Source organism: Mytilus galloprovincialis, chromosome 3 (assembly GCF_965363235.1).
Source record: "Mytilus galloprovincialis chromosome 3, xbMytGall1.hap1.1, whole genome shotgun sequence".
Taxonomy (NCBI): domain Eukaryota; kingdom Metazoa; phylum Mollusca; class Bivalvia; order Mytilida; family Mytilidae; genus Mytilus; species Mytilus galloprovincialis.
This window is the reverse complement of record NC_134840.1, coordinates 22,417,375-22,484,624: the sequence shown is the minus strand read 5'-3', so window position 1 is coordinate 22,484,624 and position 67,250 is coordinate 22,417,375. Positions and strand designations below refer to the sequence as shown.

Sequence of the window (67,250 nt, the reverse complement as noted above, 5' to 3'; positions counted from 1 at the left end):
TACAAACTCCATACCTCTACAAATTCTATCTTGATACAGGACATTACTGATCAATCTCAAGATGGACATCCATTATCTACAAAATCTTCAAACCATTCGGATTGTCTCAACACACAGTTACCCAATCTCAATACTAAAGACTTATCAACATCCTTTTCAGATCTAGAAACTGTTGTTCAAACCACATGCAAATCTATTGAATCTAATAGCCATGTAGCTAAGAGTAATCACAACAACATTGAATTAGCATGTACCAACACGTCTGCAGTACCTAAAACTGCCAATCCTTCCATTCCGGATATTCCTATGCCTCACAATCATCATGTTACAAATTCAAAAGAAACAAGTAAAAAAGATCAGGGTAAAGAAATTTCGGCCAAACACTTTAAACTTCTAGAGCAAAAGTTAAAGAAAAAAGAAGAACAATTAAAGATTAAAGAAGCTATATTAAATGACAAATCAAATGACAAGTCAAGTATTTTAGATAGACTATTCAAAGCAGAAAGTAGAAACCTAGAACTAGAACAATCTCTTAAAACCCTAAATCAATGTTTAGATAACTCTGTGAAGAATCAAGCCCACATGGATAGTAAGACAACTGACAACCATAAACAAAAACAGCCAGCTGAAGATCTCATCAGAGGTATACATGAAAGAGTAACCGAGTACGTCCTAAAAAAAGTTGATCGGGAACTTAGTCTTCTCCAATCCTTGGATACAGATAGTCCTCTACAAGAGAAATCTACACATGGCAATAGTGCTCCAACTAGCTCCGTCCAACACAACGTTGAATATGCAAATTATCGCAATAGTGCTCCAACTAGTTCCGTCCAACACAACATTGTCTATGCAAATCCACATTTTCCGAGCTACCCATACAACAATCACTATTCCAGAGATTACAATATTCCAGCCACTAATTATAATAGTACATCACATTATCAGTGGGGCAATGGTGGGACTTACCACAACGTCCCTACTGATAGTCATGATCCGTGCTATCCACACTCTCACAACTGGAATAATTATCAGGACAATATCCACAAGAGTTACTACCCGGAAACAAGTACTCCAGATTATTATACCCAAGGTAACTGGTGGGGCAATGGTGGGACTTACCACAACGTCCCCCCCAGAAACCTTTCATCATTCTCATAATCGGCATTCTGCAGAAAATCATGTTTGTTTTTCTAATTTAATCTCACTTACTCCGACTCAACTTTCTGCAAATTCTGCTAGTAATACAGAGGCAAATTGTAGAGAAAAAACATCTACTGCAAGATTTCATAATTCTTCGTCTTCCTCTATAAAGAACACTCCAGAAGTGAAAGATAAAACTTCTCCAATGCTTCACGGTTCAAGAATAGGTCAACCCCTATATTATTCACAAGACAAATCTGAGCAGGATTTTTATGCAGTTAAGCTGCATTATGCGAGCACCCTAGATTTGTGTTCTACCCAATAAATGCTGAAATACTTGCCATTGATATTATCTAGCTTGTTACTATGTTATTTATAACTAATTGAACACTTTTTTAATACTTTTTATTCTGGATTACAAAAAAAATGACCAGAAAAACCTTAAATGATCGTCGATTTATCCAAAAGTTTTAAAGTTACACATAGGAAGTAGTGCTTATTTAGAATCCTTGTGTAGTTCATTATGACTTGTGCTTTTAGCTAAGATGTCAAAGAACAATTGTATGAAATATTTAATCGCCGAAAATCTCTTAAGACAAGTAGTTTAGATTTCCCAAATGACAAAAGTCGTAGGAATATTGTTTGTCATCAATACGTAGTACAACTACGTCAGTAGTCTATTATATAATAAGTTCAACTGTTCATGCTGTTGGCGGCAATTTCAAATTAGAAAACGAAATTTTCGTAGCTTTTCAATTTGGAGGCAGGTGTGCAAATTAGCGGTGGTCCGAGGTCCGCGACCTTCCACTTTTGCAAGCGGAATTTCGACTAGGATAGTTGGTTTCTAGCTACGCCCGACGTAATTACCTTACATTTGAAAGAAAATAAGAAATTACTTTGCAAACCTTTTCACCATGTTCACCAAAGTCTCCAATTAAACGAGCTAAAAACTTATTTTTATCATTATTATTCATGACGGCGATGTTCATTTTGTTCAACCGCTAGCTTTATACAGAAAATTGCCGACAAATATTGTATAAATTCGAGTAAAATCGTATCTGATTGACAAAAACAACATTGTAAACACTTAACAATGGCGGCCGTGAAGACAAATTTTACAAAATCGGATCCGATTCCGGAAGCGGACAAGGGTAATTCCGGGTTTGGCGATCATTTGCAAAATAAATCCAACCAGGTGAAAAAATACATCTATGCATGGTAACTGAATATAAACACTAGTATTGTTAACCAAAAGATATATGTAAAAGAAAGAAAAAGCAGAAAAATATTTTATTCAGAAACTCAAAATTACTTTTTGACAAATTTTAATTTAAAAATCCAATACAACGTGACAGCTGGGAACAGTATATCTAACAATATACATGTTCATGGTCACAGTCTAAATTTTCTTTATAAATGATAAATGATGATAATGCATGTGAGATGCTTTTAAAGTGTAAAGTTTACTGCAATTTCGAGGGGTTATTTGTTTTTTTCTCAATTTTGAAGGGTCAATTAAAGTAGCTAAAAGTTTCAGTCTTTATTTTCACTAATTTAGCAACTATATGATATATACCTTAATGTAAGTAAATCATATGATATATAGGTGGCATTCTTTGGACCACTCTACCCCCTCCTTTTTGATAACTTGGAAACGGTCGAGCTCCCCACCCCTAAACCATATGAGGGGGCAGATCCAGGATTTTAGGTTAGGAGGGGCGCAAACTTAAATTTTTGCTGAGCAGAGCGAGGCTAAAAAAAAATTGAGGTAAAATTCTCGGAATATTCTTTATTAAGCTGAGAACAACCCATGCTTTGCAAATTTAAGGGGGGCGCAAGCCCGCAACCCTCCCCTGTCTGAATCCGCCCCTGCATATATTCAAGTATAGGACAATATAATAAATAAAAAAATGAAATATAGGGGGAGTCCTTGGAGTTACCCTACCCCCTCCTGTTTGAGAACTTGGAAAGGGTCGAGATCCACACCCCTTAACCATATATATTCATGTTTGTGACAATATGAAAAATCAAATGAAATATAGGAAGAGTTGCTAGGGGTCACCCCACCCCTCCTGTTTTAGAATTTAAAAATGGTCGAGATCCCCATCCCTAAACCATATATATTCATGTATGGGACAATATAACAAATCAGATGAAAGATAGGGGGAGTCCCTGAGGTCGTTGTTCACCCTCCTGTTTGAGAACTTGGAAATGGTCAATATCCTTACCCCTAAACCATATATAGTGATGTATGGGACAATATAACAAATCAAATGAAATATAGGGGAAGTCCCTGTGGTCATCCCAACCCTCCTGTTTGAGAACTTGGAAACGGTGGAGATCCCCACACCAAAACAATATATATTCATGTATGGATCAATATAACTAATTAAATGAAATATAGGGGGAGTCCCTTGGGTCACCCTACCCCCAGTGGCGGATCCAGAAATTTTTATAAGTGGGGCCCACTTACTGACCTAAGAGGGGCCCGCTCCAGTCACGATTCAGTGATTCCCTATATAAGCAACCAAATTTTTTCCAAAAAAGGGGGGGCTGGGCCCCCTGCCCCCCCCTAAATCCTCTGCCTACCCCTACCTGTTTGAGAACTTGAAAACCGTTGAGATCCCCACCCCTAAATTATATATATTCATATGTATGGGACAAAATAACAAATCATTTACATTTACTATGGGCAGGTCAGTCAGACCTCACCTTTGATCCCTGTTGTAGTGAACATTTGTCTGATTCGTGTCTCATAACTTTTGTACTATAGAACACAAACTCAGTTTTCTTTCCAGGGAAACCAGTCCATTCATACTATTACATGTTCATACTAAGTCAAATTGAACTTCTAGCAGTCAAATAAAACCAAGGTTAACTACCCAGTAGAACAACTGCAATCGTTGGGAACTTGTACCACTGCAGACTCAGCATAAAAAATATACATTGATACCGTATATGCATTGCTTTTGAAACCTTGATAACATATAAATTATTTGCCTTAACCCTTTCCTCCGTTGAATTTTTTTTTTGCATACTTGATTCGCATAGGATTTTTCATTAAAATCCTGAAAATATGCTTTAAAGTATTAATGCATTGCGAAAAACAAATATTTCATCAAATAAATTTAAGTCAGATATTCCTATGATATTCCTTTTCATATTGGATACAAATTTTATTAAGTCTACTGCAGACACTTTGTAGTCAAAGCGTTTCAACAGAGGTACTACACAGGCGTAAAAAGGCGTCATTATGGAGTAAAGGGGGTGGCCTCAAAAGGCGTCACTATGGAGGAAAGGGTTAAAAAATAAATCATTAGATAAACATGAATGTACTATATATGAATGTTTAATGATGAGGCAACATTGCCACAGTTTTCATAATTATGGTTGCCTTGGTTTTTGGTTAACTGCCTTCAGCGCTTACAGCGCTTTGATTTATACAAGGAACTGTTCCAATTCGAAAGGCACAAAATGTTGTCATAAACTTCGACACGTTACTTACTGAACAAATGAATACAAGCAGTGATGGAATTATTGAATACGATGTTTTAGATTTTAAAAATGACTGTATAAATGTACATTGTGTAAATAAAGATAAAGATGTACGTAGCAACTCTACTCTGAGGATTTTAGATTTTAACTGCAAAAACATATTGACATGTGGTCTACTATTTAAAGAGTTAGAAAGCAAAATTGATATATTTCTTCTCCAAGAACACTGGCTATATGACTGCCAACTAAATCTATTACAAGAACTACATAGTGATTTTACTGGAACGGGTAAAGCAGTTGATTCTAATGATCCTATTCAACCTCTTCATATGCCTCGTGGCTATGGAGGTGTAGCTATATTGTGGAAAAAGAATCTTGACAAACTTGCTACAACTTTACCAATTGGAAATGAGAGAATACAGTGTATTGAGTTGTCTGGAAATCAGAAACTTTTATTTATTTCTATTTATCTTCCTTGCAAATCGTCAGATAACCATCTAAATGAACTTTATGAATGTATTGACCAATTACATGAGATCATGGAGGTTTATAAAACCACTCACCAGATAATTATTGGTGGAGATTTTAATGAAAATATTTTTAAAGAAAATAACTCTAATAGAAAAAATTATATACTTGATTTCATGTCATACCATAACTTGTCTACTACAGAAGTTGGAATTACCTATACACATACCAGTGGCATATCATCTTCTGCAATTGATTATATACTTTACCAAGAGAAATTTAAAGACCTCATAATAAATATTGAAAAACCTGACATTATTTCAAACGTCTCGGATCATCTTCCAATTCTACTACAACTCAAATATGAATTTCCCTGCATTAATTCCGTAAGTCAAACACAGGTGACTACCCACCATAAGGTCAAATGGAACAATATAGATAGAGATAGATATAAAGTTCTAGTTGAAGAAGGCATAGCTCTATTAAAAGTCGATTCAATGAACCCTAATGAACTGGATCAAGCTTTTCAGACTCTCAACCATACTCTTACTAAAGCTACTTTGGCTGTTGCTCCCAAAAAGAAAAAAAAGATACGGAAGAAGAAATTACAAATTATGACTGAAAATATTTCTCAAGCAATATCAGAGAAAAAAATAGCATTCTTTCAGTGGAAACAAAATGGTCGTCCACCTGACCCCAACCATCCTCTTACTATTCAGAAGAAAATCACAACTTCCTCTCTTCGTAAACAATGCAGAATAGAAACTGCACTACAGAGAATACAAGAACGGCAGAAAATCATTGATGCAGGGTATAACGATCCGGCACTTTTCTACAGCCTTATAAAAAACAAAGAGGTAGACTTTCACGCTTTATTGAGGAACTAACTGTTGATGAAGAAATTTTCCAATCTCCCGAAAATGTAATGAAGGGCTGGAATAAACATTTTGGTGACCTAGCAAAAAAGTCCAACAATAACTCTTTTGACACTATTTATCTAAATTCAATTGAAAAAGAAGCTACCCATATTATTAACAAATGTAAAGATACATATATTCATCAGGAAATTTCTACTGAAGAGATAAAAAGAGCTGTCTCAAAACTCAATACAAACAAAGCTGAGGATTTTTATGTTTTAACAGCTGAACATTTTATCCATGGAAGCGAATCTTTATTACAACATTTACAACATTTGTTGAATATCTGCTTTAAATTCTGCTACATACCGGATTTACTGAAAATCGGAACTTTATTTCCTGTGTTCAAAAATAAAGGGGATGTAAAAAATGCCAAAAATTATAGAGGAATTACTATAACTCCAACATACTCAAAAATTATAGAAAAAATATTGAAAGAAAGAGAAAATCCAAAAATTATAATTTCACAAAACCCACTTCAAAAAGGATTCACTGAGGGGACGTCTCCACTGATTTGTGAACTTTTTATAGAAGAATTTGAAAGGGAAAGCAAAGACCTTAAACTTCCAGTCTACATAGCCTTATTAGATGGCAAGTCAGCTTTCGATGTTGTGGTACATGCTAATTTGATCCGTCGTATGTTCCAGATAGACTTCACGGAACAATCCATACTATTACTAAATAATCTATATGTAAATGCATCTTCTCTTATCAAATGGAATAATATAATGTCAAAAGAGATGTTCACTATTGATCAAGGGGTCCGTCAAGGAGGTGCATTCAGCGCTGACTTATATAAAATCTACATTAATCCTCTGCTTAACATTTTAAGTACATCAGGTCTTGGTGGAAGAGTAGGGAACATAAATTGTTGTGCTCCTACATGTGCTGACGATGTAGCACTTGTCTCCAACAACCCTCTAGAATTACAAACCATGATTAACATTGCTTTGGATTTTAGCAAAAGAGAAGGATATTTATTACAGCCTACAAAAAGCGTTATTATTCCAGTAAAAACATGCCGCAAATTTTATGAAATCGAAGATGGATTTTGGAGATTAAATGGAAAAAACATGCCAATTGTTTCGAACGCCTCACACATAGGAATTCAAAAATCTGACAAAAATTCTGCTGAATCGACAGTAAATGAAAATATAAAGAAAGCACGTAGAGCAATGTACAGTTTAATGGGTACAGGCCTCCATGGAGAGAATGGTCTAGATAGTAAAACTTCAATAGCATTGATAAGAACATATATTCTGCCAATATTAACTTATGGTTTGGAAATTTTATTACCTAAAGGAAAAATACTAAATAATATATCTATTCAATATAAAAAATGGATCAAACAAATTCTGTCTTTAAATTCCAACGTAGCAGATTCTGCAGTTTATACTTTATCTGGTTTACTCCCTATAGAAGCTGAAATCCACGTCACAGCTATCAATCTTTTTGGAAACATATCTAGAGCGAATTGTGATTCAATTGAATGGCGGCTAGCCGAAAGACAGTTACAGATAAAATCCCATAATAGTTGCAGCTGGTTTATTGAAGTCAAGGAATTATGTTTAAAATATGAAATTAATGACTTATATGCTTATTTAACCAATCCGTTATCAAAATTCCAATGGAAAAAGCTAGTTAAATCCAAAATTCATGACTATTGGACATCTAAAATTACTGATGAGTCAAAAGGTTACTCGACTCTTAAATTTATGGACCATAAATATAATATTGGATCCGTACATCCTTTAGCTATATCAGTTAATGCAAATCTAAAGGACATCAGAAAAATTCCTGTACGTCTTAAAATTTCAACTGGGAACTATATCCTACAAACCCACAAGGCATCATTTTCAAAGAATAATTTTATAAGTCCAACTTGTAAACTCTGTGGTAAAGCGGATGAAACGGTGGAACATTTTATTCTATTGTGTGAAAAGTTAGAAGAGACAAGAATACCACTTTTGTCAAAGATCTTAGATAATGGAAGCCTGATCCTAGCCAAAGTTGCAACTTCGTTTCCAATTGATCTTATCCAACTAATCATCAATCCGTTCTGTTATGTAGACATTAATGCAAACAGAGCTGTTTTTGAGGAAACCAGTAACATTTTGGAACCCCTGTGTAGACAGTTGCTTTATAATATGCATAACAAACGCTATGCTTTATTAGCTAATATAGATAAGCAAGGCAGTAGAAAATCTAACTTCTAATTGCTTAATAGTGTAGTTTAGAAAGATTGGCCTTGCAAGTACATATCGGGCACACATGGTCCCAGAATGAGTTGTTTTTGTATTCAAAGAACATTTTAGTTTTATTTCTATCAAAGCTTTTTCTAATGTTTTATTTTGTGTATGTAACATAAATTCTTGAGGTGGCGGAAAATTTTAATATATGAAGTGATGCGCGTTGTATTGTGTTATATTGCGTATTGACATTTTCCTCTGTGTGAATGGAGGTGTGCCTTGATTGGCAGAATTACGATTACAGAGAGATTTGGGTCAGTCATCATGGCTCCTTTCCGTACACATTTATCGGTTTAAATTGCATTCGTTTTTAATATAATACGACGTTTATTGACAGAACGAGCTAATACTCGACGTCTTGTTTATATTCAGAATTCACGGAAGTTACTGCCGGAAGGGAGACAACTCGAAACGATAATATGGAAGACTCCATTTCGCCTGAAGGGGTGTTCTACGATGTGGAATATATTTATTTTAATCTAAATGATGCATATGATTTAAAATTATGCAACAACAATAACCCTCAATAGCAGACATACATAGAAAAGATCCCATGAGTTATTAATTAATTAATTGAGTGGGGAATCCAGAGCAACCATTCAATCTAAAACCCCTTAAAGTCAAGAAAACTATACGCATGCGCATAATTTCCAAATCAAACCCTGGGGCAAGATATATTAAATGCTTATTAAACGACCTAGATGGTTCTCAATTTCTTTATGGAAGTACAATCTCAAATATCAGTTTCATAACGGTAACATATAAGAATCAAAGCCTTAAAGGCTGTAAAAGCAATTGCTGTCATGTTAATGTTTGGGGACTTTTATTTTTCATCCACATATATATAATAATTAAACCTGACATGAGTGTTGTCTAGTTAGAAGTAAGAAGGTTTTAACTTTATATAAATAAAAGACTTTAGCAGAAAGTCATTTTTAATATGTTTTATATTTCACAAGGAGACAACATGTTTACCAGGCTAAAGTTGGGGTCAAATATACATGAGGGGGGGCAAGGGGTTTAACTGTTATGCTGTTATGGGGCATTTTAATTCTTTGTTATCTGTTATTCTGAAAATATATTTACTGTTAGCTGTTATTGTCTTATTCTTTGTTAGCTGTTATAGGACTATTATCTATTTTGTTATCTGTTATTGTGAGAATCTATTTGCTGTTAACTGTTATTGAAAATTGGAATGTTAGCATTTTGACAGCCAGTCTTCCGTAGAAATTGAAGATAATTGAAAATTGTGATTTGAATGGATAATAGTCTCATTGGCACGCTTACCACATCTTCTTACAATGCATATCTATTGGGTCTTTCTACTGGTAATATCGGGTGGCCCTGTATTTGCAGAAGAATTTCAGTAACATACATCACATAAACATATAAAATTAATTGGACCCAGGACCATTCCAGTATATAGTATTATTATCCTTTGTAATAAATTCCATTGTCTGTGAACATGTAGCATTTTGTACAAATTATAATTCACTTATTACTTGTACAATAACTTATAGTATGGATTTTGTTATAAAAAAAACATGACCACAAAATAATCTTTATGTAATGTACTATTACACCACTGTCCCTGATTAGGAGAGGATTAGACACCAACTAGCATGCTAAAGTTGATGCAGTCACATTCTGTATGTGCCTATTTCCAAGTCAGGAGCCTGGATTCAGTGGTTGTAGTTTGTTAATGTGTTACTAAGTTTCTCGTTCACTATTTTGTGGATAAATTAGGCAGTTAGTTTTCTCCTTTGAATTGTTTTACATTACTAAGTGGTGTGGGTTTGAATTATGGCTTTGGGAATTATACAACATCTTTTTCTTTTAGCATTTATATTATAAGTGCTACTCCCTCTCTTTTCATTTACATGAAAGAGAACCCTGACTGACAGACCACCATATTTTTAAAAGCTTTTTAACTGCTTCACATGGCAAAAATTGAAGCTCAGAAACCATTGATGCAAATACAGATGTGTCTTCAGTTTAATTTTTCGACAAATACCCTTTTTAAAGTAAAGTCCTACAGCTTCTCCAATGCTGTACCCAAATTTTCCATATTCTATAATTTCACATAAGATACATGATTGGTGTTTCACTTGGTGTCATCCAAATTTTCACTAGGTCCAATTTCTATTATACTATCAGAAGTGTCACTTGAGTCAATTTCTATTATCAGAATAACCATAACTGGCATGCATGTTTCAGTTACATGTCCTGTCTCCACTGATCTGGGTATTTTTGTATTTTATAAGTAAGTTTTATCATGAGGTCATTAAATAAAAAAAATATATTGTGCATCAATGTCTTTTTTTTTATTTCTTGTAAAGTATATATATTGCTCTTCAGAGAAAAAAAAATCTAAAAATCAAATTGATAATAAAGTGTCACTGGCTGCACTGTATTTTCAAAAATTAAATAAAAAAACCTAAATCATTAAAAATTGATCCCTCAAATGCCCTAGATTAAATATATCAAAAAACATAAACTAGTAAATTCGTTCAGAAAAATTCAACATCCATACTATAATTTATTGTACAAGTTACGGAAAAAAATCAACCAAGGCAGAACTGCCTCAACGACCGAAACGTCTTGTTTACACAAATTACAGTTTTCTAGGTCCATACCACAAGTTATATACTAAGATCTACGAGTCATCTTCTGGATTGGTCCTGGACAGATTTATTTTCATATTTCATTTACTGTTATCTGTTATTATCCCTTTTCAATTCCTTGTTATCTGTTTTTCACCAAATCAATTCACTGTTTTGCTGTTATGGGGACCCCCCTTGCCCCCCCTCATACATGTGCTGAAACATATAACTCAAAAAGAAATCATCATGGATTATCCCCTGGTAGTGTTTGTAACTGGGCAATAATTTCCTTTATTGATTTAATTTTAACAATTTTCATTATCAATTTATATTTAACCATTAACACAAATGATTAAGTTAAAACATTTCAACTTTCCAGACACAAATGTTAAAAAACGGGAAAGAAATAAAATATCTTACAAGACATAAACATGTAAAGAATAAATATATATTTCAGCTTAATAAAAATATTTTCATAATGGTACTTTGTCATCATTTTTAAAACTAAGTTCCAAACATTATTGCTCAGTTGATATACATGTATGTCCTTCTGATGCGGTACGAGCACAGGCACTTGTTTCTATCCAAAATAGTTTTATATGGATAGCCGACCTTCCTATGGATAGAAACAAGTGCATGTGGGTACGAGATAACTATAATTCTCATGCAATCCCGAAAAGGGGGGGGGGGTCATCACAGACAAACATGACATTAAATCGTTATCACTGATGTATTGTTTAGGGGCAGTTGAAGGACGCCTCCGGGTGAGGGAATTTTTGGCTGCATTGAAGACCTGTTGGTGACCTTCTGCTGTTGTATGTTTTTCTATGGTCGGGTTGTTGTCTCTTTGACACATTCCCCATTTCCATTCTCAATTTTATTATACGAACAAGAACAAACAGCTCTACGTTGCTTTGACATTTATCAATTTTCAGGAAACATTGCGAAAAATGATCTTCAATATTTCGAAAACATGTGAAATAAAATTGCTAACACGGTGGACCGTCGAGTGTCAACAAACATAGTAGACTTGTTCACTGAAAAGACGAGGATAATGGTTTCATCTGACATTTGTTATGCATTCCCAGTTTTGATCATGATATTTAATCAAAGAGCTGAAAGCTCTGAAGAAAAATGACGCCACTGTCTCTAATATTGGGATAGTTTTTATGCAAGTCTTGATTTTCACATACCGTAATTAGTTTAACAATGCAACATGTCTCGTAAGCATATAATTGATATTCGTATATGTGTGTGTGTGAAGTGAAGGTGCCAACTGGCTGGGTTTTTTTTTAAGACAAATGAATAGGTCAACACTACCTGAATTGTACAAATAAATACCGTAGAAAGGCTTCTATATTTCTCACTGGTACATAGGCTGAATCCGGGTCCGTTCGCGCCCATTCACGTTTGCACCAACTCATGTTCGCCCCCTTTCACTTTCACACCCTACATGTTCGCAACTAATCTTAATTGGTTTTGTGTTTAATAACTCTGTAAGCAAGTGTTTTCTTATAAGTATAATTGTTGTCATTGTCTCAAAATAAAGTGAGACAGCATTTTTTTTTTGTGTTGAATAAATCTTAATCATGTTTTGGATAGCGTATTGTTAAAGATAATAATAATCGTTTCTAAATAAAGTGGTATTTTGTCAACGTTTTATTTAGCGTTGAATAACTCTTAATCATGTTTTGGTTAGTGTATTGCTATACTTTGTTTCATTGACCTCTTTCATAATGAAGTGAGATTCTGACTATTTTTTTTCTGTGTGTTGAATAAATTTTATCATGTTTTGGTTATAATAGTGGATTGCTATATTTTGGTTCCTATATTTTATTGTTTTGTTGTTTCAGATCAAAGGGCTTAAAAACAATTATCTTTTTTGTTTTTCCTTTAAAATCTTCAATGTTTTACTCATACCAAGCTAAAAATACATTCAGTATTTACACCAAAGCAATTTAAAACAACAATCATGATTTTCCAATTATTCAACTTGAATTTGAATTAAAATTGGGCGCGAATGAGTAGAGTGCGAACGGACCTTGGGTGTGAACGTGCGAGGTACGATGTGTATTGGGCGCAAACAGACCTGATACCACATAGTCTGAACCCCCTTCTCCCACAAAATATGATGTAAATTAAAAACAAATTGTTCAGAGAACAATTGAAGTCTTTCCACTAGAAAAGATCTATTTTTATATTGAAATATGAAAAATCAGTTTAAAATGTTAGTTCCTATGGCTTTATGACGTCCTATTAACCTATGACCTTGACCTCAATTTCAAGGTCACAAACCATGGACCTTGAATCAAAATATCCTAGGTCTTTAATATGTTTGGTTAATGAGTACTACCACTTGACGCGTAATTTTAAATGTAAGATGGACAAAAACTCCCTTTTATTGTATGCGCAGCCTTTCAACCAAAATATACAAGTAAGGACATGTCGCAACTAATAATTTATGAAAAATTATTTGTCAAAATGTCATACAGTATTTGAAAAGAAGTGAAAATAAGCCAAAATCAAAATTTATAATATGACCTTGACCTTTGACATTGACCTCATTTTCATTTTTAGTACCAATGACCTCATGAAGACCCTAGGTCTCTATCAGTTATGGTTTACCAGTTGAAAATGCATATCGCTTGAATCAAATGAAAAAGGGGGAATAACTCTCATATGGAGTCCCCATAGAGCTATGGTTCAAACGAATATTCTTATCCTAAATATGTAACGATCAATTTGGTAAAATAAAATCTTTTACGGTTACGAAGGAGAGGTGGCCACAAGAAAAACAGTGTTTGGGGAGATAACTCTTACAACGTAATGTATTTTGTTATAATTACATTTGATATATGTTTCATTATAATACTTTATTCTGATTGGCTAACTGCACATCACATGTTATTCCTCAAGCAATTGCATCACTCAATAAAACTTTTCATTCATGATAACACGTGGTCCCACAATAAAGTGCACAGATGAATTGAATAAAAAAGTTATAAAATTCGTGTTTTCATGATCCTAGCTAAAAAAAGTAATTATAAGTATTGAATGTTTCTTTTTGTAACCTCATTATGGTTGCAAAAGCGTTGACCGTGTGCACATTTTTAGAATGAAGCGCTTACGCGCTTCATACAAAAAGTACTTCGGTCAACGCTTTTACACCTCAATGAATTTACAAAAGAAAGCATTCAATACTTAAATGCAGTTGTAAATTTTTAAAGCAAAAAGAGTTAATACTAACTTTCACTTTTTTGGATGTTCATGTACATTTTGAATGTATTTATTTTTCTCAACTACATGAATTTTTTGGTGTATTTTTAATGATATATATGAGTAGTCCAAATAATTATTACGTCTGGCAAGGCTTTTTAAATTTTATTCTGGGACACCTTCCTATGACCACAAGGCTTATGTTAATTTTATTCTGGGACGCCTTCTTAGGAAGCCTTCCTACGAACGTCTTAGGAAGGCGTCCCAGAAAAAAATAAAATAGCCTTATTGGATATTTTTATGCATTATTTAACCAGTTAAGTCTTTTACAGGATTGTTTGTTTAATGCTGTTTAAACATTACTGAAAAAAAACCCACCTTAAATTTGCTAATTATTTGGCATGAAAGTTTGATTTATTGAAAGGGACTCATAGTTTTTCATTTAATTTTAATAATTGTCTAATGGTTAAAACAATAGCTTCGTTGTTTACTTTTATACACAACAACATATTCACTTTGGTCTCGTTGTTTACCTAATATTCACTATGTACTTGGTAACAGTTATTAATTAATTGAATAGAAAATATTATAATAAATATTATTGGAAGCCGAATTGACGTCAAATAGGTGCCGATTTGACTAGATGCCGACTTGACTTGTACGTTTCAATTCCTCTGCGATCGTTTGCGGTATTTTCTTGAGAAAGCCTATTTTCCATCATCAAAGAGAAGAAGAAACTGCTTGAAATGATTCCCGAACGCTTCGTGATTGTTAAAATAAGTTTAATTCACTCAAAAAACAATTTTAAAACTTGCGATGTTTAAACAGGAAGTTTCAAAAGCACGTGTAAAAGAAGAAATTAACCGGTGAGAGTGGAAATCCGTACATAACATATATCACTATAGTACGACTTTTAAAGCAAAACAGTTTCATCCTTTTGTAAAACAGTCTTTAATATACCTATCACATTAATGTTTGAAGGGTCTTAAGCTTATTCAAACCATATAAGTCGGTATGAAACACCAAAACGGAATGATAATAACCGATTACGTTTTGTAGTTTACAAAATTCTGGACTGGTTCCTGTCAAACTACGACACTTTCTTCGACTGTAGTGGAATACAAACAGAAACCAGTTAGTTTGTAAACTGGTTCCTGGCTGATTACTACACAATGCTCATGCATAATGATAACACAAGCACATTCCTCCAGTTTGTATTGAAATTAGTAAATACGAAACCAAGCGCGGTAGGCAGAGAAATCAGGTCGGCAGTTATGGAACAATGACTGCGTCATTTTCCAAAAAGACGTACTTTTTTTCAATCTATGTAACTAGAAAATTCCAAATTGAAATATCTCTTCATCTGGACCGACTTGGCATCTACTACGTTTGGACGGGTCCATTTCATTAGTAAGGTGATCGATAAATATTACGGAGTTTGACAGAAAAGGAAAACGAACTTATTGTTATTTGTTTTCAACAAGGGTTTCGTTCCGCTAAATTATTTGCGCAAACAAAGTTTGTCTATTTTTAGATTACAGGTAATCATTTGACACTACGCATTAACCTGTGTAGTGATTTTGATTTTACGATAAATGTATGAATGAACGATAATTTTATGAATGAACAAGAGCACCTGACCTCTTAAAGAAACACAAATTAAACATATAAAACCGTATTTAATAGGAGATAATTCAGTTAAATTTTCAATACTAAATCAACAACTGAAATGAATCCATATTTTGTTGAAACATCGTACGAACGGCGGAAAACGGAATCGCAGTTATAAAAATGTACTTTTTTTCACTCGCACTTCTATGTTATTTGATAGTCAAACGGTTGACCCTTTAAATACAAAAATACATCTACAAGAACATATTCTGAAACTTCTTAAATCCACTAACGTTTTTTTAAAGTTTCAAGCTATGTATTGCATTAGAAAACATACATAGGTGTTAAAGAATGACAGACCAGGAGCCTGTTTAACAAAATACTATGGCTTGATATGGGCGGAGTCTCTGATCTGGGTCACAAAGATGGCCATACGCGATAGCATAAAAGCAATTGCTTTAAAAACTCCACTTCAGTTCTTATATGACAGAAATAGATTTATCGGTATTCAGAGAACTCTCGCATTTTATCAAAACTGGGAATTTCCTCTGACGTGTTTCTAAATTTATAACTACACTAAATATAAATACTGCTTAATTCTGATTTTCCGTGTTGTTAAAAACACGCATCGAAGTCAAGGGAATTATCAAACATGAAAATTATGAAAAGAACATTATAGGAAAGTTGATTAAGTTCAATCCCTTTGTTTGTTTTTACCTTTTAAAGCAAGACAATCATAAGAATCTGAGATGTTCCTTAATGTTTAGAATAAAACGATTGACGTGAGGGAAATTGCTCTGAGCCACCGGTATAAGTCTACAGATTTCTTGAAAGCAATCGTATCCCAAAAAATATTACAGTCATTTCTTAAATGTATAAATATACAATTCCTTGGTTATATCAAATTATATATCTTAGTATAATAGTCCCAGATTATATGTCTCTTGTATTTTTAATGAGGTGGCTGACTAGAATATAAAAAAAATTTGTCCTGCCTTTTTCTTTAGTTGTAATCTCTGTCCTGCCTTTTTATTTTTTCACTCCGGCATTTTTTTTTATTAGTTTGTCTTAGGAATTGTAAATATGCAATTCCTTGGTTTATCTAGTCCAAATAATTATGACGCATTGAAAGGCTATTTTTTTTTCTCTGACGCCTTACAAGGTGTCAAAGCAAAAATCTAAAATAGCTTTCCTAGACATCATAATTAATTTGACTAGAGAATATCCTGATCTTTTTTTACATAAATTGTCAACTTGCCATCTTCTTGTTTGCAGTGTCTCATCCTGCCTTTTTTTTACTCAAAATTACTGTCCTGACTTAAAGAAAAAATAATCATCACTAGCTCCTAAATTCTCACCTAAACAGAGTAAATAATTATGGACTTTGCCAAAGCTTTGAACTAAGTCCCACATCATTTTATGTTAATGGTATACAACATGAAACACTAAAACTGGATCTCTACCTTTTTACCAAACCGCACACAAACAGTAGTCCTTGATAGAGTCATCAGATGTTGCTCCAGTTACTTCTGGTGTCCCACAGGGAACAGTTCTGGGTCCTGTTCTATTTCTGGTACATGTATATATATATAAATGACCTAACAGAATATTTGAAATGACTGTCAGCATCATATACAAAAGTATCAAATCTAATAAAAGATTGTTATAGCCTTCAGAAAGATATTGCTGCTGTTGCTAAATAGGAAGCAGACAGGCTAATTACTTACTTTTTATCTTGATAATTGTACATTTCTCACTGCTACAAACAGGAAAACTCCCATCAAACATATCTACATTATTCACAGTCATACCTTAGAATCTGACTCAGCAAAAAATCTTGGCATTACTCTTCAATATGATTTAAAATGGACACCATTCAGAACAAATACTATTGATCTGTGTTTTGAAATAAACATTGAGTACATAAAAATTATAGCAATTTGAGTTCCTAACCAGAAGACCATCTTTCCAATATACAGTTCTATCTAGATAGTCAAATTCACTGACATCAAACACATACCACCATCTCATACAGCATGCAAAATAATGTACAGATACAAACTCTTTCTCTTTTGATTTTTTTTACATTTGTCATTTCTACGCTTTTTAAAGCTGACTATGCGATATGGGTTGATCTCATTGTAGAGAATGTCAAACGGTAACCTAGAGTTGTTATTTGGTCTTTGTTGGAGAGTTGTCTCATTGGGAATCATACCACATCTTTTTTATTAAAGTTCACAGTAAATAAACTACAGAGAGAACAAGAACTATTGAATTAATTTAATGGGACAATAGAACTAACGAAAGTTAAAATGGATTGACCAATAGAAGATTGCTCTGAGGAAAAGTTTCATTTGTTTCACAAGAACTACTGTTCTACTTAAAGTAAGATCAGCCATATTGATGCGTGACATTATTGGATAATTCTGACACAAGAAAACTTGAGGATGGTGATGTTAAAGATTGTTTTTTATTAGCAGTGTATTGTCTGACGAGAATATTACAGAAATTGTTATTGCAAGCTGACAAACATGATGGCCAGTGGATGCCATGTAACAACAAATGCCATAGACTATGTTAGTTTAAGAGGATAAACATGATGACCAGTGGATGCCATGTAACAAGAATTGCCATTGGACTATGTTAGTTTAGATGATGACCAGTGGATGCCAAGTAACAAGAAATGCCATAGGACTATGTTAGATTAAGATGATGACAAGTGGATGCCAAGTAACAAGAAATGCCATAGGACTATGTTAGTTTAAGATGATGACCAGTAGATGCCAAGTAACAAGAAATGCCATAGGACTATGCTAGTTTAAGATGATGGCCAGTAGATGCCAAGTAACAAGAAATGCCATAGGACTATGTTAGTTTAAGATGATGACCAGTGGATGCCAAGTAACAAGAAATGCCATAGGACTATGTTAGTTTAAGATGATAACAATCTTACACATAAACATATCACAAAAATAAATGCCATTTTAATAAAAGAAATACAAACATTAAGACAATGGTAGTTTTATTCAAAACAACCTTTGATTATATGAAAAATTTAGTTGACAAAGTGCACTTCTAATTCCTTTGAAATAATGCATTTTAAAAACTCAAAGATGCAGCCCCTGGATACATGATAAACACTTCACGAATTGCTGCATAAAGATTCTTTGAATGATAATGCTAAAGCACATAAAGCCTATTTTCTGATTTCTAAGCAATATTTTGAACAACATATCATATATTAAGAGATGCAGTCTTCTTACAAATCAAATAGCATATTTTTGAAGTAGCTTACATTTAATTCAGTATCTTGTAAAATTGAGGCTACTAATCTATGAGAAGCTGCAAAATCATTATTTAAATTCAAGTCAACTTTTTATAATGACAATTTGTTGTATGGTATAGATGAGTATATACAAATGTTGACCAGAAATGTTTTAAGATGCACATATTTACAAATTATGATTAATAACAGGTTTTCAGTTTGGTTTTACATATCTAATGACAGATATTTAAATTTGACACTGTTCTGTGATGACAACTAATTGCACACAAATCATTAATTCAACAAAAAAATCCTTTCTCATAAAAACCAAGGTTTAGACTTGCTTCATTACAATGACACGATTGTCACATTTCTTCTTTAGATTATTCCACAATTTATCAGTTTTCCTTGAGAATTGATTGACACCCAGGTTTTCTTAAAATGCCCAATTAGTCAGTTATAACTGCTACATTATTTTGTGGACAGTATGTTCATACAACAAAGCATATAAATAAATTAATTATATATCAGTCTCTATATTTATTTTTCTTGTGTTTATGTCGATGTCTGCTAGGACTTCTTGATGTTGACCTTTTCCTTGGAGTTCGTGACCTTGATCTTGACTTTCTTGATCTTTTGGGACTACAATGAAATGGAGAAGTAATGTATTTAGATGGTTCACATCACAATATAACATCATCACAATCTATTGACAAACATTCTAGAAGTATTCATGTATAATCATTTTTGTTTACGTTAAATGTAAGTGAATTGTTTGGGTTATTTGGTAATGTACATTCTGTCAATTACACCATATAAAGCCAAATATTACTTATATTTTTGCTTTGAACTGCACTGTTAAAGTTAGTGTGAACATCTTCAGTTCAATATGATAAATAGTTTATATTTATTTCTATGAACCTATATAATTTAGTCTGATAACTGGTTGATTTTTTTTATAATCCTACCATTGATTTTTAATTTTGACTTGAGCATCCAATATATAGAATATATTCAAATGTTAACTAATTATTGTGAAGTTATGTAATTTGGTTGTTGATGGTTTTGCTGTTTCTCAAATATGATGCATAAAAGAAAGTTGAAAACCATTTTTTTCACTAAACAGAGATTTATCATTGTTTCCTATAAGATACAACATAAACAAACATCAAGTTGGCAAGTTGGGAAGGGACTACACAATATTACTTTAATGAAATACAAAAATTGATATGAGGGTAAAATAAAAAGGTTGATCCTCTAAATAAAAAAATATAAATTTTCCTTTAGCTCCATGCTTTCCAACACTCATTCAGGAATTCTTACCTTTTGGACTTTTTAGGCCGTTTAGGGCTGTCTGTAGGATTCTTACCTTTTTGACTTTTTCGGCCGTTTAGGGCTGTCTGTTGGATTCTTGTATGCTGGAGACTGTGAACGAGATCTGTGTCTTTTCCTCCCCTCTCTAGGAGAATCAACTGTTTCCTGTTGATAAAATTGAAAGGTAAATGACTTAAAAAAACAAGCCTTATAAATCTAAATGCCATGTTGTAAATCTGTTAAATTTTCTCAAGTAATGGTAATAAATATCATATAAAATTTGAAAGAAATACCTGTCAAAGTGGCTAATTATTTAGTTGGACTGACAGAAGATGTAATAATTATCTAGCTTCTTGTCAAAACCTCCTTTCCAAATATTTTACCTTCACAATAAAACAAGCACAAAAATTTCAGTAAATTTAAAGGTAAAATAACAACTTAAAGTGTGCTAAATCCTTCAAAATTATAATAAATTTAAACGAAGTTCTTTTATACAGACCATAAAAAGGTTTGCTTGCAGTTTTGAAGGAACAGAATAAGAACAGACAATATTTCAGAACAAAATATTAACCTAAATTCACAAAATAACTGGTTATTTAAAATTAATGTTATTCAGAGAAGTTTTGTTTGTTTTTTTACTTTGCCATATTTGTTACATTGCAAATTACTTGTAAGTAGTAACATACATCCATATTTCAAACAAAAAATCTCATTTTAGGAATTACACAAAATAAGTCAAATAGATAACCTTAAAATGTTTAGTTATTTTATACATACCTTCTGTAAAAGTTTCTTTCTATAATGTTCTACTTGTTGTTGTAATGACATGTGTGATTTCCTTGACCTTTTCCCCACTTCTAACTCATCTTGGTACTTCATGACCTTGACCTGAAAAAGTAAAATACAGATTACTTATTTTATCTGATCAAAAACCTTTTTTCCTCAGGCAGGTAGGTTATACCTCACAGAACATACTAATTTGTGTGTAGTGTTTGATTTGAGCAAATAAGCATATTATTTTTTTAAGAAAATAAAAGAATTTGTAAACTACTTAATATATTTGGATTGACAATTTACAATAAAGGTGATTTCCACCTGTTCTGCAACATTAATAATACAGTAACTAGGAATAAAGGCAAACAAACTTGCAGCACAGTCTTAAGAAAATTATTGGAACAGTACAAATAGCATGAAAAATTACAAATATTGACAATATCTCTTACATAAGAATTTGAATCTATAATTCACACATCAAGTCATTTCAATTAGGGCTGTTCCATAAAAACATACATGGGACCCGGGGAAGACAGTTCCAAATCTCAATTATGGGTGGGTGTCATCTATGTTTTTACATAGGGGAAATGTAAGTGAAATTCTAATTTGCCCATTTTCAAAGTGCCTTCCTTGGGTACCATGAATGTTTTAATGGAACAACACTTACCTCTATTTCTCTTAATTTTGCTCTTCTTTCTTCAGTCATTACTTGTTTTCTAAAATCAGCACTACTATTGAACGTTGATATTTCTTCATCAGAGTTGTTCTGAGAGTCTTCTCCATCTTCAAGGGGTCTGTAAAAGTACACTTGGATCATAAAACATTTTCTGTTCACCAACAATCTTCTGCATGACAACTTATCTTCTATTTATTCAAGTGCCAGTTTTTGTAAGAATTTAGAAGAATTTTAAGACATGTCAGAAAAAAAAACCTGGTGACCAAACTATCCTACTTTGAAGTTACTTTTATCCTGAGTTAGAAATGGTAGGTTTTTTGTTTTTGTGTGTCAGGTAATATGAGTAATATCTAAATAACTTTTTATTAGAAAGATAGCAAATTACAGACTTAGCTCCCCTTAATTTTTAATGTTGTGGGGCATATTAACATAATTATTTCTTAAAATACCAGAACAGGCAAATTTAAATGAACTTACTGTCCATCGATATCCTCGTCATCTTCTTCTTCTGGTTTATCTTCATTTTCTTGTTCTAATAAATCCCATTTCGATGTTGTCATCGCTAGAAAATAAAATGTAAATAATAATACTACTCTATCAAAGACTTTAACTGGAAACATAACAGACAAGTAAATATACAATATATGTACATTGTCGGAAAATATCAAATTTATTTGTATGAGCTTTAGAAACAGGACAAAAATGAGGCTCTGCCGAGCTTTTCTCCTGTTTCATAGCGAGTACAAATAAATTTTATATTTTCCGACAATGTACATGTATTGTTTTTATCCTGAAATTTACACCCAACCCTCAAAACTTTCGTTGTCGAATGTAAACATCATATCTCTAATGTTTGAAGAAATCAACAGTTTAAACGCAGACAGTGATGAGGACACCCAAAATGAACTGGTTCACAAAAAAGAAAAATCCCCATTACCCTGCGATCAACATGGAAGAGCTGTAACAGGAGACTTTATTAGTATACCTGTTATTTGTACAATAGAAGGCTGATTACAGGATAAATAGATGTATGTATGACAAGTCCGCCAAACCATTTGCCCCCCTAGCATTACAAGAAAATAGAGATGATATCAAAAGACAATGAAAAAAATTGCAGTCAATCTTTCCAGGCATTTAATGCACAGCTGTTCCTTTTAATGTTAGGACTTATAAAAAGAAAGATTATTCAAAATTCAAAGGATAAAATACAATACAAGAACATACACTTGGGAGCCCTTGTTTTGACTCTATTATTCCATCAAATGTAAAATACTGAAAAAATAACTAAGGCCACACCAATTTGATTTATAGTTCTTTGGACAAAAGCTCCAAAAAATATGGGGCGAGTGAGCGAAATTTTTTTTATTGTGAAAAAATCTTGAAAATGAGTTTTGTTGAGGCGGGTGCTCTACAAGTGGAGCGAGCGGTATAATTTTTATTTAAATTGTGCAATTTTGAAATTTGTGTAAAAACAGGGTAACTTCAAAGAAAAAGGAGGAGAAACATGCTCCTATACATATAATTTGATGTATTTGTGTCTGTAGTACAGTCTATACCATACCCAACTTTCTGGTTAGCTTTGGTTTAATATAATTTTGATAATTTTCGTCAAATAAGCTTTAACTGTGTGAATTTTTATTTAAATTCACACATGTGTATATAATAAGGAGGCAAAGCGGATAAAGAGGAATAATGTAAGTTAGGTAAATATATTGTATGGAATACAATTAAAATATGTGCATATATATTCCAAAAAATGCCCATGAAAAATATTAAAAAAATATCTTTGATACAGTTGTTTTCATAAATAGAAGTGATTGTTTATTAACTGCTTAGCATCTATTTGAAACTATTTATCCATAAAAGGATCAACATAAAGAGTGAGGTGAATATTTCAACAACATCTTGAGTAAAATAGTTATATTGCTATGCATGTTGATCTCAGTGTATTGAAACATTCCCTTAAAATACATTATGTCCTTAAACCACATTCACATGCATTATTCTGATTTGGCAAAATACATTTTCCTTTTGCACCTGAAACCTAAATGTATCTCAAACTGGAAGTGACTGCACCAATAATACATGTGTTAGTATTATTTGCAGGCCACCACCACTTTGGTCTCGAATATTGGAACTCTTTAATTGTCCACTACAAAAGAGTTCTGAGTGCATGTCAATAGACTAACAAGGGGATATCATCAATTTGAAAATAAGATTAAGACTTCATTTTTTTAAAATCATGTGAACTTAATATCAATGTCATCCAAGACAGATAGTTTTATCTATGTCTGTTGTAGTCTGAGATTACTTTGACATTCAACGGCTATTTTGCCTGACAAGCTGGGCCGTTGGACAACAACACCATATCTTGTCTGGGAAAACAACCGTTGTACGTCAGATTAATCTAATGGATTATGTCTGTTGAAACAATGATCGGGAATGACAATGGTTCAAACGAGTACTGTTGTGATCGTGGTCGTCTAACGAAAGATTTTTCATTTTGTCTTCTTGAACAAGTCTTTATAGGTAAGACGAAATCCATTTCAAATAACTGCGTGTTTAATAACCACTTGTCCTTTGCAATGATCTGACACAACTTCATGTTAGCATACCGATTTTTGACCTTTTATTAACAAATCGATTTATCACACGTGCGTTTGAATCGATTGGAGCAATATATTGCACAAGAAAAACGTCTACGAGAAAAAAAAATGTCAAGGATAACCCAATTTGGAGCAGAATGCGGCCCAAAAATTTGCGGAAGCGGTAATTATTTTTTTTTATCGAAAAGTCCATTTCTCCAAAACAGGAGCAGGAAAATCCAAAGAACTATTAATCAAATTGGTGTGGCCTAAAATATTAATTTAACACAAACTGGTCAATCTATCTATAGTATTTTGAATAAATATCCAAACCTTGAGCTTCTAATTCTGTTTCATCTACAGCCTCCCATTTGGACTTGACAAACTTAGAGGCTGATGGTGTTGATGGCTGTGTATTAGGAGATTCAGCTTCTAATGGTTTACCATCCAAATCATCTATCACTGTAAGATCAAATTTATTTTAAATATGATGAATAAACAAGTTTTCATTTGTCGGTAAAAAAAAATACCACTTTAATAGTTTGTAATGGATATCAGACATTTTGTAAAATTTTCCTACACCAGTAGAAGATTATATTTCAAGTTGTAAGCTACATAATCAAAGAGCAGAATGCTCTGAGGGATACGATTGCCATAGTTTTCATTGACACATGTATAACAGTTCTGCCAACTTTTAAGCAAATGCGTGAGATTTGGCCAAAATTGAAAAGATCAAAGAGGGAAAAAAATAGATCCAAGGATACTGCCGCAAAAAAGCATGAACATGCGTGAGTCTCACGCATTTTTGGCAGCCCTAGTACAGCTGGATAGTATTATTTTCAAAACTAATTCAACTGCACATGCAAAATGTAATAATCTGAATAGTCACTCAACTTTAAAAATAGCCAATCCCGGAAACAAGTGTATGAGCAATGTACTTATTGTGTTTTATTTTTGTACTATCAATTCCAAGTTTACTTTTCACAGCAGTCACTGAGAGTGAGAGAAGGTATTTCACTTCGTATCTTATCACCGTTAATTCTAGGAGGAACCCCATTTCTAACTCTTTAAATATTAATTTCCTTAGGGTCCTTGGGCATGACTCCTTTCCGTACACACTCCTCTGTTTATAAATTAAGATCGTTCTTAATATTATACGACGTTTTTGACATCTAACGAGTTAATTTTTCTTGACGAGTCGTATTGTATTTCGATTTTGACGGAAAATACTTCCGGAAGGGATACAACTCGAATCGATAAAATGGAAGACTCCATTTCGGCTGAAGGGGTGTTATAGGTAAACACTACATTTATTTTAATTGAAATGATACATATGATTTGAAATTATGCAACAACAATAACCCTCAATAGCAGACAGACATAGAAAAAGTCCCATGAGTTTCAAATTAATCAATGAAGCAGGGATTCCAGAGCAACCACTCAATCTGATACCCCTTGAAATCAAGAAAACTATACGCATGCGCATTAATACATAAACAAACCCGCGACTTGCGATTTGGAACAAGAACGTTTATTAAATGATATGATGAATGGTTCTCCATTTCTTTATGAGAGTACAGTATCAAATATCAGTTTCATAACGGTAAAATATGGAAAAACTCCATTTCAGTTCTTATATGACAGAAATAGAATTATCGGAAGTCAGAGAACTCTCGCATTTATCAAAACTGGGGAATTCCCTCTGACGTGTTTCTAAATTTATAAAAACACTAAATATAAATACTGCTTAATTCTGATTTTCCGTGTTGTTAAAAACACGCATATAGGTCAAGGGAAATATCAAACATGAAGATTATGAGAAGAACATTACAGGAAAGTTGTTTATGTTCAATCCTTTTGCCTGTTTTTAACTTTTAAAGCAAGACAATCATAAGAATCGGAGATGTTGCTGAATGTTTAGAATAAAATGGTTGACGTGAGGGAATGCAGCCCTGAGTCAACGGTAAAAGTCTACAGATTGCTTGAAAGCAATCGTATCCCAAAAATGTTTGCTTAAAGTTTATTGCATATTACGACAAAGTATATTAATACCGCTTAGATCCGTATCATACATGTATATAGACCTCCAATTGTACAGTACAATTATTTTCATGAATAATAATTTTTAAAGTCATAAGAAACCTCAAATTAAAAAAAATAATGCATATGTTTTTTTATAACTCAATGGGTAGTTTTCATTATAAAATTTATGTACATGTACTTTTTTCTAAAGAAAATTCTTAAATTTATTCATATTTAGAAGAAGTTTACTTATTTTAATTGCTTCCAGGAAGCAATTCCCCCCGACATATTTTCCATATGCAAAGTGACCTCAGTGTGACCCATCTCGTAAAAATCCGGTGATCACAATATGCATGGATGTTCTTAAAATAAACTATTATCTGAATTTACATGTTAAACACGTATTCAATTCCCATGCTTTTTTGTTGATTTTTTGTCGATTGTTGACAAACAGGTGACAATCCTTAAACTTCGGCTTCAAAACATGAACTTTAATTACCTGCCATATTTTCACAACAACACTGACCGATTGAAAAAAAAATTAACGATTATACGAAATTTACACGAAAAAAATGATAAATTCGTGCACAGAAGACTAAGTTTATGATGTGTGTATGCATTGGTTCAAGAATTGGAAGAACATTATTTTTAACCGGTCACTCGTTTCTTATGACTTTAAAGTAAGAGATATTGTTGCCATGTTGTTTAATGGTTTTAAGCAAATCAATTTGTGATATATATATTATTGACAACTTGTGTTTTTACATGGAATTACACCAATAATTAATATGACTGCATGACATAAGCAGTGTTCTCCCCAGGCCCTTAAAGGACCGCGGGCCCGTGATGTATAATTTTCTACCGTGGTGGTATCGTTCTGGCCGCGATGTATAATTTTTCACCGTGGTGCTAAAATTTTCGGTAAAAGAAATCATAAATCGGTAAACCTTTCCGTGGGAAATAAATTTCAGATGAAAATTGACCAGTTCAAACCAGTTCAATCCAGTTCTGACAACAAAGATTTACACCACGTGATCGATTTACCTTTTGAGGTTAACCTTGATGATTGGATTTAATCCATGTACATGATTCTGTGTTTAATTGATTATTAGATCATAACTTAATGATCACAGACTTATTAGACTTTTGAGGGACAAGCAGACATTTGTTAATTAACTCTATTACTTTTGCCTTTGGTCATAAATTATTTGTGTATTTTAAATTTTAAACTTGACTTACTTCCCCTGATTTAGCTTATTACAAAAATGTGCTTCTAAAATATTATCCATCATTTAAAATGGAAATAAAATACAAATTGAATGCAAAATTATATAAGGATGTTACCTAAAGGATAAAAACTTTCTTTGAACATGCCAACAAAAATAAATTGCAAATTATTTTTGACAATCATACTTTGATTAAAGCACAGACATGTTGTATTAAATAGGTAGCATATCCAATTGGAAGTCTGCTGTTTGAGCTAGAGCTATATATTTATACAAATTTGTTGAATAAAGATAAAAAAATTATACAAACTTGTTTAATACTGCCATTCGTTAAATAGCTGAATAGTCTTAAAAAAGTTCAACTTTAAAGGAAAAAAAATTTTTTTTACAATGATTGCAACTCAGCTAGACATGATAACTTTTCATGAGTGTCCACATTGATAATAAAAGTATACTTTTCATGTCTATCATGAAATAACACAATAATGATTCTAATAATAATTTTATTGATGTCTAAAAGAATCATGTCTAAAGCTATGGAAAATAGTATTTAATTTATTTTAAGGTTCTGCAATAAAATTTAATCTTGTTTAAAGTTAATTGTTATGGTGTAATCTAACAAAAGTGGGGAATGTGTAGTGTAACTACATGTACCAGTATCAGGACAAAATTGGCTTGATCAAAGTATAAAAAGTGACTAGTTCAAAGACTAAAAGTGCTTTCCTTTATTTATTCTTAAAAGATATTAAAGTATACTAACTGTTTGATTTACTTTTTTTTACCAGTATTTTTTTACCCAAAGTCTACATAACACAGTAAACAAAACAAAAGACAAAAAGGTAATGGCACAAAAACTAACAAGAAGAAAAAATAAGCAATGCAACGCGACACAACATATTGTACAAATCATTTCGACACGTGTTACCCTGGTGCTATCCAAAAATCCTGGGGAGAACACTGATAAGGATTTGTCATTTACTGACAAACTATGTAATATTCTGTGGATGAACTCGGTCATGACAGTCTTGTGTTGCAGTAAACTACAGCAACATATGATGACAAGCTGCCAATACCAGCAATTAACATTTAATGATTGAAAGAATAAGTACTTACAGATGGACAAGGGTAAAATTTAATGACCCCTCCGAAACACAGGGGCATAATTAGATAAATAAATTTATATTGAGAATTATACAGCATGTCAAGAGACTGGTCTTCTGAAATGTTTTTACCAGCTTAAATAGGATATAAGAAGGATTGCCTTAATATCTGAATAGTTGACAAATATGGATATAATACTAACAAGGAGCACCATCAACATCTGAAGGGTCTCCATCCAAATCCTCTAATGGTTTACCATCTAAAGAATCATCTTTTATCTTACTGTCATCCAAAGGAGCACCATCTAAATCTTCTGGATCAGACTCAACTGCTTCAACCAATGCCTAAAAACATATTTACTGCAGTTACATACCATGTATTCACTAACATACAATACTTTAGTTTGTGTAAAAGGTGGGGTTGGGGTTGGTTATTATTGTATTGCAACAAATTTTCAACAGAACATCATAAAAAGTTAGTGTGCAATTTCACAATAGTGAAAATATGAAGAGACCACAATCTAACAATAATTAATACATTTTATATCATTGACAGGATCTTCATACTAGTATATATATTTCACTGCTACTCAAATATTTTTCTATTTGTTGTGGACATGGGAGAGATTTTAGGCAGGCTAACAGTAGTTACATATTTCATATTTATAAATATTGCTTTTAAAATTATTGAAAATAGTGCCAATGATGCTCGTTTATTTTATCAGTATTTCATGTCTTAATCTGTTGAATTATTGTTATAAATAGTATCTAATGTTGAATATTCTTGTTCTTAGTTACCCGGTAGGCATTCATTGAAAAAAAAATATATTTATCGGAACAAAACTCCACAATATGTAGCAAAGGATAATATGTACAGTTCACAAACCTTTGTGTTTGGTACAAGTCCAAGGAATATATTTTGTAAGTTAATTAAGAAATCATTTGGATATACTGTCCAGTCTTCCCATGCCTGAAAACATCCCATTACTTTTTGCTGAAAATTATTAATGACATTAATTTGTGTTGTTAGAATCATACCCAGTAGCTTTAAAAAGCTTTCCATAAATCAGTTTGTTCAATCATACGCCAAATTTAGTACTGATTTGACATGCATTTACACCAATCTTTTGTTTATTAATATTTTAATAATTATTTTTTACAAGCTATAGAATAAATAAAAGGTTTGAAAAATCTTTGAAATAATAAAAATCCACTCAAACAATGCTAACACATGGTAAATAGCACAGGATACATAGAATTTTTTTTTTACATATATTGCTTTAATGGAGTTGCTTTATTCATGCATTCTACATTATTATCATTAACTAGAGGCTCTCAAGAGCCTGTGTCGCTCACCTTGGTCTATGTGCATATTAACAATAAACACAGATAAATTCATGACAAAATTGAGTTTTGGTGATGGTGATGTGTTTGTAGATCTTTCTTTACTGAATATTCTTGTTGCTACAATTATCTCTATCTATAATGAACTTGGCCCAGTAATTACAGTGGAAAATATTCCTAAAAATTTACAAAAATTAACAAAAATTTATGAAAATTGTTAACAATTGACTATAAAGAGCAATAACTCCTTACAGCTTTTACATTAATGCTAGCAAGACAAATCTTTGTTTGGCTTGTTTGCTTTGTTTGTATCAATGTTTGCTCAAGCATGGCAATTAAGATAGGCGGGGCTTCAGCTTGTATACATCATACTTAAATTTTATTGGACGTTATGTTTGAGGTTAAGGACACCTAATCACATGACAAATATTCTCACATGTTTCCTCACCTGTAAAAATACAATAATTTGTCAATGAAAGAAAAATATAAACTTTTTTCTTTTATGAGGAGGCTGAGAAACTGGCCTTCACCATTGACCTAATATTGTTTTTTATGACATATCAATCTATTAGTTCAGTCAGTTATTTCCATGTCTGCCCTTCCATTATGTAACTCAAGAAAATATTCAAAAAAATGGGAAACAATTGTATCGAAAAGAGGAAATCGAGTGTACATTTTTTTTATGTTAGGGTGTGTTTGAGATGAATATTTTGTCTTGAAAACGTACAAAGCAAGAGTATTTGATACATCATCTCGCTTCAGATTGTATCATTTTAATATAGCAAAGCTACAGGTTGACTTTATAACATAAAAAAAATCACAGTACTAAAAGATGAAATATAGGGGTGAAGTGAAATACCTATCCAATGGATCACAAAATCAGAGTAGGTGTGTTCGAATAGCTATTTTACTAAAAGTGCTTGACGACAGTCTTTAAGTTGGATATTTGAAGAAAAAAAATTGTCTTCCATTTCTAAGATTGTGAAAATAAACTGGCGTAATGGGGAGATAATTTCGACGAAGTAAAATCCTGTCTGTATTGTATATTTACAGGTAAGGAAACATTTGAGAATATGAGTCATGGGATGTTTTAAAATTTAGTGTCCTTAACCTCAAACATAATGTCCAATAAAATTTAAGTATGATGTATACAAGCTGAAGCCCCGCCTATCTTAATTGCCATGCTTGAGCAAACACTGATACAAACAAAGCAAGCAAGCCAAACAAAGATTTGTCTTGCTAGGATTAATGTAAAAGCTGTAAAGGGTCAATTGACAATTTTGGTCTTGTTGACTTATTTGTAGATCTTATTTTGCTGAACATTATTGCTGTTTACAGTTTATCTCTATCTATAATAATATTCAAGATAATAACCAAAATCTGCAAAATTTCCTTAAAATTACTAATTCGGGGGCAGCAACCCAACAACAGGTTGTCCGATTTGTCTGAAAATTTCAGGGCAGATAGATCTTGACCTGATAATTAATTTTATCCCATGTCAATTTGCTCTAAATGCTTTGGTTTTTGAGTTATAAGCCAAAAACTGCATTTTACCCCTATGCTCTATTTTTAGCCATGGCAGCCATCTTGGTTGGTTGGCGGGGTCACGCCACACATTTTTTTTAACAATATACCCCTATGTTATTGTGGCCAAGTTTGGTTTAATTTGGCCCAGTAGTTTCAGAGGACAAGATTTTTGTAAAAGATTACAAAAATTTACGAAAAAATTGGTCAAAATTGACTATAAAGGGCAATAACTCCTTCAGGGGTCAACTGACCATTTTAGTCATATTGACTTATTTGTAGATCTTATTTTGCCGAACATTATTGCTGATTACATTTTATCTCTTTCTATAATAATATTCAAGATAATAACCAAAATCTGCAAAATTTCCTTCAAACAAAGATTTGTCTTGCTAGCATTAATGTAAAAGCTGTAAAGGGTCAATTGACAATTTTGGTCTTGTTGACTTATTTGTAGATCTTATTTTGCTAAACATTATTGCTGTTTACAGTTTATCTCTACCTATAATAATATTCAAGATAATAACCAAAATCTGCAAAATTTCCTTAAAATTACTAATTCGGGGGCAGCAACCCAACAACAGGTTGTCCGATTTGTCTGAAAGTTTAAGGGCAGATAGATTTTCACTTGATGAACGATTTTACTCCATGTCAGATTTGCTCTAAATGCTTTGGTTTCAGAGATATATAAGTCAAAATCTACATTTTACCCCTATGTTCTATTTTTAGCCATGGCAGCCATCTTGGTTGGTTGGCCGGGTCACGCCACACATTTTATAAACTAGATACCCCAAAGATGATTGTGGCCAAGTTTGGATTAATTTGGCCCAGTAGTTTCAGAGGAGAAGATTTTTGTAATAGATTACTAAGATTTACGAAAAATGGTTAAAAATTGACTATAAAGGGCAATAACTCCTAAAGGGGTCAACTGACCATTTCGGTCATGTTGACTTATTTGTAAATCTTACTTTTTTGAACATTATTGCTGTTTACAGTTTATCTCTATCTGTAATAATATTCAAGATAATAACCAAAAACAGCAAAATTTCCTTAAAATTACCAATTCAGGGGCAGCAACCCAACAACCGGTTGTCTGATTCATCTGAAAATTTCAGGGCAGAGAGATCTTGACCTGATAAACAATTTTACCCCATGTCAGATTTGCTCTAAATGCTTTGGTTTTTGAGTTATAAGCCAAAAACAGCATTTTACCCCTATGTTCTATTTTTAGCCATGGCAGCCATCTTGGTTGGTTGGCGGGGTCACGCCACACATTTTTAAACTAAATACCCCAATGATGATTGTGGCCAAGTTTGGTTAAATTTGGCCCAGTAGTTTCAGAGGAGAAGATTTTTGTAAAAGTTAACGACGACGGACGACGGACGCAAAGTGATGGGAAAAGCTCACTTGGCCCTTCGGGCCAGGTGAGCTAAAAAGTAAAACTAGCTTACCTTAAACTGTTCAGCTTTCAATCTTCCATCAATATTTGAATACGTTTCATGTACATCTCTAAATATCTCTTGAAGCTTTATCTGGAAACTGTAGAGCAAAACAAATATCATGTAACTAAACAGGAATCACTAATTACAAACTTTTATCTGACTCTTATAGAATGAGTGCTTTAAATCCAGTAACAAATATGAGTTAAATATTCAGGGCGATTACCATCTAAATGATGTATAAATATGCTTAGTGTATCCAGTTTTGTTACATGCTAGCTCACAAGTAAGGTCAACAGGATGATATTGAGACCTGAATATATTATTAGAATTCAAACTCAACAAGTCTTTTTCCCAGAAAAAATGGGAAAAAAACAGCAACTTAATTTACCTCTCAGATGCACATGCTCTATCATGTATAATTTGCCAGCTACACATTTTATTTTAGTAACTAGAAAACCTACAAAAAATGGGTCCAAGGCCATATAAAATGCTTACAGAAGCTTTTAAAAGAAAATCATTTCAAAATGGTGAATAAACTGAGGTAACCAGTTAATGATATAATACAATCCCATGAAATAAAAATAAAACCTGCAGTTTAAAGTTATTCTAGCAGTTTCATATGAAAATTACAAAAGTCCTCAATTTTTATATTATCTAAAACTTTTTTTCTTTAACATCTGAGTGGTGCAAAAACCCTTTTTATCACAAAGTTTTGTTGATTAAAAAGAACTTACCATTTCCTGAAAAATGAGGCATTGGGAACTTTAGCACTACTGTTAAATAAGATATCTGACACTAAAAACAATCTGGCAATCTGAAAAAAACATCATTCTTTTTTATAACATGTAAAATAATTGTCATAATGCATTTTTTTTTATATAATTCATTTCAGAAATGGCATTAAAATAAAAGAATGTAAAAAATTCAGATATTTCGTATTTGATGGATGAGTCGTCATTATGGTTTGAAATGTTATGCAAAATTAGCATCTGTGTATTTTGTTATGTGAATTATTTGACATTGTACGTTTCTTACTTTTTTAGGAATGGGAGTTTGTAAGATGGATAATGATTCTGATATACATTCTACGATCTCCTCCCCAGCTTCAGCATGGTCTAAACACCACACCATACCATCTCCAACCTTTGATCTCTCTGGTGTCAAGTCTCTCAACATATCTTCCAATCTGTCTCTTTGACTGAAAAACAATAGAATATGGAACCTTTTGTCTGTTATGGTTAAAAAAATAGTCACAATAAAATCATGTGTTATTCTGCTAGCTTGGTACTGAGATAAACTTCAAACTTAAGATTATTATGTTTCCTATCTAATAATGATGTTTCTTTGAACTTAGTCACTTTTAGAACTTTTACCCTTGACCTTACCTATCTGTTAATGATCCTTTCTTTGGACCTGTAGGTACATCCTATTTTACCCTTGACCTTACCTATCTGTTAATGATCCTTTCTTTGGACTGTAGGTACATCCTATTTTACCCTTGACCTTACCTATCTGTTAATGTTCCTTTCTTAGGACCTGTAGGTACATCCTAATTTACCCTTGACCTTACCTATCTGTTAATGATCCTTTCTTTTGGACTTGTAGGTACATCCTATTTTACCCATGACCTTACCTATCTGTTAATGTTCCTTTCTTTGGACCTGTAGGTACATCCTATTTTACCCTTGACCTTACCTATCTGTTAATGATCCTTTCTTTGGACCTGTAGGTACATCCTAATTTACCCTTGACCTTACCTATCTGTTAATAATCCTTTCTTTGGACCTGTAGGTACATCCTAATTTACCCATGACCTTACCTATCTGTTAATGTTCCTTTCTTTGGACCTGTAGGTACATCCTAATTTACCCATGACCTTACCTATCTGTTAATGATCCTTTCTTTGGACTTGTAGGTACATCCTATTTTACCCTTGACCTTACCTATCTGTTAATGATCCTTTCTTTGGACCTGTAGGTACAGCCTCTTTTACCCTTGACCTTACCTGTCTGTTAATGATCCTTTCTTAGGACCTGTAGGTACATCCTTTTTTACCCTTGACCTTACCTATCTGTTAATAATCCTTTCTGAGGACCTGTAGGTACATTCTATTTTACCCTGGACCTACCTATCTGTTAATGATCCTTTCTTTGGACCTGTAGGTACATCCTTTGGTGGAGGATCAAAGTTTGCATCTTTGATTAGATGTTCTGGCATGCCTTGTGTGTATGGGTTCATGACAGGTGGTCGCCATGTTGATCCACCTTTGAACATTTTATATTCTTCTGTTCTCCATGCGTAAGGGGTATCTCCCTACAAATTAACAGAAAGCATAAATAATAAAAATAAATTTAACATTGTCACATTATGTGACTCCTTAGGAAGGGACCTTGACCGTGTCAATTTTTATTTACTGTATATCCATTTATTTTCATGTTTTAAGGCATATATTTGGCAGATTAATCTTTGCTGTGTTCACACTTCACAATGCATTTAAATGATCAGTGAAATATTCATATAGGGTTAATAGCACCATTTAATGTTTACCATGAAAATAGCCAAGTTGATGTTTGAAAATGCCATAAATTTGATTGATTTTAACGCCTCTTTTAGCACCGCTTTTGGGCTATTTCGTGGTGACCAGGGTTTATTGGTGGAGGAAGTTGGGACTGCCCAGGGAAAACATCCAACCAAAAATGCCATAAAAAAATTGTTTTTGAGAATTTAACTTAAATGATCTCCATCTCCATCATTAAGTCACCAGTACTCTAAGGATTTAATTTTCAAAAATGGTTGTCGTGTCATTAATTCATCAGTTCTTTTCGGATTTATCTGTAAAATTGTTGGCATGTATGTTTTACCTGCAGTATTGAGAACAATTTCCATCTGTAGTATAGATGTGCTGGACTTTGGTTATCAAACAGGAACCTATAAAAACATCAATTTAATTACAGTTTTTGTTGTGCAAGCAGGCTATGCCTTTACATGTAACCATTATGCTTCTTATTTATAAACATTATAAATATTCACCTCAATCTAACCCAGATGCTCTGCTGGGCGCAGAATTATACAACCGCAGTGGCAGAACCCTGAACAGTTGGGGCAAGTATCCCCCATTTCCTTATTAGAAAAATAATCTCAATTCAAATTTCAAATGGAGTTGGCAACAATAACTACTCATTTAAATACATCATAATATATTAAAATATAAAATGACATACAGTCATGGTTAAAATTAATATTAATAAACAGTAACTTATAAAAATAAATTTACAGCTACACATCTCAAGACAATCATCATTTCTTAATATATATATGTTCTTTAAATTTTAATTGAATTACCTCCCCTTCACTGCTTTTAAATTTTCAAAATTGTCCTTTAACCAGAAAAACCCTTGTTTTCCCCCTGTTTTGCTCCTAATTGCTGATGATTTGAACCATACCCCCTAACCATCCCTTTGTAGTATGGAAACTTGTGGTATAATGTCAGAGAGATTTATACACTTAAACACAAGTTATTGACTGAAAAATAAAAAAAAATTGCTTATTTGAGCCCAAATTCCTAAATATTTGGGACTATAACCATCAAAATCAATCCAAACCTTCTACCTATGGTATTAAACATTGTGGTACAATTTCAGAGCAATTGAAATGCTATACACAAGTTGATATCCTGAAAGTAGAAAAAGGCTTGTTTTGGGCCCCTTATTCCAAAATCAATCCCAACATTCCTATTGAGGTATTGAACCTTTTAATAAAATTTCATAGAGATCAATTCTCTTAAACTAAAGTTATTGTCTAGACACCAAATGTGACTTCGGACGCAGACGACATCATACCATTATACGAAAGCAAACATTTTTTGCTGTCTTATAAAAACAGTTACACAATTCATATAGAAAAATTAGATGGCTTATTAAAGTAAATTTAAATTCTGCGTAAAGGGACTATAAAAATAAACTGGATTTAGTATCTGAGAAAAGAAAATTATAAATTTAATAATAATCAAGTGTAAATTATTCATTAAAGTCACCTAAATCTCCTGGGAGTCTGTTCAACTAATTGCAAATAACTTTAGAATATATACTCAAACCTTTTAATTCTTACAGACAATTACATGTAAAAGATAGGTCTAGGTGACCTACTTTTTTAAGAGAGGTTGTAATACTTTCTCAAATAAATCATTAAATCAAGTAATAGGATTTTAATGTAGGTCACTTAGTATCTGAGAAGCTGAAGTAAATCTACTTGTACAATTTGATTAATCAATGAAGTAAAAATGTGACCTACTATTTGTCAGAGGCAGCTATTAAGGCATCAACACACCATATGAAATTATAGTGTCACTTAGCATCAGAATATCCTTGTCATATAAATTGTACTAGACTCAGAAATCAACCAATTGAAATGCTGATTTTGTACTCCAAGTAGAGTAAAATTTATTGATTTTAAAATATGTCAATGAAGAGCAACATACAAGCCATAATGGCCTACTTTTTTATATGATATAACTCTCTTAGATGCCTCTTTAAAATAAAGTACAAATGTATATGATTGACAGTAACTTAACAAATTAGTTACAGTCACATTATAAAGATGAGCTCTTCATTGGGAACACTTTTTCCAATTAAAATTTTGGTTTTGGTGGGTTTTTTTTTTATTCAGAGAGAACATTTGTATCTACAGGTAAATATAAGACTCTAATTTTAAAATAGCTCCATGTATGAAACAAACTGGATAAAAGGCAGAGAAAGCAATTATAGAAATGAACACGTTGATCTTTACCAAAGATCTTAGTGTTAAAATCTGGGTACTGTGGATTCATTGGTATTCGTGGGTACCAATTTTCATGGATTGAGGAAAATTGTCTTTTTCATGGATATTTGATTTCGTGGTTTTGCCAAAGTCTGCATACATTCCTATATAAAATTTGTAATTCGTTGGACATGGGAATTCATGGTTCCCAGGTAACCATGAATTCCACGAAAATTGATAGTCAATGACTAATAATGAATCCACAGTGAGTGCATATACAATCCATCACAATGCCACAAAGGATAAGGTTGTCACTGAGAACTAACAAACATTAATTTTAGCATATACTAATTCTGTTATGCACTATGGACATATAAAATGAGTGATCTACAGTATTCTTTACTAGAAAGTAAAATGGTTAGTAAGTAAAGTAAATCAGAATGCACTGGCTGTATTCTGGGATCAGTTCATTGCTTACAAATTGTGCCATGGAAACCAGAATACAAATTCTAATCACATTTTTAATTTTCTGGCCTAAGTAATGATTTTGTCTGTAAGTTCTCAGTTGCTAATGCCAATAAATTTCATTATATACTGATACCAAATATATTGTAAAGCATCCAGGCAGAAACTAAAAACATGAATATAAAACTATGGAAGGCATGCATTACAATAATTATCTTATTATGAAAACCTACCTGAACATTGGATTATTTATTTCCCTGTTCATAATCATGGCTTCAAACATTGGTCCTTCTCGTACCACAAACTCTATCATTCGATGAATCACACATAATAAGTTTCTGAAAACAAAATGCCCAATCCAAAAACATGTCACAGGGCTTCTGTCTGCCCATTCAACTACATTTATAATCAAGTTTCCCCCAATATGACAATTGTAGCACCAGAGGGTTAAATTATATTAATGTTGCTGAATAGCAGCAGAACTATTATGCATATATATAATATGAATTTCTTTATTAGAGAGATAAAAGTTCACAAGATGGCCCTTTTTTGTGCTTTTTTTATAAAGACATATACTGTTGATTTATTTTCTAGATATTAATGTTTGTATGTTAAGGACAGTATTTTCATGGGTATTTGATATTAATCAATCCACAGTATTTATAGGCTACTTTAAATGTGCTTGTTTGAAATTGCCAAGAAAAAAGGGTAATCACTGAAAATTAGGGATAAAGTTTTTTTTACCAGATTGCATGTAACGTTGGATTATGTGATATTTTTCCTTAACACTTGTTAAAAGGGAATGTTTTTAACCAGAAAATTCTTTCAGCATGTTCAGGCAATCATAGTTAAATAATTTAATTTTGGATGTAACACGTCTTCTGATTGGCTGACGTTATTTTGTTATCAGACCATAGACATAATTTAGTCATGTGACCGTGACGTCATCAACGTTTTTCAAGGTTTTCTACGGTTTAAAAATCGAATTTAGAATTAAATTATAAGAAATGACTGTAATATTTTTTCTGTCTATTCGAAATAACATAAAAAATGTGGTGCACACTGTTAAATAACCTGCTACACGCGTTATTCAGTGTGCACCAAATTTTTTATGTTATTTCTTCATAGACAGAAAAAATTTTACAGTCATTCCTTAAATGAATTTTCAGACATTTCGTAAATATTTCATTTTTTTCATTATTTGAATATGATGAAAAGAACCGATACATTACTCTAAAATGACTGAAACTAATTGTTAAAACAGCATTCTACAGGAATATTTTAACATACTCTCAATTAAAAGCTAAATTTAATTGTCACAAATATACAACAATAAGAACTCATGCAAATAAATGGTTTACTTAATCTTAAAACTATCAAACTATCACTTTGTTTTTAAAATGTTCAATTAATTTAAGAAATACAGATATCAAATCTATAAAAGCATTTCCATCATTCTCTTATATCTATCAAAAAAAAAAGGTTGCCGTATATAAAATTATTAACTAAACTTTACAACTGATATAACTCAGAACCTACCAATAAAATTATTACTTAAACATCTGAATATTAGAAGTAATTACATTATAGTCAAACCTTTCTTTTATTTTAGTCAAACCTTTCTATTATAGTCAAACCTTTCTGTTTATTTTGTGAAAGTATTGACTGATACATGTGGTTTGAATAAAAAAGTTCAAAGTTTGATTTCACCGAAGAATATCATAGATGAAAGATGGTACATATGTAATAGAATTTCAGATGCTGTGAGAATTATTTACGGTCTTCAAAGTTAAATCAAATACTAAAATAACAGCATGATCAAGCATTCAAACATTTGAAGAAAAAAATATCTCAAGGCTTAAACTCTTATATTCTGTGTGTTACCATGGTGATCAATGGCAAAGCAAAATATTCATAAAGTAGGAATAATTTGAGGGTCAAATTGGTTTGAAAATAAAATATAATTTAATGTTAATACAACTTGCAGAATGAAATGTAAGATATATATGTTTTAAATAAAACATTGGAGAAGTATATTCAGGCATATATATAGCAACACATGTCCTAAATTTTCCCAATATAAGCTTAATATCTGACAAAATCAGCACAGGAAAACTTTGATATCAAGTCTAAGCTTATGGTTGCATTTTCTGATAGCCTATATATTGTGTATATAAATTTGTTATAATTTTGTCATTGTTGGTTTCACAGATCTTTATTTCCAGGAAATGAACAAGCCCAAAAATGTACTTTCTCCCTAAAACTTTCTACTACTCTGGCAATATTACAACTTTATCAAATATGTTTGAGTAACTTATTTCAAATACATCTGGTTAATTGGTTGGAATGTAACAGACATATTTTCTTTTTCATCTAGTTACTATTTTGTAGTGGAAACAACTCTTTTCTTTGTACAAAGGACTTGAAACTCTTCTTTCAAACCATATGAGTGATACAGTACTTCAGTTTTTAATGCATCAATTTATAGCTATATTGACTTATCTAAATTCTTAAATGAAATGAAAGAAAGAAAATTGTCTAAGAGTCATCATCTAAAAAATCTATACAGGGATTGCAGTTTAAATGTTTGATAATATGAACAATTCCAGAAAATTATACTGATATGGTTTGAAAAAGAATATTAAAAATCTTGAGTGACTGTTTGCTTCTTCGAAATCTGTCATATTTAATGAAGTGGTACCATTCTTTAAAGCCTGGCATATATGTAACACTTAGAAACGTGTCCTTCCCCCCAAACGTGTCCGATTCCCCCAAACGTGTCCACATCGACGTCACTGAACTGAAAAAACATGGCTAGTTGTCAAAGGGCGCCAAATTGTGTCATTTGTATAAACGCTCAAACGTGTCCATTTTTTAATAAACCCCCAATCGTGTCCAATCCCCCAAACGTGTCCATACAAAGCTTTTTATTTTACTGGAACTATCGTTTGTGTTGTTATTATAAAAACGTAGGTTATTTGTGTGTTTTTTTATTATTATCATTGTATACTCATTTTACGATCTTTTACTATTTCATTAAAAGATCAAAATAAATTACTTATATTCTTTTTCTATGCACATTAAAATGTTTGTAGCATTTCACTCTTTATAATGTGCCATACGTTGTATTTTGGAAGGCAACATTTTTTTTAAATTTCTGCAACTTTTATTTGAAACGGCCTCTATATTACATAACAGACATTGCAGTAGTTTCTTACTGAAGTCATAAACAAATCGGTCTTTACTCGCATTTATTTTTCTTTAGATTAAAATCCAAACTAGTGGTCATCCCAAATAACCGTAAAAATTAATGCCCAATTTTAAATTCCCCGGTTTGATAATATAACCTATCTTCAGTATATATCATTAATATGATATCGTTCAAATAACAAATGAAATATTTGGCACTGGACATAATTTCTCTTGTTCGTGTGTCTTTAGTGAGGCTCGTAGCCTAAAATTTATCAAAAATTAGAACTGTTAAAAAAAGATGGGAGGTCAATTCGACTGAAAGCCCACCGTGCAATATTCTGATTAATATAAAAGGCATCATCGGAGTTTATTAGTATAAAATAATTTTACAAAGTAAACGATTAATTCAACTGTACTAGAATTATTTATATGTTCGCTTTAAATGAGCATGAAATACTTGCAACTGGACAATAAGCAAATTAAGTCAAAAGTTTTAAATGCATATATGTTACATATTAAATTTTCAGTAATGATAATCATTAACAACCGGCATTAAACAAGTTAGTGCTAATAAATTACCACTTCATCAACTGTGTCACCCATCATGGAACTATGGTGAACGTTATTGATGTTGCATTTAGGACATGTATCAGCGCTAAAAGATAATATTGAATATTATGGACACGTTTGGGGGAATCAGACACGTTTGGGGGGAAGGACACGTTTGGGAGTGTTACATATACATGAAAAGTTTCATACTACAAGTCAAATCCTTAAAGAGAAATGATTTAAATAGCATGTAATGAAATCGTTTGTGTACACTGTATGTCAAAATAGAATTATTAAAATTTGGAAATAATGAGATATTAATTCAATATCTATAGCAGTTTCTAAGAAGCAAACAAGAAATCAATGTTTCTCTTTTCTATTATATTACAGGCATAATGATACAAATAATAGTACAAAATTTCCTACATTTCAGTTTTTCACAGTTTTTCTAAGCCAGTCTTTTACATAACAACTGTACCTAAGAAATGGTACTCCATTGTGAGATCAAATATGCAGTAAGAAGTCAAATTGAATTACATGAGACATTCTTGTTAGAACATGTTTTACAAAGTCACTAGAAACTTTCAGTGTTGTGGTTAAAGGCAATAATTTTTCCATTAAATTTATAAAATGGGTCATTCTTGAAAAATTCAACCAACTGAACAGACTCACCCATATCATACAGTTATCATGGTTATAGGTTCAGAGAAATTTTGTATGGGATAGTTTATTCTTTCATATTTGGTAAAAAAAAAAAAAATCAATTTGCCCCCTCACCCTTTTTTTAAAAACTATATTACCAACTATGTAAAGTAACTTCTTTAACAACTTATTGCATATTTCTATCCATCTTATCATTTGTTTTTATTGACCAGCTTCTCATTTCATATCAGCTTGACATACTGATACTATTGACTTATTAAGTATCAGCTTCATCTCAAACTTCTTTGTCCACCATGATGTTCTGTCGTTGTTGTCCAGCGTAAATCTGTATCCTTCTTCTCAAAATAACCTTGGTTTAAAGCCTAACTTAAACAACCATCTTAACAAAGAATTAAATATACCTTTCTGTAGGAATTACCACTTTCACAACAGCCTTGGCTAAAATCTGGAGAATCGCATTTGAAAAACCAAATTAAGCTCATTTAAGTATGGATTCTTAGACTAAACCCCTGATTATTTCATTTTTCATTTTTAAAGATGTTTTTCCTATGATTTAAATTCATTTTCATTACAATATTTGTTTTTAAAAATATTTTCTCTTTCTTTTTTGTAGTAATTTTTTTCTTTCCTTCAAATGAAAAATGAAAATTTGCAGAGGAAAAAGCATAGTATACAATGTAAATAAAATATTGATATATAAAAATCTTTACAAGTATAATATTCAATGAAGTATGGCTAGTTTTAAATATTTTTTTGAACATGTGTGTGTATTTTCTTTATTATTTTTTTTTTAATAGAGATTACAGTTAGATGATTTTGTACTTTTGTTCCTCCTTGTTGTCAAGCATCATATGCAATGCATGTCTTTAGAAAATGAATGAAACTGATGACTACATAGAGAAAATGTTTCTCAAATTTGTTAATAAAAGCTTGTTTCTGTGTCTGTGTCTTTGATTTTATGGTTGTAAATGTTATTTCAAACAATAGTGGTTTTTAGAAGCCTTCTGTTTATATTTATCAAGATTCAATTAGTAAACATGCATTTCAGAATTACAGTAAATATGCTTAAAAATTGTTGAACTCATTAGTGAAGTTCTACAGAATGAAATAAAAAGACCCCTAATTTAGTTAATTACCCCTTTTAGCAAGATCATTTCCCACCTGCTGCCTTACCAAACAGATTTGTTTTAAAGAAAAATCAAACCAATGGTCAGCACAAAAGGCTGACCACTTCTATGAAATTACCTTGTCAATATCCTCATCTTTATCTGGGGGTGGGATGTTGCCAAATCCCCTGCCCCGCCGGTGTCGTCGATCATGTGGTTGAGCATTAAATGGAAGCCCTGAGGGTGGTGGTGGTTGTGTCAGCTCAGCTAAAGCTGGTGGTATGTAAATAGGGTGGGGTGGTATAGGCACAGCCTTACCCCAACCTAACTTCATTTCATAACTCATCACATCTTTTCCTGTTATTAGATTTTCAGGTTCCAAAATAGAAACAAACCACAAACAACATTATTTTTCAGAATTGATTTAGTTAGTTGAAATATCTGCAGCTATAAATAATATGGACTTGAAATACAACAATTTCTAATAGCAGTTTAATTTTACACTAACAGACATCTGTAACAGGATCTAGAACTTATTTATATTCCAGATATTACAGCGATGATTAATTCACACTATCTTAAGAAAGTTTTTTACTGTTAAAACATATATAATTTATAAAATTAAATATTCAAAGAACAGGCTTTTTTTTTAATTAGACATTAACATTCTACTGTTAGACATACAACAGATCTAAGTTAAATCTTACCCTTTATACTATTTAAGGCTCTTTCACCATCTTTTCTGTTCATGTAAGCAACAAAACCACAATTTCTTCCTCGACTTTTCTCTTCATCAGTCCTAGGCCACATTATTTTTACACTTGCCAATGGTCCATAGCGACCAAACAATTCACATAACTGTTGTTCTGACATCTGAAGATTACAAAAACAAGGTTTTCAAAATGATGTTTCTTTTTTTAACAAGAAATAAAATATTCTTAATGAACTAGAGGCCCCAAGGAGTTTGTTATCACCACCTTTCTATAAAGGTCAATACTTGCAATAAAATTACCCCTATGAACATGATACTTTAGAAGGCAAGGTTTTGGATCACTCTTTTTAACAAGTTACCTCACATGTTAATTGTGGCAAAGTTTTGTTCCACTTGGCACAGTAGTTTTACAGACTTTTTTGGGTAAAAATTTACATTTTGATGGATGCCAAGTTGTAGCTATGAATAGATTACACAGCCATAAGGTAATGAGAGTTAATAATGTGTCAGAAGGTGAAAACATCCATAACTATTTCTGAAAAAAAACAAAATGAATAAACCACTATCTGCAAAGCTAGGTTCACACTGCCGATCAGATCAACTGGATGATCCTGATTGCCTAAATTTCCACGACCAAGCTCAACCAAATTCTTAATCAGGACTGTTTACGACTTCTACCTGATCGCCATCCTACTGTACACGACCTTAATTCGACCATTCACGACTCCTTAATGATTCCATCACGACTTCATCCCAACAACAAAATGAATATGTATGGATAATTCCGATCAATTTACGATCTATACATGATCTTTATTTGACTAGTTAGACCAAATCAACAATTCACGATCTCAGCTGGATCTGGACCAGACCAGATCGACCTGATCGTAGGGATAATCGGGAATTGGTCGGGTATGCACATTTTTAATATAAAAACGTCCGATTTTTTTATTCCCCGCCGCTTCGGAGTGGGCATTAAGCATTACCCTCGTATGTCCCAACATGACCCTTTACAATGTTATATATGCTAGCAAGGGCATTATCAGTATCTTATTGACACATTCCCCTTTTATTTGGTTTTATTCAGTAGAAAGTATGAGTAAAATCATACATTCAAAATATCTACATAGAAATAAAGCAATTGTATTGGTGGGCAAGGTGGTAAGAGCTCAGAGAGACAGGTTAATAGCTGTGACAGAGCTTGAAGAGAACATAGAAGCAAACAAGATGGTGTAGATAGCAACGGGCGCCAAAAAATCTATGTGAGGCAGTGGCTGACACGACGACCACTGTGTGGGCAGTATGAGAGACTTACACTAACTCAACAAAGAGGAATCAAATGCTTATAAAAACTTCCTCATAGTGGACACTGACATATCATGGTAGTTTTATTGCTCTTTTTTTTGAATTTGTCACTGGATTAGTACTTATGTTAGACAGCAATATACATAAACTTTACTCCCCCCATTTCCTTGCTTTCTTACAAATAAAGCGTACTGTTACAAATATATGTGCATAAGTATGTAATCAGTATTTTTCATAGATTTGATATCCAGTAGTTGAATGGTTAAATATATTTATTTTCTTTTTGCTGTATGGCAACAACCTGTATGTATTTGCCAAATAAAAATTGCAAAAAGAGAGCAAAGATGTCACATATTTCCCCAAAATTTGACACAAAGTAGAATTCAATCCCCTGGAGTGATACCTTTTCTCAAAAAGTTTACGACTTTACATATATCTATCAAGAGATCAAGAGTGCATTCCTTTCTAACCAAAGTTTGGTAAACATTGTGTGCTGTTTGCTATAGTTTGTGAAACGTTACAGAAGTAGAAACAAATGCATCGTTTGGTTAGAGGGGATTGACATTTTGAGTAATTTTAGACAATATTTTGAGTTATGACAAACACAAACACCTTTAGATAATTGATTTAATGTTAAAGTTAGAAAGAAATGCATCGTTTGAACTAGCAAACAACGAACGACAAACTGTAAACACACTTGCAGCCAGTGTATAGTTTGTCAAAGTTTATGCAAACTTGCAAAAGTATGTTAGAAACGAATGATTAAAACGTGTGCTCGCTGAACAGTTTGTATCGTTATTCTTAGACAGAAATTCGCACCAAATAAAAAATATTTGTCTTTCGTCTCATTTTTGTGTGAAATTAATATAATACGTCAAAAAGTTCGAATAAACTAAAAATTGACTGTTAGGTGACCTATAGTTGTTATTGATAATTTCTGTGTCATTTGGTGTTCTGTGAGGAGGTCTATTTGGCAATTGTACCACATCTTCTTTTTTTACGCTACAAACATATCTGGACAGTCAAACGGAAAATACGGACAGACAAAACAGAAAATAGCACATAAAACAGGTATAATATAATCTTGATGTTCTTATAAACCAACTTTGAAAGACATAAACTTATCAGCAGTCTAACAATGAATATTATTGCACAATTACTTTAATATTTGAATATAAATCCGCCGGTACCAAAGTTGCAGGATTTTTCTTCTCTTTCGGGACATCTGAGATCATCCCAGGTTTTGTTGGGTTATGTGTTGCTAAGTTTTTAGTTTTCTATGTTATGTAGACTGCTGTTTGTCTTCTCATAGGTTACCGTTTTTTCGCTATGGCTGTGTCGGTTTGTTTTCGACCTTTGAGTTTGATTGTTCCTTTAGTATCTTTTGTCTCTCTTTTACACCTCCTTGCAAAAGAACAGACGCGTACTGTACATGAAGGAATTTTTGTACAGTTAAAAATAATGTTGCCAATATATATTTGCGGAAGCAGAGTTATTGGTGTTAATCAGATCTGCACATACTTTTAGAGAATCGTGTAGCATGTGTTCTCGTGTATGGCGGAGTAGAGATCGAAGAGTGGTCGAATGTGGTCGCGAAGGGATCGGGTATTGGTAGAGTTGGTCTGGGATAGAATAAATATACAAGTCGCAGTGATCTGGAAGTGATCGAGCATTGGTCGAGTTAATCTTGAAATGATCAGACATTAGTCAAGCAAAGGTCGAAATGATCGAGTACTGATGGGTAAAATTTTTGTATTCTGACCAAACTCGATCTCTACACGATGCTTTCCAAATCAGTTCGACCGCTACTCGGCCTCTTCTCGAGTGACTTGCTTCTCGATCCTTATTCGAATGTTTTTGACATGTCAAAAACTCTCAGGTAGAAAGTCAGATCGATGACGAGCAAGGTAGACTATCCCGAACATGCTTGTTGATTGAGTCAGACCAGTCTCCCGATCCTGTAATTTGTCTTGATGGGGCTTGATTGAGTTGATCTGATTGGCAGTGTGAACCTAGCTTAAGCTAAGTATGTATATCTAGAAAACAAGAATGTGTCCCCAGTACACCGATGCCCTATCTGCACTATCATTTTCTATGTTCAGTGGACCGTGAAAATGGGGGAAAATCTCTAATTTGGCATTAAAATAAGAAAGATCGTATCATACATTCATAGGGAACATATGTACAACCGGTAAGTTTCAAATTGATGGGACTTCAACTTCATCAAAAACTTGTTTTTTTTACTGCAGTACAGAATAAAGACAATAACTTTATGGATTTTACATGAACACAAAATAAAACATTAAATTTTCTTGTTTTTTTTTTAACCCTTGTCAATACACTATGTTTATGTAAATTGATATTACCACATTCAGAGGAAATAGCATGCCATTTCCTTTCAATATTTCACTTAACTACTTTTCTGTATCAGAAACATACTCAAATAAAAATTACATAAAAAGTAAGACTAAAATTGTACATCTACAACGTAAAAAGACTGAAAATTCAATCTAAACTTAAAAAATATGTGATACAACAAACACGGACAAAGCAGTATTGTACAACACAGAGTTTAGAGTTTTTGAATTATGATCTTATTTTGTCTCTTTACAGAATTTTGTATTAAATTTAACATGTTAACTTTCTAACATGGAAAGAGAGACCAATATGGAGGTTATTTATTAAGATTTAGGGGAATATTCAAATTCACAGTAGTTTGTAAACAGGAAAATGATGAAGGACACTGTCCAGTACAGCTTTACAGAATCATTTTTTGTTTACCACAATAATGTGAAGGAACTATGTGACAGATAAAGGTTAATTAGTATTATAAGAGTGCACAAGCTGAAGTGTCTCGCTTTCTTTACTAATCATTGATATTATGTTGATAGTCCTATATATAAAGCTTTATTACAACTATCACATCAAATTAACATTAACCAAGATAACTAAACATTGACCAATGAACCATGAAAATCAGGTCAAGGTCAGATGAACCATGCCAGGCAGACATGTACAGCTAACAATTCTGCCATACAACAAATATAGTCGACCTATTGCTTATAGTTTAAGAAAAACAGACCAAAACACAAAAAACTTAACACTGGGCAATGAACCGTGAAAATGAGGTCAAGGACAAATAAAACCTGCACAACTGACATAGATCATAAAATATTTCCATACACCAAATATAGTTGGCCTATAGCATATAGTATTGGATACATGGACCAAAACTCAAAAACTTAACTTTGACCACTGAACCATGTAAATGAGGTCAAGGTCAGATGACATCTGCCCGCTAGACATGTACACCTTACAATCATTCCATACAACGAATATAGTAGACCTATTGCATCAAGTATGAAAAAACAGATCAAAACATAAAAACTTAACTATAACCACTGAACTATGAAAATGAGGTCAAGGTCAGATGACACCTGTCAGTTGGACATGTACACCTTACAGTCCTTCCATACACCGAATTTACTAGACCTATTGCTTATAGTATCTGAGATATGGACTTGACCACCAAAACTTAACCTTGTTCACTGATCCATGAAATGAGGTCGAGGTCAAGTGAAAACTGTCTGACAGGCATGGGGACCTTGCACATACTAAATATAGTTATCCTATTACTTACAATGTATAATAAGAGAGAATTTAACACAATTGAAAATCTTAACTTTTTTTTCAAGCAGTCACTGAACCATGAAAATGAGGTCAAGGACATTGTACATGTGACTGACGGAAACTTCGTAACATAGGGCATCTATATACAAAGTATGAAGCATCCAGGTCTTCCACCTTCTAAAATATAAAGCTTTTAAGAAGTGAGCTAATGCCGCCGCCGTAGCCGCCGCAACACTATCCCTATGTCGAGCTTCTTGCAACAAAAGTCGCAGGCTCTACAAAAACTAGATCTGGTGTAGCCACTTTCCTGTGACTGTTATATCACAAACACAATCTTTATAAAATAGAATTCACTTATTTTCCAACTCCTTGTGGTTTCACATTTTAAGTTCAGTATATTTTCTCTTCAATATTTTCATCCCAAATTTTTACAAGCAAATGCTGACTGATCATTCAATGACAGACCTAAATTGTCATACAACCAACATTTTTTTCTAAGCCTATAAATATGTTAAATGTACAACTGATCTAAAACAATGGGGCAGAATGGGCTTCATGCAATCTCATTCAACATTCATACTATTGTACCTTAGGATTTATGTTTCCAACATAAATATTTGTGGTTGTATCATCATTAGGGTCAGCAAAAGGACCACCTAAAAAAATAAAATAATCAACAATTACCTTTGGATTTAGGTTTTTAAGATACATATTAGTGGTCGTGTCATTGTATGGGTCAGCCCATGGGTCATCTGCAAATAAAGCAAACAAAACTGATGAAAACAAAGTAACATAATTATATAATCAATCTAACAAATATCAGTTTAAGCAACAATGGAAATTATCAGATGACAAGTAAGAAATCCTAATCCTGTTCCAATAAAACATGGTATCCAGGGATGAGGGCAATCATATTTAGAGGCAAATCAAAATTTCACTTACATTTTCCACTATGCAAAAATATAAATGACACCCACCTATAGCAGAGATTTAAAACTGCCATCCCTGGGTCCCACATGTATTTTTATGGAACAGCCTCAATGACTTTCATAGAAACATTTCAAATAATAAATTACATGCAAATTAGCAGCTAACATAAATGAAATTTTCAATGTTGAGAAAATTAAAAAGTTTATGAAAAAATCTGAGTGCAGTTGCTATGGATCTTATAGAATTATGGTTTCATTAACAATTTGCAATACAATAATGTCCAAAGGTTAAAACTAGAGAGGCTCTAAAGAGCCTGTGTCGCTCACCTTGGTCTATGTGAATATTAACGCAGATGGATTCATGACAAAATTTTGTTTTGGTGATGGTGATGTGTTTGTACATCTTACTTTACTGAACATTATTGCTGCTTACAATTATCTCTATCTATAATGAACTTGGCCCAGTAGTTTCAGAGGAGAAGATTATTGTAAAAGATTACTAAGATTTACGAAAAATGGTTAAAAATTGACTATAAAGGGCAATAACTCCTAAAGGGGTCAACTGACCATTTTGGTCATGTTGACTTATTTGTAAATCTTACTTTGCTGAACATTATTGCTGTTTACAGTTTATCTCTATCTATAATAATATTCAAGATAATAACCAAAAACAGCAAAATTTCCTTAAAATTACCAATTCAGGGGCAGCAACCCAACAACGGGTTGTCCGATTCATCTGAAAATTTCAGGGCAGATAGATCTTGACCTGATAAACAATTTTACTACGTGTCAGATTACTTTAAATGCTTTGGTTTTTGAGTTATAAGCCAAAAACTGAATTTTACCCCTCTGTTCTATTTTTAGCCATGGCAGCCATCTTGGTTGGTTGGCCTGGTCAAGCCACACATTTTTTAAACTAGATACCCCAATGATGATTGTGGCCAAGTTTGGTTTCATTTGGCCCAGTAGTTTCAGAGGAGAAGATTTTTGTAAAAGATTACTAAGATTTACGAAAAATGGTTAAAAATTGACTATAAAGGACAATAACTCCTAAAGGGGTCAACTGACCATTTTGGTCATGTTGACTTACTTGTAAATCTTACTTTGATGAACATTATTGCTGTTTACAGTTTATCTCCATCTATAATAATATTCAAGATAATAAACCAAAACAGTAAAATTTCCTTAAAATTACCAATTCAGGGGCAGCAACCCAACAACGGGTTGTCCGATTCATCTGAAAATTTCAGGGCAGATAGATCTTGACCTGATGAACAACTTAACCCATGTCAGATTTGCTCTAAATGCTTTGTTTTTTGAGTTATAAGCCAAAAACCGCATTTTACCCCTATGTTCTATTATTAGCCATGGCGGCCATCTTGGTTGGTTGACCGGGTCACCGGACAAATTTTTAAACTAGATACCCCAATGATGATTGTGGCCAAGTTTGGTAACATTTGGCCAGGTAGTTTCAGAGGAGAAGATTTTTGTAAAAGATTACTAAGATTTACGAAAAATGGTTAAAAATTGACTATAATGGGCAATAACTCCTAAAGGGGTCAACTGACCATTTCAGTCATGCTGACTTATTAATAAATTTTACTTTGCTGAACATTATTGCTGTTTACAGTTTATCTCTATCTATAATAATATTCAAGATAATAACCCGAAACAGTAAAATTTCCATAAAATTACCAATTCAGGGGCAGCAACCCAACAACGGGTGGTCCGATATATCTGAAAATTTAAGGACAAATAGATCTTGACCTGATAAACAATTTTACCCCTGTCAGATTTGCTCTAAATGCTTTGGTTTTTGAGTTATAAGCCAAATACTGCATTTTACCCCTATGTTCTATTTTTGGCCATGGCGGCCATCTTGGTTGGTTGACCGGGTCACCGGACACTTTTTTAAACTAAATACCCAAATGATGATTGTGGCCAAGTTTGGATTAATTTAGCCCAGTAGTTTCAGGGGAGAAGATTTTTGTAAAAGATTACTAAGATTTACGAAAAATGGTTAAAATTGACTATAAAGGGCAATAACTCCTAAAGGGGTCAACTGACCATTTTGGTCATGTTGACTTATTTGTAAATCTTACTTTGCTGAACATTATTGCTGTTTACAGTTTATCTCTATCTATAATAATATTCAAGATAATAACCAACCAGATGCTCCGCAGGGCGCAGCTTTATACGACCGCAGAGGTTGAACCCTGAACGGTTGGGGCAAGTATGGACACAACATTCAAGCTGGATTCAGCTCTAAATTTGGATTGTGATTAAATAGTTGACACAGCATAGGTTTCTGACACAGAATGAATGTGGTCTAATGAACTTAAAAAAAATGTTTGCCTTTGAGCAATTCACTATGCTGTTGAATATTAATCCTCTCAAAAAAATGTTTGAAGAAATTTTCTTTTTATTCATGAAATCTGAAATGAAAAAAATTGACCCTCCAATTTTTTTTTCACATCCCCCTTTCCCTTATTTCAAAACTGATCTCAATTCAAATTTCTAATGAAGTTTGCAACAATAACTACTCATTTAAATACATCATAAAATATTAAAATGTTAAAAAAGTGCTTGTTATCACTGAATGGTAAAGATTGTTTTAATCTATCAGTTGGTAGTAAAAGTGAATATACATTGTATATTGTATAAAACAATGATTTAAGTTGATTCAACTACTATTCTGGACAAAGAAAGATAACTCCAATTGAAATCCAATTGGAATTTCTTGCTATTGCACAATATTGTGCAATTAGATATTTCTTGCTATTGTGGAATACTGTGCAATTGAAAATATTTGCTATTGCACAATACTGTGCAATTGAAGATTTCTTGCTATTGCACAATACTGTGCAATTGAAGATTTCTTGCTATTGCTGAATACTTTGCAATTGAAAATTTCTTGCTATTGCACAATACTTAATATGATAATTTTGGATCCTGATTTGGACCAACTTGAAAACTGGGCCCATAATCAAAAATCTAAGTACATGTTTAGATTCAGCATATCACAGAGGCCCAATAATTCAATTTTTGTTAAAATCAAACTTAGTTTAATTTTGGACCCTTTGGACGTTAATGTAAACCAATTTTAAAACGGGACCAAAAATTAAGAATCTACATACACAGTTAGATTTGGCATATCAAAGAACCCCAATTATTCAATTTTTGATGAAATCAAACAAAGTTTAATTTTGGACCCCGATTTGGACCAACTTGAAAACTGGGCCAATAATAAAAAATCTAAGTACATTTTTAGATTCAGCATATCAAAGAACCCCAAGGATTCAATTTTTGATAAAATCAAACAAAGTTTAAATCTGGACCCTTTGGGCCCTTTATTCCTAAACTGTTGGGACCAAAACTCCCAAAATCAATACCAACCTTCCTTCTATGGTCATAAACCTTGTGTTTAAATTTCATAGATTTCTATTTACTTATACTAAAGTTATGGTGCGAAAACCAAAAAAAATGCTTATTTGGGTCCCTTTTTGGCCCCTAATTCCTAAACTATTGAGACCTAAACTCCCAAAATCAATACCAACCTTCCTTTTGTGGTCATAAACATTGTGTTTAAATTTCATTGATTTCTATTTACTTAAACTAAAGTTATTGTGCGAAAACCAAGAATAATGCTTATTTGGGCCCTTTTTTGGCCCCTAATTCCTAAACTGTTGGAACCAAAACTCCCAAAATCAATCCCAACCTTTCTTTTGTGGTCATAAACCTTATGTCAAAATTTCATAGATTTCTATTTACTTAAACTAAAGTTATAGTGTGAAAACCAAGAAAATGCTTATTTGGGCCCTTTGACGACGCCAACGTGATAGCAATATACGACGAAAAATTTTTCAAATTTTGCGGTCGTATAAAAACAGCAAAAATTCCCTAAAATTACCAATTCAGGGGCAGCAACCCAACAACGGGTTGTCGGATTCATCTGAAAATTTCAGGGCAGATAGATCTTGACCTGATAAACAATTTTACCCCATGTCAGATTTGCTCTAAATGCTTTGGTTTTTGAGTTATAAGCCGAAAACTGCATTTTACCCCTATGTTCTATTTTTAGCCATGGCGGCCATCTTGGTTGGTTGGCCGGGTTATGCCACACATTTTTTAAACTAGATACCCCAATGATGATTGTGGCCAAGTTTGGTTTAATTTGGCCCAGTAGTTTCAGAGGAGAAGATTTTTGTAAAAGTTAACGACGACGGACGACGACGACGGACGCCAAGTGATGAGAAAAGCTCACTTGGCCCTTCGGGCCAGGTGAGCTAAAAATGGACAAATAAATACATTCTTCATAATTACTTGTCCCAAGTCAGAAGCCTGTTATCATTGGTTGTTGTTGGTTCATGTCTGTCATGTTTGTATATTGTATTGTTATAAATTAAGCTGTTTGTTTTCTTGCTTGATATTTTCACTTTTTCATGTCTGGTCTTTTCATAGGTGACCATACCCTTTTGGCTTACCTCATTGTTGAAAACCTATAAATGCTTATATTCTAGTCATTTGAATTCTAGTGGCTATTTTTATCATTGGCAATCATACCACAACTCCTTGTTTAATATAGAGCTTACTTTTATCATCCATGGGTAATGGGTCAAATTTGGTTGAATTATTGAGATCTTGAGGTTCTACTGATTCTCCTGGGTCAGGAGGTATTTCTCCTCTTAAAATCTTCTTTATTCTGTGTCTTTCCTCTCGTTCTCGTTGAATTCTAAATAAAAAAAAGTTCAGATCAATTTCACTACAAATGTTGTCTTTTTCATTGTTCTATAAGTGCAATATAATGTTAGTAAAACATTGAATGAACTGGTACAATAACATAAATTATGAGCAAATACTTATTTGTGAATGTATACTGTTTGTGTGAAAGGATCTTTCTTTTGTATGCAACTAAGTAACAAGTACACCTACATATGGCCAAAACAAAATAAGTGTTTTAATGAGCAATATACCTTATCAAAAGAGCTGTGCAATAAGTGCACCAGTCATCCTTTTAGCTAGTCTTTATGCTTAAAATGAATTTATATGATCAACTAAAATACTGTGAGCACTGCTCAAATAGACCCCTCCCCCAAATAAAAGGAGAAAAAAAGACATGCACACAAAGGTGTACTCATTGACACAAAACATGAATAATTTGGCACTATTAAGGCTACCACCTGATATTTAACTAAGTTAGTGGCCTCCATTTTAGAGCCAACTAAATTCTATAACCATACAAAGTGTGGAAAATGGACAGTTTGCAATGATTTTCAATGAATAATGTTCCATAACTCTTCAATGCCGTATCTGAAATTAATATTTATATGTATACACTTTAGTTCACTCACTGTTTCAATTCTTCTTTAAATTGTTCTAACTGACTTTTCTTTTTTTCATCTCTCTTAGGTTTCTTTGCTGAGTTAGACTGAGAATTTGACTATTTGAGAAAAATAATTCATTTATCAAACATATAATCAACAACAATGCATCCTACAATTTTCTTCATGAGGTAATTATAATGATTTATAATTGTGCCCGAATATTAAAATTTGGATATATCCGACTCATAAACATGTACAGTAAACATGATTACAGTTATCCTGTATGCCCAATGCAACTCATTAAGTTAAACAAATAAACTGAAGCACAAGTGATCATTCCCTAAAATCAGTGAGGCTTAAAAAACTAGGATAGTTGTCTCATTTGCAATTATACCACATCTCCTTATTTTAAAGTTGATGAAATTGTCCCTAGATACAAAATGAGTGTTGTAAAGTTTCGAAAACTGGAATTGGCCTATAAAAACAAATTTTAACACACTCGCTACAACTCAACATTATAAAGCTGCAGACCAAAAACAATAAAAAATATATAATAATTCCCTTTCATACAATGTTTTTCAGAAGGAAGGACGGATGTGGTCAAGCAGTTACAAGACCTTCTTTCACATGTAATTTTTTTCAGCCAATTAACTTTAAACATAAGAACTTTGTCATCTTTCTGTATCAATGTTGATAATTATTTATAGGAGTCCGAGGTAATATAATAAAACCTTTTTAGAGCAGCCAGCTCAAATCATTTCTCAGATTAACAATAAATGTGTAACCTACTTGATCCTCTTGTTTAATGGCGTCCTTCTTGACAGACTGAAATGTGGCAGCTAACTCAGCCAGTTTTGATGTTGGTTTGTATAGCTTCTTTTTCTCAGCTTTAGCATTTGTTTCATGCTCTGAAAAGAAAATATGGAAGTTTAGATTTTCTGATTGTTCACAACTATTTGAACTGCCAGTTTAAAGTTGTTTTGTTCTATTTTAGTTTAGGGCAAAATTTCAGTCTTCTTTCTATTGAATATGTTTACAATAGTTATAATTACTAAAATTCATAGAAATGTTGAAGTTTGTAATGAAACATTACAATGGTTAACATGTTTCTTATTCTATTTTGTTCATATTGTAACACTTATCTAAACTCTAATTAAAACTGGTAAAAAAAATATGAAGCGGACTAAAAGTGTAATCATTTACTTCATTTTTTGGAAAATTTGAAAAAGAATCCAAAATATACAGTTGAGTGTGGTAGATTATTCAATAAAGATGACAATCTTTCAACAAGATTATAAATAACAAACTTACTGCCAGCCCCTGGATTAACAGTTCCACCTTTAACCCATGTTTTCTGCTGTTTTCCTGTATCCTGGAATGAGGCTACAAAATCTTCATACACTTGTGCTGCAGCCTTCATATCCTCCTATATAATATCAAAACATTAGTCATAAATGTGAAAACAGCTTGATATAAACTATTACCTAACGGTTATAACGCCAGAATCTCAGAGAACAGTCTAGGTTTAGACAACTTTGACTGATCTGGTTGATACATATTTTAAGGTTGCTGGGGTTGTCTAAATGTTCAATTACAGATTTTTCTTAGAACTTCTGTAAAAGACTTCTTGGTCCATCTTCCAAGTAAAAATCTTCAAAGTACAAATGCATCAAGTTAGAATTCTTACCTTTTTCTTTAATTCTTCTTGTCATCAAGTTAGAATTCTTACCTTTTTCTCTAAGTACAAATGCATCAAGTTAGAATTCTTACCTTTTTCTTTATTTCTTCTTGTCATCAAGTTAGAATTCTTACCTTTTTCTTTAATTCTTCTTGTCATCAAGTTAGAATTCTTACTTTTTTCTCATCAAGTTAGAATTCTTACCTTTTTCTCATCAAGTTAGAATTCTTACCTTTTTCTTAAATTCTTCTTGTCATCAAGTTAGAATTCTTACCTTTTTCTTTAATTCTTCTTGTCATCAAGTTAGAATTCTTATCTTTTTCTCATCAAGTTTGAATTCTTACCCTTTTCTCATCAAGTTAGAATTCTTACCTTTTTCTCATCAAGTTAGAATTCTTACCTTTTTCTTTAATTCTTCTTGTCATCAAGTTAGAATTCTTACCTTTTTTTCATCAAATTAGAATTCTTACCTTTTTCTCATCAACTTAGAATTCTTACCTTTTTTTCATCAAATTAGAATTCTTACCTTTTTCTCATCAACTTAGAATTCTTACCTTTTTTTCATCAAATTAGAATTCTTACCTTTTTCTCATCAACTTAGAATTCTTACCTTTTTTTCATCAAGTTAGAATTCTTACCTTTTTCTCATCAAGTTAGAATTCTTACCTTTTTCTCATCAAGTTAGAATTCTTACTTTTTCTCATCAAGTTAGAATTCTTACTTTTTTTTCATCAAGTTAGAATTCTTACCTTTTTTTCATCAAGTTAGAATTCTTACCTTTTTCTTTAGTTCTTCTTGTTCTCTTTTTGACAATGCTTTTTTACCAATGTTCATTGTTCCTATCTCAAATGCTTTTAATTTGCTCTCTGGTATAGCCTACAAAAGAAAACAAAATCCAAATTATCAATTTTAAAAACTAGTGTTGCTGCCCAATTCCTTAAATATATACCGGGGTAATATAAAGTTCCAGGTCAATTTCATAACAAAGGAAGTTTCAGTTAGTGTCAAAAGCAATACCATCATCATAAAAAAATTGTTGTATTGGAAGAAGGTGATGGAGCATCTGAAAAAGGGCATGATGCAAAACGCTATTTTTTTAAAAAACTTATAAACATGCTAAATGTAGAGGTGAAATAGAAAATATAAACTGTTGAAAGCTTTTAGAAACAATCAAAGTCTCTCCAATCTATTTACAGTTTAAAATCTCTGCTATACAATTAAAGCTATGGTCTCAAATCTGTTTACATATTAAAATCTCCACTTTACAATTAAAACTCTAGTCACCAATCTATTTACAGTTTAAAATCTAGCTACTATCAGAGCTCCAGATAAGCTGCGTATTTGCGTGATCACGCAATAAAAATAATAAAAAACCCAATGCAATTGCCCATTGCAGGGTTCAATAACCCAATTATTTCAAAGGAAAACCCAATTATTTGCCCAAACCTTGAGTTCTCAACCCTTTAATTGGCTACTGTTTGCGTTATTTACCCTTATCTGTTTACAGTCGTCGCGTAAATCTATGTTTATAATATTTATAATTGGAAATCTCCTTTCGTTCTAAAAATAGATCCCTGCATCAAGTAGCTGAAATGGGTCCCTGTTGGAGTTTTCCCGTTGCTCAATAGGTACACGTGTTTTTGAAAACATTTCGGTCTTCTCTGCGTTTATCCAATTAGCGTGTGTCATTAAGTCATATTTTGTTTGCATTGCTCGAGATTTATCATAACATACATTGAATTAAAACGAAAGTGAATGTCCGGTAAAAATATTAAATAGAAGCATGTTTTCTACTTCTTTTGAAAAGCTGAGGGAAAGTTATGATAACAAGACTCAGCCAGTGTTTTAGGAAGCGTCCATCGAAAGCACGGGCGTGTGTGCGTACCTTCTAACGAGAACATTGCTAATAAACACGGGTTTTCGTCAAAAACGAAATCAGTTGGAAAAAGTGAAAGGACAAATCAATTATGACATGATAAAGCATGAGAAACCAAAAGTTCTAATAAAAGACAACTAAACCCAGATTTATATAAATTGAATAAATCAAAATCATTCAAGTATAATTAGAGTTTATGTAGTATTTTTTTTTCATTTTACGGTTAATTAATGAATACACACACAGGCACTGGTCTCAGAATTTATTATATAAAGGTGAAAGACGAGTGCCTGTGAATACACATATCCGTTTTTGTGAGAAAATACAAAACTGGCAGAAGGTTTAGAACGGGACACAAATTAAACCTACAATTGCTCCTCAGTGAATAAACCAAATAAAACAGCTAGCAAATAACCCTAACCCTAACCCTAAACCAAATAAAACAGCTGAACAAAGAAAGAAACATATTGAAGATGGAAAAAAATCTGGGGTTGATATTGCCTAAATATTCAATATTGTGTTGATGAAAAAACCCAATACATTCAGGAGCTTGGTGGTGAAAAACCCAATTTGATATTAACATGAGGGGTGAATTGGAATTGATAATGCAATTAAAAAACTTTATCACCCAATTATATAAGAAAATGGTGGGTAAAAAACCCAATTTGAGAATTCTTATCTGGAGCTCTGTACTATCCTATACAATTATAAAAATGGTCTCAAATCTGTTTACGTATTAAAATCTCTACTTTAGTTTACAATTAAAAAAATGTACTATGTCACTACTTTAAAGAAAAAGTTAATTCATACAACTATGCTTTAAACATGAGCGTAGTTATAACTCTTGTGTCAGAAGTACCCTCTTCAAAAACAACTAGAACACACACGCGAAATCCCGGGCATTCAGATCGTAATTGAAAGCATGTTAAGTGTTGTAGGAAGAATTTTTGTAAAAGATTTAATGACTTGAGAATTTCAGAAAAAGTATCAAAAGTCATAAGTACTCTGGGACAGGAAAATGTATTTTTTTTTATCCCTCTTCCTTTATTTCCAAAATTCCCATTTTTTTGCTTTCTATTAATTTCTTTATGAACATACGTTTAGTATATTATAAACATTCTAGTCAGGAGCCTGTAATTCAGTTGTTATCGTTTGTTTATGTGTTACATATTTGTTTTTCGTTCATTTTTTGTACACAAATAAGGTCGTTAGTTTTAAAATGTTTTACTCGTTTGAATTGTTTTACATTGTCATTTCGTGGCCTTTTATAGCTGACTGTGCAGCATGGGCTTTGCTCATTGTTGAAGGCTGTACGGTTACCTGTAGTTGTTAATTTCTGTGTCATTTTGGTCTCTTGTGGAGAGCTGTATCATTGGCAATCATACCACATCTTTTTTTGTTATCAATGAATTTTTGTAAAAGATTAAATGACTGGCGAATTTCAAAAAAGGTATCAAATGTCATAGGTATTTTGGGACAGGACAATTGCTTTTCTAGCCTGGCTCCTCCATTCGGAGTTATGTGTTGTAGGAAGAATTTTTGTAAAAGATTTAATGACTTGAGAATTTCAGAAAAAGTATCAAAAGTCATAAGTACTCTGGGACAGGAAAATGTATTTTTTTTTATCCCTCTTCCTTTATTTCCAAAATTCCCATTTTTTTGCTTTCTATTAATTTCTTTATGAACATACGTTTAGTATATTATAAACATTCTAGTCAGGAGCCTGTAATTCAGTTGTTATCGTTTGTTTATGTGTTACATATTTGTTTTTCGTTCATTTTTTGTACACAAATAAGGTCGTTAGTTTTAAAATGTTTTACTCGTTTGAATTGTTTTACATTGTCATTTCGTGGCCTTTTATAGCTGACTGTGCAGCATGGGCTTTGCTCATTGTTGAAGGATGTATGGTTACCTGTAGTTGTTAATTTCTGTGTCATATAGGTCTCTTGTGGAGAGCTGTATCACAGTGTTTTCCATTCATTTTGGCCTAACAGGTCACAGGAAAGAAAATAAGTAGGCGGTCACAGGAAAGAAGGGGGGTTTGGGGGGGCTTGCCCCCCCGAAAAATGTTTGAAATCTAGATTCAAAATCCTGGCATCTGGTGAATTTTAAGACAATATTTCATGCTTGTCAAATTGACATACTACCAGCAGAACTTTTTTTCTAAAAAATTTTGTCTGCACAATTTTAAGAGTTTGAATACTGCTATAATTTAAACGTTGACAAAATTGAGCATACTGTTCAAATTCTGTATTGCCCCTCAATTGATGTTTTTAACTACTAAGTCTTAGTGTCATGATTACATGTATTCTTGTTAAGTGTGACTTAATTTTTCAAATTTGATTTGTAAATATTCCTTTATCGTAGGAAATTTTCCGTATTTGCTTGAAGTATTCAGGCCTGTTGGGTCAGGAGACAAATAATGTATTCCATGTCTCCCAATTTAGAGACATCTCTAGATCTGGAGGCTGTCTCCCGATCGGGGAATATTGACTAGCTGTCGAATCTTCGATCCAGCCTAGTGCATTTGAACCAAATTGACAATTATGTCATCGATTCATTCGCGACTATTAATAAAATACAACAGAACAAATTGAAAAATAATGCATGCAAACGTTATAGATTGTTTTATCATAAAAATCCACACCTTTGTGTCGCTTAGTGGGGAACAAATCTGTGATGGAACGTTTCATCGTCAACAGTTCAACAACAAATGAAAGTTTTTAACGACCATGACATTGCATGACTGGCATATATACACGATATCTCTCGGGATTTTTCTAATAAGTCTCTTTCGATGGATAACGGCCATGTGTTCCGATAGAAATACAAACCGGAACTCTCAAACGTAAATAAAACCTCTAGATAATAATAAAGTTACGACGTATAGAATAGTCGTATAAGTAAAATATGCACCTATTTTTTTTTGACTGATGACGATTGAACAGGCCAAATAACTGTTTGAAACGGTCAATTTGGCCGGCGGCCGGTTCTCATGGAAAACACTGTATCAATGGCAATCATACCACCAGGGTTTCCGTTGGCAGTCGCCATTTTCGCAATTTGCGAAAAAATAATAATTGTGGCGATTAAAATTCGTCATTGGCGAAAGAATTTGGCGAAAGAATTTTTTTACGATTAATTTTCAACCATCTTGTTTGTTTACTTTTTTTTCGGATTTCTCGGTCTTTGCCTGGTCAGACAATACTCAGAATTCACCTTGAACTCGTTAAGATTTTGACAGAAAATCAATAATTGGCTGATAGCATTTTATGCCTATCGACATCAAAGGACTAATTAATAAAGGTTTTGATTGTAATGACAAAATGATATGGTTGAATGGCATTCGTTACATGTCACTTAAAGGATCTATTAACCACTTTGCGATGCACGTGTTCGAAGCAAAATTTTGACAACTCCTCTCCTTCTTTTAATGATAGTCTAGAAAAGAAAACTTGCTATGAAGAAATATGTTCAAAAGCAAGAAAGGTCTCTAATTTAAAATCTCTAATTTAAAACTATCATTTAACTTTGATATCGATAATTGATTTGAGTGGGTACTTTAAAGTCGTTCCAGTGACACACGTGTTTCAAGCACAGTTTTACTTACACATGTATTTACAATGGTCTAAAAAAAGAAAACTGTCGTTATGAAGAAATTTATTCAAAAGGTTGGGAACAACCCCTTGAATGAAAATAACCCTTCAATGTTATGACTACACCTTACATGAGGGATCAATGTCCAGTGATAAAAAAAACTTTTGTTTTGTTGTAAAAAACACTTCTTAGTACAAAAGGACACATGTTATTATTTTTTTAAAAACTTTCCCAAAGAACTGTGACATCTTTCAGGTTACCAAGATTTTTCTATATTCCAGGATTTATATCTTCTTTAATTTCAAAAGTAAGTGGCCCCTTTCTTTTAAAGTTGTTCAAAATATAATCAATTTTCCCTATACAGTTCTTTTTTTATTAGGTTAATGTTTAGCATTTATTTATTACAATACAGACTGTAAGAATAGTTTAAGAGAATAATCTTAAACAGCAATGGGGCAAAGTAATCTTATTTAGGTTTGAGGGGGGGTGGGATTCAAAACAAAGATATATTTGTGTCACATGGCGAAAAAAATAATAAAGTGGCAAAAAAAATATTGTTTTGGCGAAAGAAGTGGTGAAAAAAAAAATTGACCATGGGGAAACCCTGCATACCACATCTTTTTTTGTTATCAATGAATTTTTGTAAAAGATTAAATGACTGGCGAATTTCAGAAAAGGTATCAAAAGTCATAGGTATTTTGGGACAGGACAATTGCTTTTCTAGCCTGGCTCTTCCATTCGGAGTTATGTTAAGTGTTGGGCTTAAATTAAAATATTGTTTGTTTGCAGTTTACCAACCGACCCTTGAAAATCCTCCTGACTGTGAAAATTTTATTGCTTTAAATTTGAAGAAATTTTTTTTAATACTTCTATTGACGCGATCCGGAACTTTAGGTCCTTTCCGGAAATGATTTAAAGTCTGGGTCAATTACGCATTTCAAGTTCGGTTTTTCTTAGCTTCCCGTCAAGCGTTCATGTGACCATTTAATGATAAAGCACATGGAAATTGTTTACAGGTATCCATGAAGTCACGGAGGAGTTCTTTACGCTGTCGTCTCGTGTCAATTTTAAGACAAATAACAAACAAAAAAGTTTATTAGTAAACTGTTTATACAGATTCAGGCACATGTAATGATGTGTGATGATATCATTGACGATGATGCAGCGGATATTCATAACTGACACAATAACCATTGTCTCAAACAAATCGGGTACAGAATCTGTGGAGCCTGACTTTATGGAACCAATTTCAGTGGTTAAAAAATTCGACAGCAGCTTGAAGTATGGCATATTTTCTACAAATCGTTGTGAAGATGACAAAGATGAAACCACTCCTCCGTGATTTAAATCTTCATGGATATCTGTAAACACGCCTGTACGCAGGTACGGAGGAAGGGCTCATTTGAAATATTAATGGATATAGATCATGCCATGATGCCAAATCAATAAGAAGCAACCGTAACTACACAAAGATGTAGAGAAAATGAATGGTTAGCTTGAAAAATAAATATACTCTCTCTATATTAAATCTATCTTCGATTGCAATGAGTATGCTCCTTTAGGATAAGGGGGGCTGACCCACTCATTTCAATTATTCTTTCTTAAAATATTAAGTATACCCAAACTGTGTGGCCTGTGTGAATTCAATTAAAACATGTCCTTAGGAGCTATGCTGCCAATTTTTTTTATGCATTAAAAACATTTCAGTACAGACCATTTACTTTTAATGGGGTGCTATGGATTTCACCCCAAACTTTAGATTTCTTTGGTTTTCATTAAAGCCTGGCAAAAATATAACCTTATCACATATAATTAAATATTGTTAGAAGTATGAAAACAGTCGAATGTCTTAATACTTTTTTTTCAAGTTGCCTTTTTTTCAATTGAGGAAGATTCAATGGTTATTTTTTTTTTTTTTATTAAAAATACACTCTTTAATACATTGTCTTATAAATCTTTAATATCTACATTTTTCTGATGAAAATTCTCTACTCATGAAAACATTCTAGTCAAGAAGCATACATGTCTGAATATATTTCTTTAAAACAGTTCTAGTCATAATGACATTCCTTGTTTATAAGTGTTTAATAATTATACCATATTTTATGTCATAAATTGGATAATGACACTATGTTAAAGTTTCAGTTTTGGTTAAAAAGTTTTTTATCTGAAAATGCCTGTTCATTTGATGTTGGTTTTCAGCATGTCCAGTGTTTGTTGTTTTAAAATGTTTTTTTTTCTTCACAAGAAACTTAGTTTAGTGTAACTGCTTGTTTAAACTGTATTTTGGCTGATAAAATAAAATATTTTTCCTACCTACCGACCCTTCAGTCTGAAGGTACAGTCGGAAAACTGCAAACAAACATATTTTTAAGGTTGGCCTTGTAGGAAGAATTTTTGTAAAAGATTTAATGACTTGAGAATTTCAGAAAGTATCAAAAGTCATAAGTACTCTGGGATAGGAAAATGTATTTTTTTTTTATCCCTCTTCCTTTATTTCCAAAATTCCCATTTTTTTGCTTTCTATTAATTTCTTTATGAACATACATTTAGTATATTATAAACATTCTAGTCAGGAGCCTGTAATTCAGTTGTTGTCGTTTGTTTATGTGTTACATATTTGTTTTTCGTTCATTTTTTGTACACAAATAAGGTCATTAGTTTTAAAATGTTTTACTTGTTTTAATTGTTTTACATTGTCATTTCGTGGCCTTTTACAGCTGACTGTGCAGTATGGGCTTTGCTCATTGTTGAAGGCTGTATGGTGACTTGTAGTTGTTAATTTCTGTGTCATACAGATTAAGCAAAAAAGAGTAGACAACTCATGAAAGTGTCTGTAATAACACATGCATGTTATTTTTCTCAGATAACTTATTTAAGTTAGACCCTTGACTGTTTACCAATACAATGAACACCTTTAGCAATAAGTCTAATGTTGCCATGGCTATAAAGTGAATTTAGCTGATTTCAGATTTTCTGCCAAAATTGTGATTAGTCCAAGAAGAAATTACAGTATTGTCTGATGAGGGATTTTTTTTTTAGAGAACTCCCCCCCCCCCCCCACAAAAAAAAAAGATGGAAAAAGTTGAAAAGTTATAAATACAAGTACAGTATGTACAGTATTCTTTTGTCATTAATGATTTTTAATTGCAACATTTTTGTTGTGCAAATTGAAAAAAAGCAGCTCTGGACTGATCCCCTTCTGGAATAAAGACAGTTATTACAGTTTCAGTTTCATTTCATATTGAAGATTACGAACTGTTGCATGCAGAGAGTATTTGATTAAAAATATTCAAATTATAGTTAAACATAATTTGTTTTATTCATACAATGTACATGTAACTTATGCTGGTTGATTCCAATCCTTCATAGTCAATAGACAGATTTGCCCCTTTTTTCTTTGTTTAAAATGTGTTTTTTGCCTGTATGGTTGTAGACCGAATAACCTGTTTCTTGTGTGGGTACATTTGTCATTTCATATTTTCTTTTCATCATTTGGCTATTTAATTTTTATTTATATTTTTTTTTTGTGGACAAAAATATGAAATGACAAATGTACCCACACAAGAGACAGATTATTCGATCTAGATTATGGTTGTGCGGTTGCGTTGGATAAAGTTGTTTCCACCACTTCATAAAAATTCCATTTCATTCCCTTTGATGGCATTTTTGTTGTTAAATTGTTTAAGTTGTCTCAATTATTTCTTGATACCAACGGCAATTATGTTAACATTGATAAAATATAATGCATTTACAGTTTCGACCAGACTTATTTTATATAGACATTATACCCCCAAGCAAGTTTTAGCAACACCGATTAATATTTGAATTCTTGATTGTAGGATTTTGGCTGTTATGTCGTAAAGAGACAATTATTGCATTATATGACCAGTCCTTAAAGGTGGACAATACCAAGTGTGCTTTATAAATGAGGTATATGACATAAACTAGTCACCTTAACTGAACCAGGGGTAATTTTGTCATTTTTCAAACCCCAAGGTAAATTTTTGTCCGCCATTTTGGTTCCTCACATTGATGATAGATAAAATTCGGTACAATCTCGGAGTATTTTCCGGACATACCACCGACACGTGTTTCATCCTCTCTGGAAAATATAAATTAATTTTATTATAATTTCATGAGATATATTGATTATTAGTGTTTGCTCAATACTTCGTTTACCTTGGAAAGAACACCAACTGCTTGATGACTACTTTCTGGCACATGCTTGGTTTTAAGAAATTTATTGTTTTTAATTAAAGATCATTAAAAGTCTATTTTTCTAATTTCATAATATTTTTGCAATTTGTCAGTTATTTTTCCAATTTTTATTTTTATACGCCCGTCTAAGACGAGGCGTATTATGGTATATCGTTGTCCGTCCGTCCGTCTGTCCGTCCGTCGTCCACACTTCGGACAATTACTAAAAACGCTTCTACCAACTAGTTTTATGAAAGTTTGTTGAGTTGTTTATATCTATTGACGAAAGCTCCCTTTC

At 32.5% G+C, this 67,250-nt stretch overlaps 1 protein-coding gene across 2 annotated transcripts; it reads right to left on the bottom strand.

Moving 5' to 3' along the window:
• Window positions 1–18,704: 18,704 nt before the first annotated feature.
• LOC143067433 (U2 snRNP-associated SURP motif-containing protein-like) lies at window positions 18,705–66,796 on the bottom strand. 2 transcript variants are annotated; one of them, XM_076240699.1, is made up of 24 exons: window positions 66,708–66,796; window positions 58,057–58,155; window positions 56,913–57,027; window positions 56,391–56,509; window positions 55,629–55,717; window positions 54,870–55,009; window positions 50,033–50,100; window positions 44,409–44,574; window positions 43,841–44,058; window positions 42,997–43,040; window positions 38,425–38,529; window positions 35,833–35,899; window positions 35,100–35,284; window positions 34,007–34,169; window positions 33,706–33,785; window positions 32,981–33,068; window positions 29,548–29,655; window positions 28,865–29,006; window positions 24,647–24,775; window positions 22,206–22,290; window positions 21,720–21,846; window positions 21,056–21,166; window positions 20,334–20,443; window positions 18,705–19,606 (listed from the first exon to the last, which is right to left on the bottom strand). In XM_076240699.1, the coding sequence occupies exons 1-24, from the start codon at window positions 66,768–66,770 to the stop codon at window positions 19,492–19,494; spliced, it is 2,736 nt and encodes a 911-aa protein (XP_076096814.1). In that variant the 5' UTR covers window positions 66,771–66,796; the 3' UTR covers window positions 18,705–19,491. The 2 variants fall into 2 exon arrangements, with proteins under 2 accessions (XP_076096814.1, XP_076096813.1); XM_076240698.1 differs by lacking the exon at window positions 50,033–50,100 and adding an exon at window positions 49,937–50,004.
• Window positions 66,797–67,250: the final 454 nt, after the last annotated feature.

Bases quoted from the DNA above. Each gene is read 5' to 3' on its own strand.
- LOC143067433 (XM_076240699.1), bottom strand. From the start codon at position 66,770: ATGGCGGACAAAAATTTACCTTGGGGTTTGAAAAATGACAAAATTACC. The intron at 55,718-56,390 runs GTAGGTTACACA...TTTCTCAAATAG, and splicing joins CCATTAAACAAGAGGATCAA to TCAAATTCTCAGTCTAACTC. The intron at 22,291-24,646 runs GTTTGGATATTT...TTTATTTTCTAG, and splicing joins AACAGAATTAGAAGCTCAAG to CGATGACAACATCGAAATGG.